This window comes from Lygodium microphyllum, chromosome 14 (assembly GCF_053477565.2).
Source record: "Lygodium microphyllum isolate KBCC chromosome 14, Lygodium_microphyllum_v1.1.10, whole genome shotgun sequence".
In the NCBI taxonomy this organism is placed as follows: domain Eukaryota; kingdom Viridiplantae; phylum Streptophyta; class Polypodiopsida; order Schizaeales; family Lygodiaceae; genus Lygodium; species Lygodium microphyllum.
The window spans coordinates 69,981,210-70,053,298 of NC_141148.1; the positions used below are offsets into that span (position 1 = coordinate 69,981,210).

At 40.4% G+C, this 72,089-nt stretch overlaps 1 protein-coding gene and 1 pseudogene across 1 annotated transcript; both read left to right on the plus strand.

Moving 5' to 3' along the window:
• The first annotated feature begins 5,047 nt into the window (after positions 1–5,047).
• Positions 5,048–39,042, plus strand: LOC148025713 (peptide methionine sulfoxide reductase B5-like). Its single transcript, XM_087692932.1, has 3 exons — positions 5,048–5,359; positions 34,354–34,510; positions 38,555–39,042. Exons 1-3 carry the CDS (start codon positions 5,139–5,141, stop codon positions 38,705–38,707), a joined length of 531 nt encoding a protein of 176 aa, XP_087549058.1. The 5' UTR covers positions 5,048–5,138; the 3' UTR covers positions 38,708–39,042.
• Positions 11,942–18,854, plus strand: LOC148025714 (putative sucrose-phosphatase 2; annotated as a pseudogene).
• Positions 39,043–72,089: the final 33,047 nt, after the last annotated feature.

Here is a 72,089-nt window from a genome sequence, read left to right on the forward strand (position 1 = left end):
TCTGCTCCCAAAACAGAAAATGAAAGCAACACTGCTCCTCTTACCAGAAGACTGCGAGCTTGGCTTGCTTTCTTGAGCTCCTTACCACGAACAAGGCTCTGATACCATGTCAAGATTGTGGGAGAGAAGGAAGGAGTCTCACTTGTAGCTTTCTTGCTTGCACAATGGGGGAATACACACAAGGGTGGAGGCTGAAAACAGTTTTTCCTCTTCTTAGTTGTGTAAGCCAAAAGAACTCAAGTACAAAGAAATAGAAGAACCCTATATATGGGTCTCAAACCAAACTCAACTAACTAAGGTGGCATACTAACTGAGCCACGAACTAGAGTAGATAAGGATAGCTATCATGTAGCTATTATTCATGGGCGGTGTACCAACCGTGTCTGCAACTGACAAGTCGGTGACATAAATACACAACGGTCACCCTGGCGTATCACGAGTGGAGCTCGATATCTCAACATCCCAACCATGATGTGATCTAGGGCTACCTTGCTAATGTATTCAGGGGTTAGTCTCTTATGTCTCATAATGATGGCTCTAATTTGACTCTAGTATGTGTCTCTTAGTCTTCAGCCCGCCGCATGGTCAAGGTCATTGTGCTTGACAAAGTGCAATGGCCTTGTCTAGTGTGACTTTGTAGCATCGAGTCAGGGTAGTTTGGCGAGATGCATCTATGTCTATTGAGCTAATAGTGCATGTGGGATCTAATCTATGAAAGAAATCCATATGTGCTCTCTACCTGGGTCCCTTTGGGTGAGTTAGTCTCCTGTCTTGTGGTAGTGTTGTGCAGCACCTTTGGAGCTCCAAGAGGAAAATCCCCAGAAATCTCTCTTCTTCATACTTCATGAGATGAGGAAGAGGTCCAAAGCCCTCTAGAAAAGGTAGTGTTACCTTCCTTGTATGTCTTAGTATATTGTACATCCACATATATAGTACTCCTCCATCTCAAGCTCTCTGTCAGAGTAAGCATGTCCTATCCTCCATTGGGATATATGTCCATCTACCTATCTCTGTCCTTAACTAATGGGAGGAGGCACACATCTATCCAATAATAGCCTGCATACTGTGGGAAAGGTGCTTGTTCATATACTGTGGTTGGAGACAATAAATCCATCCTCAAAGAGGTATAGGAAGAAGTGGCTCCATCTTTTGTCCTAAAGGGAGCAATGTGACTGGATCCAAGTCCTCCTTATCTAAACTCTCAAGACATTGGCCCTAATGACAATCAGAGAAAGAGAGAGAGAGAATATAAAAGTTTATAGGGAGAGGGAGAAATATAAAATAAAGGAATTTACAGAAGACAATGAAAAAAAATTTGAGAAACAAAGAATATAAAAATTTAGAAAGAGAGAGAGAATTGTTACAAGACCTGTCACGGGCAAGGATCACTCAACGAAAAGGAAGCAAAGAAAGACCAAGAAAGCCCAAGTCAAAAAGTGAATGAAGAAGCTCATTCTACCCAGGCAAGAAAAGTGGAGGACAAGGTAAGCTCAGAAAAAACGTGGGAGACCACTGAATATTCTAGCAAGGCTCTCTCAACAATGAAGGATGTCCTATCAAGGATAAAGGAGGTCTCAAGGATGAAGGAGGTCCTCTCAAGGATCAAGGATGCTCTCTCAAGGATGGAGGAGAACCTTTGAGGGCTCTCATCACAAGGAAAGTGCAGGCCACAATGTAATTCATTTTATAAGAGCTCCAAGCTCCCTCCTGTGCAAGTTGTAAAGTCTAAACGAACATGGATGAAGGGATAAGGCAACTAGAAGGAAATAGGAAAATAGGGCCTTGGCAAGTTGCTCGCTCATGTTAAAAAAGAGGACGGGAGCCCAAGGGATTTAGGGTTTTGTATATAAACCTGAAAAGTGAATGAGGAGCTCATTCTTCATTGGTGTGTGTCAAAAGTGGTCTCTTCTTCTCTCCTTCTTGCTTGCTTATGTGTGCTTGAGAGAGGGAGTGTGAGGGAGTGATTGTATGAGGGTGAGGGATCTTGGAGAAGAAGCTCTCCATCATCTCCTCTCTTCTTCTTCTTCTTCTCTTCTCTTCTCTTCTCTTGTCTTTACGCACGGCTATGGAGAATGGAGCTTGAAGAAGAAGGCTTGAGATTGCTTGAGCTTGCATCTCAAATCGTAGAGCTACCAGTGTGCTTGAGGAGAAGGCTACTCATTCAAGCATCAAGGTAAGCTCACTATACCCCATAGGATCAAATGTGTGTTGACTAGGTGAGAGATAGCCATTTGTGCTTGTTTGAAACACTTGAAGCAATAAGCAGTCCGTGGGTCTTGGCAGTTTTGGCAGTTGAGCGTGAGCTCCCACTATATTTTTGTTTCATTGGCGGGACCAATATATTCAAGCTTGAGCACTTGCACACCTCAAATCGAGCGTCGAAGTAGGGTTGCATCCTCGAACGGGTGCTTGATACAGGTAGGAGATTTGGGGTTTTTAATCTTCAAAGCAAGTAAGTATTTTGGGTTTTTGATGAGTAGACAAGTAGGAGGAATCATTTCAATACTTGGGTTTTGATTTTTGTTGCATTTAGAGTAGGACAGGATCAAGAAATTGAAGCAAATAGCTTTAGGTTTTCTAATGTAAACATGTCAAAACAGGGCAAAAATAAGGGGAAAATGGGATTGCAATCCATTGACAAGGCATAAGCACTAATGGAGCAGCACTCGGGCATTAGAACAAAGGTTTAAGACCCAATGAAGGGGGTGGAAGGATCATTTTTAGCTTCTACAATAGAGAGAGAGAGAGAGAGAGAGAGAGAGAGAGAGAGAGAGAGAGAGAGAGAGAGAGAGAGAGAGAGAGAGAGAGAGAGAGAGAGAGAGAGAGAGAGAGAGAGAGAGAGAGAGAGAGAGAGAGAGAGAGAGCTTTCGACAAATTGATCAGCTTCCCCAAGAGTTTTCCACTTGGATTAGGTATGTAGAAACCTTCATGTGTATCTATCCTTGGATTTTGGAGCTCCTTGCATGTGGGTGTGGTCAAAATCGTTGCCACAAATTGATTTTTCATTGCCATTGTTTGTGTGCTGGTAGAATCGAACACGGTCCACAGGGGTCCAATTCCCACAATTGGACACTCGGACGTTCGATTCCTAGAATTCGAACATTTGGGTTAACTTGACTTGTTTGATCGGGTCCGATCCCAAAAATCAAACCATCCCTCACCTGTCCGATCGAACATTCACCCTATCCAATTTGGACGATCGGACTCATTAAATCGGACACTTTCAGAATCAAACTCGAACACTCGACCGTCAGCCACTTGGACAAATGAAAATTGGACTAGTCAAAATCAAACACTTGGCACTCAAACATGCCAAAATTGGACCCTCTGAAATCAGATAGTTAAAATCTAACGTCTAACTCTAAGGATCAGACATTGTTAAATCAGACCAAAATTATGATAAGGGAAAGTGACAAATCTAGCGCATCATAGGTGAGGCACAACACATCTTGCATCCAAGGAAGGCTTTGGAAGCCTTACAAGTGCGATTGACCTTAGATTTCACAATCGGATAGCTAGATATGACCATTGACAGTCACGTTAGCTTAAGTCCCTATTAAAGCTGCGAAATTGACCCCTAGACCCCCATTTAACCTTGAACGAGCTGAACAATGTAGCATAGACCCTAGAGACTAGAGAGAGAGGTCAGTGTCTGAGTGTAGAACCCTATTTAGCCAAAAGCTTAGATCGGAGCGCGAAAGCTGCATTCATTATCTCATGTTCTCACCCACATTGTTTTCGACACTTGAAGTGCACTTGGAAAAACGAAAAGCTTGATTTTGCATAGCGCACAAAAAAGAGCACCATACACACATTGAGTGAACATAAATTGAGGGTTGGCTATCAATAAAAAGGAACACACTTAGATCTAATTAACAAAACGAGCCCACTAATAGGAGATGACCCTCAAATCTAGATAGGGGATCAAGTAAACCCAATTGGTAGGACCAACTGGTAGACACAACATAGAAGGCCAAATGCATCAAGGCAGCAATACCATTAGGAGCACGACACTACCCAATTTGATCAACCTCATCGACAATTTACTAGAATAGGAGACTGCAAACATGGCAGAGTCTAGTGTAAGCCGCAAATATGAGGAGCTTGACCTTGGGAGATTTCGTGGTTGAAATCTAGCGAATGGTGAACAAATATGACACGGAAACTAGGTTGGATCACCATGGCAGGCTGTTAGAAGACATCATAGTGGACCTCAAGGAGGAAAGAAAACTGGCGTGAAAGGACTTACAAAGCATAACAACATACAACCAACAACAACAGACTAGAAGATTGTGGCGGGACATTGAAATGTGAGAGGTCTAGCAGATGCTAGCCCTAGCGAATAAAAATCGAATAGGACCAAATGCAAAGAGGGAAAGAGCCCTAGATGCAAACTTAACATTGTGAACGAGCTTCTCATGAAGCGACTGATAGACAACACGTTGACAGAACAAAGCACGATAGCATTAGCAACATCGCTGCTTGCACGATTAGGAGTTACCCAAGGCTCCAAGAGCCAGCCGAGGATCCCCAAAGTTATATTTTGTTTCACCTCTTAAATGTTTGGTATCTTAGGGAGATTCTAATAGTGCATAGATGGTTAGAGTCCATGCTCACATGATAATAATAACCCTTAAGAGTTCAATGATAATATTAACTAAACAACTTTCTTAAATTTAAATATCACTTTTTTATGACGTTTAAAATATGTGCACACATGCGTGTGCATGGACACACACACACACATGGAACTTCCCTTTGCTTGGAACTTGATGGCACCATCTAATAATGTGGATTAGTTTTGCTACATTTAGCCTTCTGGTATGATATGTAGTCAATGGTTTTTAGGTGGAGAGAGAGAGAGAGAGAGAGAGAGAGAGAGAGAGAGAGAGAGAGGGATGGAGGGCCGCGGGAAACACCCTTGCTTAACAAAGTGCCTTGGCAACCCGGTTCTAGTGCGGAGCGCTAATTGCTTCCACCCGTCCAAAGCGCGGTTATTGGGCATGGGCTGCCAGCTCGTAGATAGACAGAATATTACCGCCTTTCGACCCCACCAAACCCAAAAAAAAAGAGCGGGACGTAACAGCAGCCTGGGAAAATAGAATTATCCAGTCGCTGCTGCAAGCTCTCGATCAGTCATGGCTGCCCGAGCTTACGCGTCAATATCATCATCATCATCGGGCATTCTCGCGGCCTGTGCTGCGACCGTCCATCTTCGTCAGCAAGGCCGCCCTACTCGTCTTCTCCTCCCTCGCGCGATGGCCAGCAGCAGTAACAAGATTGTGCACAAGACAGATGAAGAATGGCGTGCCATCCTCTCTCCCGAGCAATTCCGCATACTTCGAGAGAAGGGCACTGAGTGAGTTAGATTTCTCTCTCTTTCGCTCACACACACACACACGCACGCACGCACGCACACACACACGCACATTTTATCGGGCTTTCGGAAATGTCACGAGTCATAGCGAGGAAAAAGGAAAAAATCTTCAGAATTAAAAAAGTCGATCGTTTTAAAGAGATCTTAATACTCGTTATTTCAGGCTAATGACACCCCTGCCATTTCGAAGCAGGGGCACTATTAACAGGACTATCGAGTGCCTTTCTGTAATTCGTGCTCTAATCAGTGCCGTCTGTTGAATGAGTACCCTGATAGTGTGAAAGTAGACCTCCTAGGTTTTTGAACCATCCATTCAAGTAGATCTTCAAGCTCAAGTACAGTTCAGATGGTGCTTTGTACTCACCGTGCAGCTAAAGGCCATGTTTAATATGTCTAAAACTCTAGTAGAACAATAGTGGCATTGGTTTCTAACCGTCATTGGTCTGTACCTTCGACTTTTGGTGGATATAGTTCCAGATCTGGCTATATTGACTGAAAGGGAGTCTTTACTATGAAAGTGACATAAATTTGTTTTCTAGAGGGTAAAGCTCTTCATGAAAGCTGTTTGTTCTGCCATTTGTTTGCTGAGGTGCAATGCTTTTCTTGTAGATGGAAAAACAGGTATTCGAAGATAAGATTTAGTGTACAAGCTACAAGCTCTAGGGAGGTAGCCAAGTGTAAAACTTAAAATGCAGGGTATAGTGGAGCAGCGCACAGTAAGAAGAAACCACTATTTGATGACTAGCTGCCACCAAACAGTGAGCAGCAGTAGTATGTTCCAGGCAAGTAATGCATTTATCAAACACTTGCTGGATTGTTCAGGTCCGACCTGATATTTTATCAATGTTTGATTGATAGTCTAGTTTAGTCCTTTTGGTGAGATGTAGGTTGCTGCTGTGGCACACATAGAGGTAGTTCAATCTTCAGCTTTTTACTCAGTTTAGATTCAGCTCAGCAGGTGGGGCATCAGCCCTTTTTCCATTAACTAGTGTATACAAAAGCATACTTTAACCATGCTATTTTCAGTTTTTAGCCTAGAATTCAGCGTAGCTGAAAGCTCATACAATGTATGAGTATAGGGCAGCTCATCATATATTGGTGATAAATGTTCTTCTGTTAGAGTGCATCAAATGCAGTAGTGTATGGACAAGACTGAAAGACAATGAACGCGAGAAAAGAGACAAAAGAATGCAGAAATCTGCAGTCAATGAATGCTGAAACAAACAGGCTATCGAAGTATCTCCTCAAGCCGATCTCTCTCTCCACCACTTGAAGGCACAAGTGATGAAGGCAGGCTGCCAACTGGCAATAAATAGGAGGGAAAATGCCCACAAAATAATGAAGGTGGCCAGCAAACTGGCCGACTGGCACAAAAAGGTGCTGACTGTTGCAAGAAATATTCAGTTACCAGCCTTTTGCCTGCCACGTGGCACTGCCACTTGTCTAACTAATATCTGATCTGCCCGGTAAATGGTAACTACATCTGGTGACTATTGGAAACGCCCAAAACTAATAGGAAAAATGCGTAACTCTACTTACGAGAATTGATTGCACCAACATGAGGGAGCATCTTGAGAATGCTAGTCTAGGGGATGACTAGATCTCTAACACCCTCTCTCAGATCCTAGATGCAGCATAAGGCTTAGGGATTTGGAGTGTTGTTACAGAACAACTTGAGGAAGCAACTTTGTAAACAAATTTGCCAAATTATCCTTTTTCTTGCAATAAACCACATCAATCGTCTCATCCAAGATCTTCTCTTGAATGAAATGGTACTGTATCTCAATGTTCTTTGACCTAGCATGAAACACATGGTTCTACATCAAAGCAATGCAACTCTCATTGCCGCAACGAAGGGTCATAGGATTTGTTTGCGGGCATGCAAGCTCTTGTGGTAACCTTCGAAACCACATTGTCTCACATGTGGTAGAAGACGCTGCTCTATATTTTGCCTTAGTAGAAGAAAGTGCAATGGTGGGTTGCTTATTGCTACTCCACAAGCTAACCCTTGCACCCAAAGTAAAGTAATATCGTGTCGTTGATCTTCATTGGTCAACATCTCCAACCTCATCTGAATCCATCTAGCCTTGAAGAACCAAAGTTGAATCTATAGTACTTGTTGGGTTATGAATACCAAGATCGGGGGTTCCCCTCAGGAATGCCAAAACCCTCATAGTAGGTTTCCAATGAACCACCTTGGGTTCACTCACGAGTCTTTTAAGCAAACCTACTAGAAAGCACAAATCAATTTGAGTGTTAACAGGCCGTATCAATGACCCAATCAACTGTCTCTAGCAGGTAGCATCTAGTGCCGATGAATCTGCATGGGCCGTAGCCTTTCAATTTGGATCCATAGGAGTAGAAATGGCCTTGTAGCTCTCCATCTCAAATGTAGCCAAAGGCTCTTGTACATACCGCTGTAGGGAGATGAAAATCCCCCTTAAGAGTCTATCAAATCTCATGACCTAAAAAAGAAATGGAAAATGTCCAAATCCGTCATCTCGAACACCTCGTGTAATGTCTCCTTTGTTTGCTTTATCTTTTGGGCATGGTCACCTATCAAGATTAGATCATCCACATAAAAACGTACGTATGCCCTCTGGCTGAGGTGCGGACATACAACTGGGGTTCGGAAGAGGAATGTTGATATCCTAACTTTCCTTGGATAAATGAGTCTATCTTCTCATTCCAAGCATGTGGAGCCTGTTTGAGGCCGTAAAGGGCCTTCTTCAACTTGTACACTTGTCCATCGGATGATTAAAAGCCATGAGGCTGCTCAACATAGATCTCCTCCTTCAAATCAGCATTAAGGAAGGTAGATTTCACATCAACTTGATAAATTGGCCATCCACTATGGTTGGCTAAGGCAAGAATGGCCCTAATGGTAGCCATTTGAGTTGTAGATGCAAAGGTGTCATGGAAATCCACCCCTGGCTGCTTTGCAAAGCCCTTTGCAATGAGCCATGTCTTGTGCTTATCTAGAGCGCCATTAGTGTGGTATTCAGTCTTAAAGACCCCTTTAACACCAATCACCTTCCTATGAATGGGCCTAGGCATAAGATCCCAAGTGCCATTTCGATCAATACCAGCCAACTCCTGCTTCATAGCCTTCTTCCAATGTTATGATTGCAAAGCCTCCTTCACAAGGGTGGGCTTCCTATGTTCCATGGCAAGAGTCATCTAACAGTAGTTAGTACAAACAAGCTTGATGGAATGTGCCTAGTTCCTTCGAGAGTGCTGTGGGCCATCTTGCGGGTGCCACTCCTTAGGGACTCCCTCAATCTTTGAATCATGGAGTGTATTACGAGTCCAATGAGGTATACTTGCAATAAAATTGAAAGGAGTCATGTGGCAGAAAGCGCCACTATTCATAATCCACTCATGAGAATGAGGGGCCATCATCACCGCATCAGTGGTGGTTTGAGGATTATCCTTTGTCACCTCCAAATGGAGGAAGGCAATCCATGAAGGAGCAACCATCACTCCTCGGTCCTTTGTAGTCTTCTCTTTGGTATCCTTCTTGTCCTTGTTGGGGCAATCTTTCTTCCAGTGACTCGTCTTGCAACAAATGTGGTAAGTAGACTCCTTGGCTTTGTCCTGTTTGGACTTCTCATCCTTCTTGTTCTTCTTCTTTTGTTGGGAGGTTTGATAGGTTAAAGTTGAACGTTTTTACCTTCGAGTTGTTCCTCTTGGTGTCGGAATCAACTCCTTCCACTTAAGGGTCTTTGTTTGCCTTGAAGCAATCAAGGTGTAATAAAATGCATTGAATCGGGGCGGTAACTGAGAGAGAGGAGTTATTGCCATGTCCTTCAAGGTAATCAATTTCCCTGCATTCTAGACCTACATTTGCAATTGTCGAAGCTTATTAACATGGTCCCGCATAGAAGAAGACTCTTTAGGATTGAAAATCCTCATCTGAACCTCCTAAGAGACCTTCTTCATGACGGTTGTACATTTGATGTAACTCCCACCATATCTCTTGAGCCACGGTGTCGTGACGTTGTGCATCCACCATTGCGAACCTAAGGGTGGAGTTTTTTTCCACTAGGATTTTGATCTCATTAGTCAGCATCATTAGGAATATGTTTTCCGTTGTGTGTGTCTTTTTGTTTGCATTTTGCATGATGCCCGAGCACATGTAGATAGGCTAGTCACATTTTCTTCAGTGCATTTATAATTTTTGTGTGGATCATTGTTTGATTGGTTGCATAACATGGATTCGATTTCGCATGTCTTCTTCAAATCATAAATGATTAAGCATGAAGTTCTATTTCAAAGCATATTTTCTTGCTAGGACACATTGTACAACATTAAAGCATGTATGTCCTAAAGGCCATGAGGATTCACCATTTGATGAGAAAGCCTTGTGTTGCGCCGTATCAAATGCAAATGGGAAGTTTATTTTCAGCTCACTACCTTGTGGACAGTACAAGCTTGTGCCTTATTACAAGGGAGAAATTACAGTCTTTATGTCTCACCTTCTTCCATTGAAGTAGGTGAGATAGTACAAGCTTGTGCCTTATTACAAGGGAGAAATTATAGTCTTTATGTCTCACCTTCCATTGAAGTAGCTGTTGGGTCATGACAATGTTGTTATCATTGAGCCATTTCAAATAACTGGAATCTCTATTGGTAGCCGAGTTGTAAATAGTCAAGGCAATGGTATGGAGGGAGTGTAGATATTCGTAAACGATGCCCAAAAAGCCACAATTGATGTGAAAGGGTACTACAAACTTGACCAGGTCACATCAATTCACTACACAATCAAGGCTCAGAAGCCTCACTATAAATTTAGTACATTACATTGAGCAATTTCATGGTGCTCCTGAATATTGCTTGCTACCAAATATTGTTGTAACCCAGTATGACTTGTGTGGAACTATTGTAGTTGATAAGTCTACTCATCATGGAAAGTGCCAAGTAGCTTTAACACATGGATCGGCAAATGTGAAGGCACAAACGAAACCTGTGGATGAAAAAGGTGCTTTCTATTTTGAGATGCCTCTTGGGGAATATAGACTATCTCCAATAACTAGTTTGCAGAAGCATGCCTAGTGTTTGATGGACTACCAGTAAGAGATCATGTTTCATGGGCTGCAATAATTGTTGGATATATTGAACACGAACTGTTTGATTATTTTGAGCAAATGCTTCTTGAGGGTGTTTACTGTCATGGGGATGTGAAATTTTGAGATGCTTTAATCTTGCTAGTAACATTTGATTAAGTTATTAATCAAATGTGCAAGGTTGTTTAGCACATGTGATGCACATGACAGTTATTTCATGGGAACGGGCGAAGGACCTTGAGGATGCAGTGGGTACTAAAGGCAAAAGTTGTGTTAAGTTATACCAACTAGGTTTTGGTGGTCAGTTGGTGTCAGGTTGGACCCTAGGACAATTGTTTGGCCATTAAGTGTCAGTGGTGACACTAGGGACTAGTATTAATTAATTAATTAATGCTAGTCTAAGGGTCAACAGAGGTTGGGAACCACTCCAAGTTGTAAATGGCCTAGCCAATTTCATTACAGATGGGCATGTTTAATTTTGGGCAGGGGCTGAAATTAATTTTCAGAATTAATTAATTCTGAAAAATTAAATTAATGGCTGAAAATGCATTAGGAAGGCTGCCACTTGGCAAAACTTTCCCATGCAACTAGGGAGAAGGCTGTTGGAGGGTGGTGGAAGTGGAATTGCAGCCGTTTGGAGCTTGGTAGAGGGAGAGGAGGTGATGAGATTTGACTCTAGGAGGCGACGGCGAATGATCGCGCGCTGTGACAGGACAGGAGGTAGCAAGATTTCTCTTCTGCCTCAAGAGAGGCGTCGGTATAAGAGGAGGGCTCGTCAGCTAGCTGGTGTTTTATCCCCCTTTTGAAGCTGTTGGTGCCATCAGATTTGTCATCAGAGTTATGAATCAAAAGATACATTTCAGCTGAGTTTCTCTCTCTCTACAGCATTCTCTCATCTCCCCCAGTCTATGCTCAAGCATTCTCAGTAATTTTCAGCCATTGGTAGCAGAGTACAGTTAAATTTGGTGGACAGTAGAGAGTTTACTGCTGAAAACCCTAAATTACAGCAGTAATTAGGGTTTAGCAATCACCTTGGGACCCGTGCCATTAGTCAAAGGCATTGTACACTGAAATTAGCATCGGAAATTCGTGGAATTGTGAGGATTTCAGATGCCAGCCCATCTATTGTGAATTTGGGGCAGTGTTTGACCAGTTGGGGTTCCATTAGAGCAAGTCCTGGGTGAAAATCAAGGGGCAATTTGCTTGAATGCTTTGCTGATTATTGGAATAGCAAGGGGCTTTTGAATTAGGCAAGGAGATCGTGAAATCTCGGCTTGTAATTTATCCATCAACAATTGAAATTAAAGAAATACCGAAAGGGGTGCCAGTTTTGGGGCCAACAGGGTGTCCAATGCCCAAGTTTATGAAGGTAAGTGAGCATTTCAATTTATATTCATTTGCTAATTGCTGTAATTAAGTGCTTAATCAGGTTAAACCACCCTATCCGAGAAGGAAGGCTGGTTTCATTTACACAAATTCTCTCATATTTATTTGCAGCATGAAAGCTTGCATTAGTGTAGGAGCCATCGACACAGACCAATGGGTTCATGCTGAAACAATCAAAAGAGGGTTGGAAAGAGAACCCTCTATGAGCAGTGCATTGCTCAGAGTTAAGCTGATTTATAGTGGGGGAATAGATTTGAACATTCTACCAGAAGGTGCAGGAAAAGGTCAAGTCTTGGCTTATCTTCTGTGCAAGTTAAAAGCAGAGAAGAGGCTTCCAAAGGCCACTTTAGTATGTGGAGATTCAGGCAATGATGCAGAACTCTTCAGTGTTCCAGATGTTTATGGAGTGATGGTTGGAAATGCGCAAGAGGAACTCTTGCTCTGGTATACAGAGAATGCCAAAGGAAACCCCAAAATATATCATGCAAGCGAGAGATGAGCTGCTGGCATTATCCAAGCGATGCAGCACTTTGGTTTACAGCCAAATGAGTCACCTAGAGATAGCCATGAATTACTGCTCAAGAAAGAGAATCATGAAGAATTCTCCACGGTGGCACATCATATAGTCAAATTCCATTTTCTGTGCGAGAGATGACTGTGGGCAGAAGTGGAGCATTCAGATGCTGTTTTTCAACACTTAAAAAAAAGGCTCTAACTTGAATTAGGCTCCGTCTTGTACTTCAATACTACCTTGGGGAAAGGAAGTTGCTGCTTCTGAAGAACTAGAAGATTTGAAGTCTAGCTATGGTTCATACAAGGGCGCAGTATGCCAAATGTGGGTTGATCGCATCCGCATAAAGACAATAGCTGACGGAATATGGATGGTCAGATTTGACCATTGGAAATGAACGGCTAAAGAAGTAACGTGCCGAATGACAACAGCAGTTTTTGAGCTGGAGGATACAAAGAGTTTGATGAAGCAGAGCTCGAAGAGACCAAGCGGAGACGTAGAGAAGCAGAGGAGGATGATGGCGAGATGTACGATGAGTTTGGTAATCTGAAGAAAAAGTTTGCATTAAAGCAGGAGGATTTAAGCTCTGTTCCAGCTGCCACTGGCATTGGAAAAGCTGGCTGGGATAAGGAAGATCTTGTTGTCATGGATCGTGAAAAAAGTAAAGAAAGGGGCAAAGAGAACTATAGGGAGTTTGATAGTGAACACCGCAGGGCAGGGGACAGTCACAATGGCTATCAATCATTTCACGATAATGACTATAGTTCACATTATAAGGGGGTGCTTTTTGATCATGCTACATCAGCAGGTGCACGAACAGCCGCATGGCATGCGTCGTTGCTAGATAAGACGCAGGGCTTTGTCAAAGTGCAGGGGTGCGGAAGCGTAGGACTAAGAGAGAGAGAGAGCGCAAAGAGAAGAGAGAGAAAGAGACAGTGGAAGATGAAGATCTGCTGTATAAAGTGTGCTGTATACAAAGATATGTAGATATATACACGGGCGCAGTGCGCTGGACTGCGTGTCTCCACCTCAACGATGCAACCTGCTGTTCACCTCGAAGTCCGCTGTAGTCTGCATGATCTCCTATCTGAAATTTGCGAACAAAGACGGAATTTGCACGAGCCTCCAGCCTGTAATCTGCGTACAGAAGTGAATGGGCAGACTGCTGAAAACTCGGCTATAAATAGCTAGAATCTGGGCACCAAAATATGTAGGTTGGACTGCCACGTGGTAGTCTAACTGTGTATAGTCCGACTAGACTGCAGTCCGATTGGCTCTGATCGCTAACACCCCCCTCTCAGAGCTTGGGTGGGGCAGAAGCCTGAGGGATTTGGAATGGCTCCGAAGGAGAGCCTGGGGAAGCGCCTTCGTAAACAAATCTGCAAGATTGTCCTTCGTCTTGCAGTACTCCACAGTGATGGTCTCATTGATGAAGTGGTATTGGATTTCTATGTGCTTCGTCCGGGCATGGAAAACAAGATTTCAAGCCAAGGCAAGGCAACCCTCATTGTTGCATTGCAGCAAAGTAGGACGAGTCTGGGGGCAATCTAGCTCCTCCAACAATTTCGAAGCCACACAGTCTCACATGTGGTGGAAGACGCGGCTCAATACTCTGCCTCAGTAGACGAAAGGGCTACTGTGGGCTGCTTCTTGCTACTCCATGAGATAACACCTGCACCCAAGGTAAAAGAGTAACTTGTTGTAGACCGCCTGTGGTCCACATCATCGGCCCAATTCGAGTCGCTCCAACTTGCAAGTACAAGATCTGAACTACTTGTACCTGCTGAATAATGAATCCCTAAATTAGATGTCCCCCTCAAATACCGAAGTATCCTCTGGGCAGCTTGTCAGTGCACCGTCTGAGGTTCACTCATGAACCCCGCCAAGAGCCCAATAGCAAAACAAAGATCAACACGAGTGTTGAGGAGCCAAATCAATGATCCAATCAACTGACGATAGCGGGAAGCATCCGCCATGGGAGAAGCTGAATGGGAAGTGGCCTTCCAGTTCGGATCCATAGGAGTAGAAATGGTCCGACAATTCTCCATCGCAAAAGAAATCAAGAGCTCCTGTATATATCTCTGCGGAGAGATGAAGATCCCCCTCTGAGACTGATAAATCTCATGGCCCAAGAAGAAATGGAGTAGACCCAAGTCCGTCATTTCGAACGTCCGATGTAAAGCTGCCTTCGTCTCTTGGACCTTCTGTGCATGATCACTTGTGACAATCAAATCATCAACATACAATACAAAAGGGACACAACCAACCTCGGAAGTGTGTACATAAAGCTGCGGATCGGCCTTGGAACGCCGATATCCCAACTGTGACTGAAGGAACGAATCAATCTTCTCGTTCCATGCACGCGGAGCTTGCTTGAGGCCATACAAGGCCTTCTTCAACCTGTAGACTTGCCCATCTGAAGATCCAAAGCTAGGAGGCTGTTCTACATAGATCTCCTTCTTCAAATCACCATTGAGGAAGGCCGACTTCACATCCAACTGGTAGACAAGCCATCTCCTATGGCCAGCCAAGGCAAGAACAGCTTGAATAGTCGCCATACGAGCAGTGGGGGCAAAAGTATCATGACAATTAATCCTTGGGCGCTGTGCAAAACCTTTAGCAACAAGGCGAGCCTTATGCTTGTCCAAAGAACCATCGCTAAGGTACTTGGTCTTGAAGACCCATTTGACGCCAATCACCTTCTTATTTGGGAGGCGAGGCACGAGTGACCAAGTGCCATTTCTCTCTATAGCCTCCAACTCGGCTTCCATAGCTTTCTTCCATGGTGCGGACTGTAAAGCCTCCTTCACGGAAGTGGGCTCTCGATCCTGTATAACACGGGTCATCAAACAATAGTTAGAGCAAACAAGCTCCGTAGAATGTGCCTGGTGTCTCTGTGACCGCCGCGGACCATCTTGCGGTCCCTACTCCTCAGGGACCCCCTCGATCTCTGAATCATGGAATGTGTCACGGGCCCAATGAGGAGGAGGCCGGCGTCTCTCTCCATCAGCGGAAGATTCTGGGATATCCATCAGTGGTAACTCCTCGGGGGTGACCGGTGGAATAGTAGACTGTGTATCAGAAACAAAATCAGAATCAAAAGGCGCGGGCTCCAAAGGAATTGTCGCGGGAGCCCAACTCTCCCTTGGATCTCCAAGAACGGGATGCTTCTCACCCACTACTATGGCCGGAACCTCCACGAACCGCACATCTCGACTGGTGTACACATCCCGCTTGAGGGGATCATACAAACGATAGCCTTGGGATTGAGAGCTGTAGCCAACAAACACTTGTCTTCGGAAAGCTGCTTCAAATTTATCACGATGGGCCTTGGGAATGTGAACATAGGCATCACACCCAAAAACCCTAAAATAAGAAACATCGGGCTTAGTCCCAAAGTAAGCCTCAAAAGGTGTCATTTCATTAACGGCCGAAGTGGGGGATCTGTTAAGGATGTGGACTGCAGTAGCCACAGCCTCGGCCCACTGAAATTGAGGTGTCTGTCGATGCTCCATCATGGTGTGCGCCATCTCGATCACACTTCAGTTCTTCCGTTCAAGAATGCCATTTTCTTGAGGAGTGTTGGTATTAGCAAACTCCTGGTGAATACCTTTATCTGCACAAAAATGAGCAAACTCATTAGAAACAAATTCACCATCCTTGTCGGATCGCAAGTTCTTCAATCTCCGGCTTGATCGGTTCTCCTCAAAGAGAATCCAATCCTTGAAGTGGGAGAAAGCTTCTGACTTCAATGCCAAGAAATAGGCCCATGTCATCCTGCTGTAGTCATCTACGATCAACATGAAGTACGAGCTTCCTCTCAAGGACTCGTTCCTCATAGGGCCACAAAGATCCGTAGATACAAGCTCCATCGGTGAAGTAGACCGCCGCGAAGCTTTGTCGGGAATCGCATCCCTATGCTGTTTCCCACGAATGCAGGAGAGGCATGGCTGTTGGCTCACCAATATGTCTGGTAACCCTCGAACAAGCTGTCCATGGACGTGACGCCCTCCGACGATAATCATAGTTGAGGTGACCAAATCGAGCATGCCATAGCTCTGACTGTGTCTGAGAGGTAAGAAGAAGAGTAGAGAGGGCGGTAGAAGACTTCAATTTGTAGATGCCGTTCTCCTTATATCCTGATGAGAGAACCTTCCGTGACCCACGATCAAGGACTCGCACCGAATCACTGTCAAACTCCACCATAAGTCCAAGGGAACAAAACTTATGGACTGACAATAGATGATACCCTAAACCTGGTATATGCAAAACCTCGGAGGTATGGGTACCACCACGTCCGTCTGGAATAAGTTGCATCTCACCCCGTCCTGCAATAGACACCGAAGAGCTATCTCCAATGAGAATTTGCCCATGCGAAGGGCGCAACTGGGCAACACCATCTGATGAAGGAGTCATGTGCCAGGAGGCGCCACTGTCTACGATCCACTCTCGAGCCTGGGGAACTGTCATCGCAGCATCAGAAGCATTCGGTGTAGAGTTCTCAATGACAGCTAGATGAAGAAACACAGCTGATGAGGGTGCAGCCACCGCTCCAAAATCCTTCGTATCCTTCTTGTTGGTGTCCTTTTTGTCTTTGTCAGGGCAATCCTTCTTCCAATGGCCAGTCTTTCCATAAATATGGCATGTGGATTCTTTGTTCTTGTCCTTCTTTGACTTGTTGTCCTCCTTCTTCTTTTGGTCCTTCCCCTTCTTCTGAGAGGCTTGACCTGTCAAGGCTTCCGATTTGGAAGCATGCTATCCCTTCAATTGTTCCTCTTGGTCCAAGACCATAGGAACCAGCTCTTCCCATCGAAGAGTAGACTCACGCCCCAAAGCAATAAGGGCGGAGTAGAAAGCACCGAATCGTGGCGGCAACTGGGACAAAAGTGTGATCACCATGTCTTCGGAGGAAATCGGCTTCCCCGCATTCTGAACCGGCATCTGAAGCTGTCTAAGCTTGTTAATGTGCTCCCGCAACGAAGAAGACTTGTTCACGAACAAGCTCCGCATCTGCACCTCCAAAGAAACCCGCTTCATAAGGGTCATCCGGTTATACATCTGATCAAGCTCCAGCCATATCTCCCGAGCCATCGTCAAGTGCTCGATGTGAGCTATCACGGCTGTAGTACAAGACAGAAAAAGAAAGGAACGAATCCTGGCATTTAGTTTGTCCCAGTGAGACTGTGCCTTGGCCAACTCCGCACGAGCATCGAAAGAGAGTTTGGACTCATCTCTCACTAAGGGCCGGTCGATCTCCTCCTGTACAAGCTCTGCCAAATCGTAGGACTCAAGGATGGCCAACATCATCACGCGTCAAATGCGGTAATTGTCGCCATCGAGCTTCTGATCTGTGGGAAGAGCCGCTAAGTTAGGCACCTTCTGTTCCATGATCGTCTAGAACTCCAAGTCAATCTTTGTAGACATCTTCACCTATAATGCCTTTACAAACGCAAAAGCAACCCCCTCTAGCTATGAAAACGCAGCCTGCTAGGGCTCTTCCGCGTCCCGAAACTTCACCCGCCGGAGGCGATGAAAAAGCAAAACCTGCACTTGAAAGCTGAAAACTCAAACTTCCTCCGCGTCAAACAGCAGTAAACAACAGCAAATCCACCACCTGGACTCCTTTCCCGCGCGCCCACGCTCGCTTCAGCCTTGTTCCGAGGCGCAGTCCTCCTGCTTGCCCTCAAACGCTGAAAACGCAACCTTGTGTCGCGATGAAAACTCCTCTTCAGGTTGGTTTTTCACTCAGTCAGCCCTTCTACACTGCTCTGATACCATGTCAGAGTGCAGCGGTGCGGAAGCGTAGGACTGAGAGAGAGAGAACGCAGAGAGAAGAGAGAGAAAGAGACAGTGGAAGATGAAGATCTACTGTATAAAGTGTACTGTATATAAAGATATGCAGATATATACACGGGTGCAGTGCGCTGGACTGCGTGTCTCCACCTCGACGATGCAACCTGCTGTTCACCTCGAAGTCCGCTGTAGTTTGTACGATCTCCTGTCTAAAATCTGCGAACAGAGACGGAATCTGCACGAGCCTCCAGCCTGTAATCTGCGTATAGAAGTGAGTGGGCAGACTGCTGAAAACTCGGCTATAAATAGCCAGAATCTGAGCGCCAAAATATGCAGGTCAGACTGCCATGTGGCAATCCGACTGTACAGTCTGACTGGACTGTACTGCAGTCCGACTGGACCACAGTTCGACTGTACAGTCCGACTGGTTCTGATCGCTAACAGGCTTCACTGCAGCAAGGTAGCACTGAAGGTGGTGGGATTGTTTTGTGGAGGGGTTGGTTCACCCAATAACTTGTGAACCTCACTTGATAGATCTTGAAGTTGAATAACACGAATAGAATTTAAAACTGGCTCTGATGACGCGTTGAACTACGCAGAGAAGAAGGCTGCCATGCTAGATGCCATCGAGGTTGGATCCATTTTGATACAGCAGCTTCTTACAATAGTGAGGGCTTCCTTGGAGAAGCCTTGGCGGACACCATGGCGTACGGCATCGTAATGAAGGAGGATCTCTTCATCACTTCAAAGCTTCAATCCATCGACAACCACCTTGAGGCCGGGTTGCCCGCCCTCGAGAAAAGCCTCAAGTCCGTTTATTCTCCTTCCAACTGATGCTTGTTTAATCATTTGATTGGCACAAGTATGTTCATTCTGCCATTCCAAGGCATCTCATGGCTCAAATTAAACAGTTGTGCCCGCATATAAGAATTCAAGCTTCGTTGCATTATCAGAGAACGATGGTTTCTGCATTGGAAATCGTCAGACCTTTGAAATTTCTCAAATTATTGTAGCTCCATTATCAGTTAGCATGTCAAATGGCAATTCGGAAAAAGGATATTGAGAGCCGGGAGGAATCATAGGTGGCGAAAAGCTTAATGATTAAGCTTTTGACGAAACGAAGAGATTTAAGAAAAGCTAAAAGCTTTAAAGGCTTTTAAGCTTTTTTCGTGGGAAGAGAAAAGCTAAGGCTTAAAACACCTTAGTTTTATTTGAATAGCCAAAAAGCACAACGTTAGAGAAAGAGGAGAAAAACTATAAAAGGGAGGAAGGGCCATCAATGCAAGGGGGAGGCTTGAGGTAGAGCTTTGTGTCCCTTGCCCTCTTCAAAGATCTTGCAACAAGTTTTAGGAGAGAGGCCCTTAAGTTCGAGCTTTAAGCTCCTCGCCTCTTCGAAGCTTTGCCATCAAATTTGAGAAAGAGGCTTGAGGTTGAGCTTGATGCTCCTCGCCTACTTTGAAGATCGTCATCAAGTTCTATGGAGTGGCTTTTGAGTCGAGCTATGAGCTCCTTGCTCTCTTCAAAGTTCTTGTCAACAAATTCTATGAGAGTGGCTTGAGTTCGATCTTTGAGCTCCTCGCCTTCCTTGAAGATCTTTCCATAAATCCTGACATTCCATCTTCTTCTCTTCTCTCTCAGTTCGAGATTTCGACCGTGTCTTGCAATTGGCGAGTGATCTTTTGCTTGCTTGAAAGAGACAAGACGAATTTCATATCCGAGAGTCTTTTGATCTTGTATCTTATCTATATCTTTAATCAAAGAATTTGTTTTCTCATTCTTCTTGAATCTAAAATTCTTCTGGATAATTATTTTACGTTGAGTACTCCCATTGCAAAGCATCCCTTTAGTGAGCGACTTTCATGAGCCCCCGTGCAAATTCCGTGCAACAACGGTCAAGGGCTCGATGTGAGTAATGATGGCTAGAGTGCAAGAGAGAAAGAGGAAATAATGGATGCAGGCGGGCATTCAATGTGTCCCAATGGGCATGTATCTTCATCAACTTGGCTTTCTCAGCTACAGAAAGCTTTGAGGCATCGCGGGCTGTAGGACGGTCTATAGCCTCGATCATGAGCTCCACCACATCATCAGGCTCTAGTATGACAAGCATCGTTACAGGCCAAATGTGATGATTCTCTCCATCAAGCTTTTAATTTTAAGAAAGAGCTAGCAACATAGGGACCTTACGGTCAATAATAACGTGAAACTTTGCATCAAGTTTGGTCAATACTGTAAATGGAATGACCTGCACAAAAACAAGGGGAATCCCCTTTGACTCTATGCACAGTGTCGTTGCTTGCTAGGGCTTCCTTTGCTTGTCCTCAAAGAGTTTTACCCATGTTGGAGGTGATGAAAACTCAAAATCTGCTCCAAAAGGTTGAAAACGCAGCCTTTTCTCCTTTACCACCAGCAAAAACCTGCAAAAAAACAGCTACTTTGCTCCTTCTCCATGCTTTATCCGTTTGTCTCAGCCTTAGAATGTTGAAAACACAAACTTTCGTTGCGAAGAATCCTCTCGATCAGGTCTGCCCATGATCAATGAGCCCGTCTACACTGCTTTGATACGATGTCAGAGTGCAGCAAATGTGGAAGTGTATGGACAATATTTAAAAATGAATACAAGAGAAGAGGGGGAGAGAAAAGAGACAGAAGAACGTAGAAATCTACAGTCAATGAATGCTGAAATAAAGAAGGAAAATATACAAAATATGTCCTTGAGCTGATGTCTCTCTCTACCATCTAAAGACACAAGTGATGAAGGCAGGCTGCCAACTGACAATTAATAGGAGGAAAAAGGCCAATAAAATAATGAAGATGGCTAGCAAACTGACCGACTAGCACAAAAAATTGCAGACTGCTGCAAGAAATAGTTAGGGATGAGCTGACTGCCTACCACGCGGCACTGCCGCTTGACTAACTTATGTTTGATTTGGTGTGTAAATGGTGAAATGCCCAAAACTGATAGGGAAAATGTGTAACTCTACCCGAGAGCAACAATTGCACCAATCGTAGCCTGAGAATGCTAGTGCAGGGAATGACTAAATCTCTAACATCTTTAGCTTCAAGCAATCCATGTAAGTTGCACCAATTGTAGCCTGAGAATGCTAGTGCAAGGAATGACTAAATCTTTAACATCTTTAGCTTCAAGCAAGCCATGTAAGTTGCAAATATATTGTTTTGCATCTTATGCAAGCTTTCAAACCTCTGGAAACATAATGTACTATACGTTGAAAATGCAACAAAATCTGTAGGAAAAAAACTTGAACTTACTATATGAGGCAAGAGCCTTTTCCATCTTGCACCATTATAGTCTCACTTTACAATGGTACTTGCTGAAAACCCATTGTCTCACGAGAATCCTTGAATGCTTTAACATTAAAAGGCAAAGGATAGTCTCTCAGACTCTCTTGAGACTATTACAATTTCTTGAATGATTGGCATAAATAGTAAGAAATTGCATAGCCGGCTTTGCATCGTGGCTTCTAATTCTAGAATATGTTGAACCATTATCCAAAACTTTAGTTTTCATGTGAACTGCTGTATTGTATGATTGCCCAAGGATCACGCATACAAGTCCTCAGGTGCATTCAGCCTACATCCTCCATTTATGCTCCATATCAACTAGCCATCTGCCATTTTCATAAAGACTCCATAATATAAATTTCAAATACATGATCAATCAAGGCAATATAAGGCACCTCAAGATCTACTTTTACTAGGGTCTTAGTGGCCCAGTGATTCCGCATATGGTGGCTTCTAGGTATAACACCTACAGCCTCATCTTCATTAAAATGCACTTGACATACTCTTGAGGTATGGCTACAAACCACTACATTTTCAGCATCAACAACTGTATTTTAGGATCAACAATTGCATTTATGGCATTAGCATTTGTATTCTGAGCATCTTCATTATCTTCTTACATTGCTTGCAAACTTGGTTCTTTTTCTCCTTGAATAATAGAATGTGTTGGATCACCAACAAATTGCTACTTTCTCTTTATAATATCAATAATCACCTCATGAAATTCCTGATTGGCAAGGAAGAATTGCACCTAAGGCGAATTCCATTTTACTATTCAAAATACGCTCTTTCAAAATCTTCTTCCAATTAATAGCTGTCTCCATATCAGAATACGCTCTTCCAATATCTTCTTCCAAAGCCACATTTTTATTCAAAGCATCTTTATATGTTTAACAATTTGTAGTTCATGCTATGTATTGTCGCAACAAATACATATGTACACAAATCCGGCCAAGTCTGAAACTTCAGTTTTGTAGTAGATTGTTATTTTTTTTCCAATTTTGCAAATTTCAGCTTTGAGTCTCGCATGCCTTTCACCAACTCATCCATTACATCATCCTTCACGTGAGTCACAGTAGTGACTGGCTGTTTATGTATTTGCTCAGTTGCCTTATTAGGTGAAGGAACACCACCAACATGCGTCTTTGCTCTTCTCCTTTGTCGCTTCATCTCATAGATACAACATCTTTTACATCTTTCGAGTGTGACTTCAATCTTGGCTTTGTGGTTTCATCTTCCAAAAGTAGCTCAAGGCTTGGTTGCAATGCAGAGGCCGCCTTGAAATCCTCCCATTTGGTTCCTTGAATTGTATAAATTTCATTTATGTGTAGCTTGAGTTTATGAGCCGTAACTCACACAAAATAGCAACCCATTTGGTTCGCTGGAGATCCAACTAAATTCAATGTTTTTTCGTAGATTTTCAAATACTTTGATACATTCCTGCCATCAAACAATTTTACTCCATTTTCTATAGCTTGCAATGCTTTTGTGACAATTTATTCAAGCATAGCAGCTTATTGTTGTTGTTATTGCTATTGATGTACTTGGTTGTTGCTACTATTGTTGTTGCTGGTGCAGTTACAACTGTTGTTGCTAATGTTGTTATTGTTGCAAATACATATTGAAGATGTGAAGCAATTGCCGTATGTCATTCGATTGCATTGCATTATTCTCCTTATTGCAAAACTCTTCCTTTGGCCTTTCACGTTGGTTCACCAAAGATGTCAAGAGACTTGGCACTTGAAACCAGCCTTCCTTCTCCTATAGGGTGGTAATGCCTGATTAAGCACTTAATTATAGTTATCAATGAATAATCACAAATTGAAATGCACACTTTACCTTAAAATTCTTGGACAGTAGACACCTTGTTGGCCCCAAAACTGCCGCTCGTTTCAGTATTTCTTTAACTTTATTGACTAGTGGATTGGGTACAAGCTGAAATTTCACAATCTCCTTGGCTGATCCAAAAGCCCCTTGCTGTAGATGCAATCTACACACAAAATGGGCCACAATTGCCCGCGAGGATTTGCTCTAATTGGACCCCAACTAGCCAAATGCTGCCCCAAATTCGCAATGGATGGGTTGGCATCTCAATTCCTTGATAATTCCAGAGATTTTAGATGCTGAATTCAATGTACAATGCCTTCTACTGATGGCATGGGTCTCGGGGTGGCTGCTTAACCCTAATTTTTGCAGAAATGTGGAGTTCATAGCAGAATTCCCTTTGCTATCTTTAAATCTGGCTGAGATCTACTTCAAATGGCTGAGATATTCTGAGAATTGATCGAAGGAGGTGAGAGAATGCCACAGAGAGAGAGAGAGAGAGAGAGAGAGAGAGAGAGAGAGAGAGAGAGAGAGAGAATTCAGAGATTTCTCATGAAAAAGCCCTCAATCTGCTTGCTGCTTGTTTCAACCAACAAGAAAAGGAGTAGTTTGTAGCTTGGGAGCACTAGAATTGCTGTCGCCACAGCCAGCTAATGATGTTGCCATCCCCTGATGGACCTTCTCCTATTGTGGCTTGCCTGTTGATGGATCTAGATGGTTGTCACCTGCTGTTTTCTGCTCGGAAAATGGACCAGCAACCTTTTCTCTCTCCTCCTCTAGCTGAAAACTGATCTGAATGGCTGAGACCAAGCCCCAAAAACGTTGACTTAATTTGCTTGGGCTTTTTTGCGAAGTGGTAGCCTTCTAAATCTAATTTTCAGCATTATCCAGCCATTAAATTGATTTTCAGAATTACATAATTCGGAAAATTAATTTTGGCCCTTTTGACCTTGCCCAAATTTAAATGTGCCCATCCATAATTACATTGGCTAGGCCATTTATAACATGGAGTAGCCATCAACCTTTGTTGACCCTTAGATTGACATTAATTAATTAATTAATTAATGCTAGTCCCTTATGTCACCACTAACACTAATTGATCAAACAATTGTCATAGGGTCAAAATTGACATCTATTGACTACCAAAGCCCAGTTGGCATAACTTATCACAACTTTTATCTTTGACACCCATTGCATCCTCGAGGTCCTTGGCTCGTTACCATGAAATAGTTGCCATATGCATCACATGTGCTAAACAACCTTGCACATTTGATTAGTGACTTAAGCAAATGTTATTAGCAAGGTTAAAGCATCTCAAAATTTCACGTCCCTGTGACAAACCTCTCCCATTGAAATCCTTGGAATCGTCCTTGATTGCATTGCATCGTGCCAAAGGAAAAGCATATTGCATTGGAATTTCAATAAGATATCACAACCACAATATTGGCCACTGTTGTGTAACCAAGCCATATGCCCAAATCTTGCTGAGAATTTCCAGCCACTATAAATATCAGATAACATTGAGAAACTATCCAAAACTGTTGCTAGAAACCCATTGAATGCATCCATAACTCTTCTCTCAAGTGTCTTGACTATCAACCATAGAAAATCATTAATTCAGCGTAAAACATGGTTGTAACTGTTAGTGGCATTCATTAACATGCTGCTGTCCATGGAATGTGCTATAAACCATTGAAAATGTTGGGATAAAGGCTCGGTTTTAACACCCCTCCCCCCCCCCCCCCCCCCCCCCCTGCCATATATAGTACATACACATTGTACATGTGAATGCACCCTTTACGTGTGCCCTAAGTATAAATACATTTTATTCTTTGTGTACCAACAAATTGTTGGTACACTCTAATCGACTCGTACTTTCACTCTGCTTACACTCTCTTCAGCCGTCACACTCTCACGCTCACTCTTGCTTGATTTCCATCTCTCAGCTGTGCCCCTATTAGTCCAACAACTGGTATCAGAGCATCAGGTCCTACACGCTTCCCAAGATCAGACCCAGCTAACGACATGGACTGCTTGACAAGTCTAGTCTGACTTGACGGGATCAGCTGAGAAGAGCTAGGCGCAACTGTCAGGTCGACGTGAAGGACCAGGGTGGACTAGGATCAGGCAAGGTGTTCAGTGTGTGGCGACTAGCAGGCAGTAGTCGCAATGTGGAGCAGGTAGCGCTAGCAGGCACGCTGCAGGGAGTTGCGACGACCTGCAGGGCGCACACGGGCACGGTGGTAGGGATAGCGCGGGCTGAAGCGTGCTGGGCGACAGGCGGGCATGATGATTCGTGCAGGCGGACGACGACTTCATCGTGACGGATAGACGCGCGATGGTCAACGGTCAATGACCTCCTGTCAATCTCCCAAAAGTTAAAAGTTTCTTTTAATTTTTCAATTATACGCCAGAAGCACAAATTAGAGATCTGTGAGGATTTGAGCCAGAAATTTGGGGCTCTTCCCAGATTTGACATAGCTCATGCTTGTCAGTGACTATCGAGTGAAAGATTGCAGACATTGCGAGTGGTGATCCAAATTAATTTGGGGATTTTGCCAAATTAGTCAAAATTTTGCCCCTTTGAGCCAAATTTCTTGACATTGGACCCCAGAAACTTGGGGGTTTTCATGTATTGGCAAAGCTTTACTCAGCCGGGTTAGATTGATTGACATTTATGCAATTTTGGACTTGAAATTTTGGGGATTTGTGCAGAATTTGGTAATTTTCTGCATCTTTTACCCATTTGTTGACTAGTTAATGCACAAACAGCAGAAATACTACTCCCTTGATCCAATCAACCACTTGCCTTATCCTCAGACCCTACTGCCTTCTTTTCTACATTCTCTGTTTCGCCTTTTGGTCTTTGACAATCCACTGAATCCAGTTTTGCATCTACATCTACAACCAGCTCTACCGCCCTCTTAGCACACTCCTTTCCGCGCTCTTGATCATCTTCAACCTGCTTGTCCAAAGCCTCCAATGATAGACTGGTCCTTTGCATCATCCCTTCCTTCCTCGCTGCTTCCACCTACATTTCCAATTGTGCAATTCTTGCCTTTAACCCAGCATTTTCCGCCATCCTACTGTAATCATCCACAATGAGCATGAAATACAAGCTCCCTCTAAGAGGCTTTGTCCTCATTGGTCCACAAAAATCAGTAGAAACAAGCTCCAAGGGTGCTGAAGATTGCCTCGAAGCCTTGCTGGGAACAGCATCACGAGTTTGCTTCCCACAGATGCAGGATACACAAGGCTGTTGGCTCACCACAATATCCGGTAAATCTTGAACAAGCTGTCCCTGAGACGCCTTCCGAAGGTAATCATAATTGAGGTGGCCAAACCGGGCATGCCAAAGCTCGGACTGAGTTTGTGAGGTAAGAAGAAGAGAAGTCAAGACAGAAGAATACTGCAACTTGTAGACTCCATTTTCCTCATAACTTGAAGAAAGAACCTGTCTCGATCCTCGATCAAGAATTAGAAAGGAATCCACATCAAATTCGACCAAAAGGCCGAGGGCACATATTTTGTGCATCGAAAAAAGATGATATGCCAAAGCTGGCACATAAGGTACCTCGGATGTATGGGCACCACCACGTCCATCTGGAATAAGATGCATGTTACCCCGTTCTTGAATAGGAATAGAGGAGCTGTCATCAATGAGAAACTGGCCATGCGAAGGCCGCATATGAGCAACACCTCTGCTGAAGAAGGAGTCTTGTACCGGGAGGCACCATTGTCAACAATCCACTCCCGAGTGTATGGAGCTGTCAACGCAGTATTAGAAGCCATCATGGGCGAATCCTCAACCACCTCCAAATGGAGGAATACAACTGATCAGGGAGTAGCCACCACTCTGGAATCCTTTTGAAGATTTCTTCTTCTCCTTCTCGGGGCAATCCTTCTTCCAGTGATTTGTTTTGCCACAAATGTGATAAGTAGACTCCTTGCCTTTGTCCTTCTTAGATTTGTCCTCCTTTTTCTTTCGGCCCTTCCCCTTCTTCTGAGAGGTTTGACCAACCAAGGCCTCATATTTCGAAGCATTGGTTTCAATTGCTCCTCTTAGTCCAAGACCATAAGAACCAACTCTTCCCATTGAAGAGTCTTAGACCGCCTTGAAGTAATCAAGGTGGAATAAAAACCACTGAAGCGTGGCGGTAATTGTGAAAGGAGAGTTATCGCCATGCCATTAGAAGTGATCATCTTCCTTGCATTTTGAATCTACATTTGAATCTGCCTCAACTTGTTGATATGCCCCTGCATGGAAGATGACTTATTGACACTCATGGTTCGCATTTGCACTTCCAAAGAAACTTGCTTCATGACAGTCATCCGATTGTACATATGATCCAACTCCAGCCATATCTCGTGAGCCATCATCAAATGCTCAATATAAGAAATGACAGTTGTAGTACATGAGAGAGAGAAAAATGAGTGAATGCGAGCATTGAGTTTATCCCAATGTGCTTGAGCATGGTTCGCATTTGCACTTCCAAAGAAACTTGCTTCATGACAGTCATCCGATTGTACATATGATCCAACTCCAGCCATATCTCGTGAGCCATCATCAAATGCTCAATATGAGAAATGACAGTTGTAGTACATGAGAGAGAGAAAAATGAGTGAATGCGAGCATTGAGTTTATCCCAATGTGTTTGAGCCTTTGCCAACTCCACTTGATCATTGGAAGAGAGTCTGGACTTGTCTTACGAAGAAGGACGATGGATTGTCTCCGTAAAAAGCTCTGCCAAATTATAGGACTCTAGAATGGCAAGCATCATGACCTGCCAGGTGCGGTAGTTCTCGCCGTCGAGCTTTTGATTTGATGGAAGAGCCAGTAGAACGGGCCCATGATTGCCTGAAACTTTGTCTCGGTCTCGGAAGACATCTTTACCTACAATGCTTGCACAAAACACAAAAACAGCCCCCTCTGACTGTGAAAATACAGCTTGCTAGGACTATGGTTTGCTCATCTTGCTCCTTCACTCATCGGAGACGATGAAAATGTAAAATGGCCAAAAACTCAGCCTTCCTCCTCTTGGAACAGCAACAATCAGGAGCAACTTCACCAACTTTGTTTCTTTCCCGCACGTCCACGCTTGCTTCAGCCTTGTTCTGATGCGTATTCCTCCTGCTCGCTCTCAAACATTGGAAACACAACCTTGTGTTGCACTAAAATCTCCTCTTCAGATGGGTTATTCACTCAGTCAGTCTATCTTCATTGCTCTGATACCATGTCAAAGTGCAGCGATGCGGAAGCATGGGACCAAGATTGAGAGGGTAGAGTGAACACAAAGAGGAGAGAGAGAGAAAGAGGCAAAAGAACAAGAAGATATGTTGTATAAAGTATGTTGAATACAAAGGAATGCAGATATGTACACGGGCATAGTCCGTATGTTTGTGTATCTTGACCTCGACAATGTCTCCTTGTTGACAGAGCACAAGGTTGTAGGTCGTTGGTCCTTATCAAGCGTACTGTAGCTAATAGGCCCTCGGGACAAGGTGGAAAAGTCAATGCTAGGCAGATAAAACCTCGACAAGGCACAGTGTGATAGGCATCCAGGCGGCAACTCTATTGGCAGGTCACTCAGGGTCAGCGCAAGGTAGGCCATCAACACACGTGCGGCAGGGTAGGGCAAGGCAAGTCTACGAGGCCGTAGGATTCGGCGGGGATGGGTAGTTAGCTGTGACCTATCATGCCTCCTTTTTTTTGTAAGGAAATCATTCTTTAAAAATCAAAGGTTCATCCTTTGTTTGAAATTTGCAAGCCTTCGCGGGCACAAGCACAGTTCAACGAATCCGAGAGATTGGGCATGCTTTCAACCTTGGAATTTGGGTATTTCGGCGTATGTGGTAGATTTTACTCGATAGAGTAAATTTTTTTTGCATTCTTGAACACTCTTGGGTCTCAAAAATTGGGGCTTTTTGCATGTGCAGAAATTCTAGTGGGACAAGTGCAATTCTTGAAATTTTGACACATTGGACCCCATATAATTTGGGGCTTTTGCAAAATTTGCAAAATTTGGGTAAAATCAGGTCTTGATATGTACTTGCAATGTAGTTTCTATCCAAATTGAGCACATAGGGCCGTAGACAAATTTGGGGATTTTGCAAAATTTGTGAATTTTTGACAAAATTGGCTTGTGTAATCCATTCGGGAGTTATGTTTGATGTTATTTGAGCAGTTTGAGCCCAAAAATTTTGGGGCTTTTGACCGTGAGAGTCAAATTGTGCCTATGGATGCATTAGGAGCAGAAATTGTAGATAAAATTTGGGGCTTTCTCATGTAACTGATGTATTAGCTTGTGATACGGTTGCAATTCCTTGTGGTGTGCTGTAGCACACATTTTGTACCTCTGAAAATTAATTTGCAGACCTGAAATTTTTGCAATTACTTGAATTTTCATTGCTGGTTGGTACTTACTTTGTACCTTGGTCATTTGTGTGACATTTGGGCTCACGTTTGTTGACCTTTAGTCACCTTTGAGCTGTAAATCATGGCTGGCAGTAGTGATAGCAACAACCTTTTGCACATTAAGAAGCTTGAAGGTGCACACAACTTTGCTATATTGCAGAAGTAGTGCTATAATGTCTTGGTGCAGAAGAAATAGGTGAAGCCCATCAAAACAAAAGGAGTAAAACCAGCAACCATGGATCAAAAGGAATGGGATGATTTAGATGAGCTTGTACGCTCTACCATAGAGCTTACAATGTTAGACACTTTGCTTTTCAACATCGAGAAATTGAAATTTGCCTATGGCATGTGGCAAAGACTTGAGGAGTTATATGCTCAGAAAAGTGTAGCCAACAAGGTTTATTGGTTGAAAAATTTGATGGACCTTTGTATGAAGGAAGGTATAGCCATGTCTGTACATTTGAATGAGTTTAACTTTACTTTCAGCCAGCTGATTGCCTTGGGATTTCACATTGATGAGGAGTTTAAGGCAACATTTTGGTTATGCACCATGCTTGAAAGTTGGGATACTTTTAGGACAACAATGAGTAACTCGAATGCTATACTGTTATATTTAGATATGGAAAGTTCTTTACTCATAGAGGAGCTCAATAGACAAAATATTTTAGCAAACAAGTCTTCCAATACACTGCATACTAGATGCAAATCCTAGCAAAAGGGCAAATTTGACAATAATGCACGTAGCAAGTCTTGTGGGTAAAATGTGGAGTGTTATCATTGTGTCAACATATATATATACATATATATACAGATATATGTATATATATGTATATATATGTATACATATATATGTATATGCATATATATACATATATATATATATATATCTATATATATATGTATACATATATGTATATATATGCATATACATATATATACACATATATATACATATATATACATATATATGTATATATATATATGTGTGTGTGTGTGTGTATGAACACTGATGATAACAAAGATGAGAAAAAGGACAGCGAATATGCAAAGAAGAGCAGTGTGAAGATAGAGGTAGTCAATGTAGTCAGTCATGAGAGTGACAATGGCAGTGATGTACTCTTTGCTTCTTCTTTTAGTACACAGTCATTGATTGTAGATTTTGATGATGACATGCACACTTGGATTCTTAATTCAAGTGCCTCATTCTATGTAACACTATACTGTGAGTGGCTTTTTGACGATAGTAGTGGTAGACATGGAGTTGTTCACTTGGGGGACAATTATGCATGTGACATTGCAGGAATTGATAGTGTGCAGTTGGCATTTCAGCATGCTTTAGCATTCACTTTGCATAATGTGAGGCATGTACCCCAGCTCAAGAAGAGCTTGATAAGCACAAGGCAACTAGATGATGAAGGCTATCATATCACTTTTGGGGATAGCAAATTGAAAATATGTAAGGTCTCTAGAATTGTTGCCAAAGGCTCTAAAAGTGATACTTTGTATTATCCATTATATATATATTGTGTTTGTGATCATATTGTCACCATAACTGAGCAAGTAGTGTGTGTCTTTGTGGCATAGCCGGTTGGAATACATGAGTCAAATTGGAATGAAAGCGCTTTTTCATTTGGGTTACTTGCCGTGTTTGAGGTATGTTGATTTTGACCATTGTGATCATTGTATTTATGGCAAGCATGCTCAAAGGTCACATAAAAAGTCTCTTTCACTAAAATCTACATCCTCAGAGTTAGTACATTAATAGGTATGTGAGATGCTAGGGTTGTCTCTAGGGAGAAAGAAATATTTTATCACTTTTGTTAATGATGCCACACACAAAGAAATATTTTATCACTTTTGCTAATGATGCCACACACAAAGTATGGGTTTAACCGAACGGTCGTAAAGATGAGGCTTTGGATAAGTTTAAACAATTCTTGGCACTTGCTGAAAATATAACTAGCAAGATATTAAAGTGTCTTCGCTTTGACAATGGTGGGGAATATGTGTCTAAAGCCTTTCAGGCCTTTTGTGATAGCAAAGGGATAAAAAGGGAGCTCCCAAAGGGATAAAAAGGGAGCTCATTGCCACTTATAATCTGCCCCAAAATGGTGTCATAGAGTGTATGAATAGGACTATTTAGGAGAAGGTTCGTACTGTGTTGTCTCATGTTGCATCACAGCATGGTTTTTGGGCAGAGGTTGTTATGATGGCTGCACACTTGATAAATTGGTCACCAAATAGGTCTTTGGGAGGGGGGGGGGGAGAGAGTTCCTCAAGAAGTGTGGTTAGGCAAGCCACCTTTATATACACACTTGAGAGTGTTTGATTGCAAGGAATTTTTGCACATATGTAAGGAACAACACAATAAATTGGAGCCCAACTCCTGTAAATGTATTTTCCTAGGATATGGTGATGAGGGAGAAATGGGGTATAAGTGATGGGATTCCAAAAAACGGAAAATTATACATAGCGATGATGTAATCTTCTGGGAAGATCGCATGTATGAATAGTTGGAAAAGATAGAAGAAGCGAAAAGGGTTGTGTTTCGAGAAGAAATACTTGTATGACAGCAAAGAGTGCCCGCTGTACATCAACAAATACCTGTTGTAAATGACCTTTAAATGTAGGAAATGATGTTGAAATAGATCAGTAAGAAGTTGCCCACGATATATCACAATTTCAGTAAGAAAATGTGTCTTTGGAACAACCAGAATAGACCTTTGAAACAACAAGCTGTTAATGCAGATTTGCAAAATAAATAGCTAGCAAATATTGATCATTGGGTCCGTAGGTCAACCAAAAATACCAAATAGTCAGATAGGTTTGTTCTTGGTGCGAATTATGTTGCTGATTATGTCATGTTGATAGATTGTGGTGAACTGTTATGCTTCAAGGAAGCAATGGATAGAAAGGACAAGAAATGGTATAAAGCTATGTTGTTAGAGATGGAATCTCTAAAGAAAAATGGTATTTGGGATCAGTTGCATTTGCCTATGGGGCAAAAAATCCTACCATGCAAATGGGTTTACGAAATGAAGGTCACCTTTGGTTCCGCCAAAGTACAAAGCACGGTTGGGTGCCAGAGGGTACAAGTAGGAATATGGGATTGATTTGATAGGAGGAATTGGTGTTCTACTGTCTCCATATGTGAAACTCAGTGCAGTGGACAGCCCTACATCTAATGATAAAAAGGCTGAAATGGCTAAGATTCCATATGCTTCAGCTATGGATAGCTTGATATATGCTATGGTTGCTACACGTCCTGATATAGCATTTGCGGTGATGGGAGTGGTTAGCAGATACATGGCACATCTTGGTAAAAAGCATTGGGAAGAAGTGAAAGGTATCATGAGATATCTTAAGGGCACAAAAGGTATGTGCATCTGTTTTGAAAAGTAGAAAGTATTTGTCGTTGGCTTTACGGATGCAAACTTTGCTGGTCATGCTAACTGCAAGAAGTTTACTTCAGGGTATGTATTCACCTTCATAGAGGGAGCAATTTCTTGGATCTCCAGGCCACAGAAGTGTGTTGCATTGTCTATTACAAAGGCAAAGTATGTGGCTACTACTAAGGCATGCAAGGAGGCTTTATGGCTTTCACGTCTGGTTGGAGAGCTTGGTATTATTGAGACTCATGTTCCTCACTGTGATAGTCAGAGTGCTATCATGCTAGCACGGAATCCCGTTTTTCATGCAAAGACGAAGTACATACAGGTAAAGTATCACTTTATCAGGATGTACTTGACAACAAAAGCATTGAACTTGTCAAGGTACATACATATGATAATCTTACAGATCTTCTCACGAAGGGACTTTTAGCAGAGCGGTTTGCTCATTGCTGGCAGGTTATGGGAGTTGGATAGTATATGTATTTCAGCTTTGTAAATGCTTAATTGATTATTTTCTCGGCCTTCAGGCACGCTGCCTTTAGGATCCCAAGAGAGCGAGGAGCAGCCAGCTGTGGTGAATGGAATTCCATGAGAGAGAGAGAGAGAGAGAGAGAGAGAGAGAGAGAGAGAGAGAGAGAGAGTGTGTGTGTGTGTGTGTGTGTGTGTGAGTGAGTGAGTGTGTGTGTGTATGTGTGAGCTTTGTTTGATATGTATAAGTACGTACATGACATTCTGAAAAGAAAGATGAACTGGGCAGATAAGCCTTTTGACGTTGACATGGGCTTGGGGAGGGCAACTGTTAGGGCCATTGTGTGGAGGGAGACTCAACCACCTGTATACACTCCGTCACAATGACATGAGTAGCATGACGCTTTCAAAAATGAGATGTATCACTAGAAGAAGAGAATGAAAAGCTCAAAGAGAAACTTGTAATGTCTACAGAGAAAGAGAAAAGGGGACACAAACATTATTGTTGAAAGAGCTCAATGCCACCTGAGGTGAAATGGCTAGAGACAAAGGGGAGTCTTTAGAACAGTTAGAGAGTGAGTTATTTTCTCACCTGTGTATGTGTGGACACACATTATTCTGTGTAAGTGCATGTGATAGGTGTGAACCCCCTCTACACCACCAAGCACTTGACCAGGGCCAAAGGTTTGGGTGTGTACCCTGGCCTCTATATTGAGGCCCTAGCTTTGTACTTTCACATCACTTAATCATATCTGTGAATATTTGTAGAATAACATTGCTTACTTGCATATCTGACAATCATTGGTTTTCTGGTTTGTTAGGTGGCCTGGAACTGGCAAATACAACAAATTTTATGAGGAAGGAGTTTATAACTGTGCAGGATGTGGTACACCTCTTTACAAGTCAAGTACTAAGTTTGACTCTGGTTGTGGTTGGCCTGCATTTTTTGAAGGCCTCCCTGGTGCCATAAATGAAAGTGTGAGTTTCGGAAGTCTACTTTTTGAACTCCCCAAAATAAGCCACTGAATTTCATATAGCTGCTGCTCGGAAGTTTAAAAGCCATTGACACATATAAAAGTTCATGTTAGACAATGGTAAGCCTATGTATGTGTCTATGCATGTGTACATTTGTTTGCTTGCATAATCCTGCACCACACACATAGAAACAGATGTACAACCCTTATATTCAGAAGTGAAGGGACTACTGTAAACCATCAGAACTAGTATCCAAGCATATGAAACAGATGTACAACCCTTATATTCAGAAGTGAAGGGACTACTGTAAACCATCAAAACTAGTATCCAAGCATATGAACAATCAAACTGCAGCTTTCAAACAAAGATGGGGGATGCTTGCACCGTTATCTGTTTTTCACTCCTATTTATGCATTGCCTTATCTCATGTCTCTTTCTCACCCTTCTGTCCCAATTTCCTTTAACAGTGGTCACTTTCACCCATTGCATTTTTGTGTAGTCATTTTTTTCCTTGTGGATATGTATAGCCTTCGCTCCTAAACTGTTCATCTCTATTCACTTGCAACTTGGGCCCAAATGTCATATGCTTTGACTGCTGTACTTTCAACTGTCAAGGAAGCATTTGTTGTCTTGCCACATTAGCGGCTTCCATGTGTGTTCCATTCAGGATTTGGGGAGCTTTCGTACTGATTTACTGGGCATCTCATTCTGTTTTTTCTGCATATGCTTTCCATATCACTGATGTAATCGTAAGGATGTTTGTCTGATTCTTCAAACTGTGTTGGAGCTATGTGCAAATTCAGATTGTGTGCAATGTTATTAATCCAGCCATAGCTGAAATCATACGTCTATGATTGGTTGGATTATACTCGTTATGCTTTGCATATATTATACCCACATGATATGGGCCAACCAACTCGACAATACAAGGGTCTTAAAGCATATGTGTTTTTTGGGGCCAAAGGTTTTATAGATAGAAGATGTCATGGTTTATGTTGCATTGCTTCGTATTACTAAGATATATGGGCTATCATTTCTGCACTAAACACAATTACCCTTATTTTTCTTGATGGAACTTTTGGGGTTTAAATCATACTCCGATCATACTTTCATATTCATACATGTACAAAAAAGCAACAGATCCATTTCCTTTTGCATGCTTTCATGTTTTTTTTCAGTAATATACCTTATGGGCTTCATTTCAAGCTTTTTAAAGCATTTAATGACGACAGACACCATCTCTCTGTGTTTTCATACTGATGGTGGCCAGTATTTTGAATACTGGCTACCATCAGTATGAAAATACAGATAAAACACATCAGCATTTTGAATACTGGCAACCATCAGTATCTTGAATGTATGGTTGGTATTTGGGGAGGTTGCATTTTATGTATCTGAGCACCACATTATGAATGTATGGTTTGTGTTGCTTGTATTTGTAAAGCAATCTTAAGAAATATAGTTTAGATACATGATGAAGACAAGGATTGTCAATTTTTTCAATGGAAGGATTTTGGAAACGTGTGCTTGTACAAGCTAAGGCAAATGGAGGACAACCAGATAGAACTGTAAACATTATCCCTATGAGTTAACGATAGATTGACTATTGAATCTTAGGAGAACACACCTAACACTCATTGTAAACGAAATGTAGTGCAATGCATTTTCTAGAAAGAGCTGCCTCCTCTATCAAAGCACATGACAGACTGTATGTTAGAGCTCCTTATGTCCTCGTGTGACTCAGACTGAGCCTCACAAGTAGGAGATGATTGTGCATGACAAACATAACTGCTAACACTGGAAACCTGAAATTGCAGCGGCAGGATGGCTGGAAACAGGTAGTCCAATTGTGAAAGGGCTATAGATAGTAGGTCAACACTCAAACAAGGCTCCATGAACTGGCGATGTCCTATGGAAGGGGTGTGGGCAGCAATGGTGGGTGATGAGAGGGCTGAAAGATGACTGGCTGGAATGAAGAGATTTAGGATGCACAAACACAGGACTCCTATTTATAGGGGATCGATGGTGCATTTTTCCTATTGCAAAAAATAAAGCCATGTAGTTTTGGTAATTTAGCATTAATTGCTTTTGGGGGCTGTTTGAAGGACACTAAATTAGTGGTTGTTGCACCATAATTATGACTATGTGCAAACCCTAATATCAGTGACTTAACAACCATGTGCGCTGACATGGAGCTGCACGATCCTAGTACTATGGAGGTGACCATGAAGCTCCCAACTTCTTTTGATAGTCAAAAAGGCATAGAGAAAGGCCTCCATAATGTCAATTTGAAAGACCTGCCCCTATTGCATCCCTCTCGAGCTTTCCAATGCAGACGAAGAGAAGCAAAGGGCAGAGGGACATTCCATCAAGTGCAATGAGACTGGTGACTGCCCCACCAAGAGTATGAAGTATAAGGATGGAGCGAATCTACTCCACAACAAAAGGGAGTTGCCATTGACTCCAATAGTGACAATTGATATAGCGGCCAAGATTGCTACATGTTCTTTAGAGCTGTGCAGGAATGACTTGGTTTTTCCACAGGTGATGGTGGTTGGTGTGCCAGCCACTTTCTCAATGGATGGGTGAGAACCTCATTTCAGGATCACATGTCAAAAAAATGGAAGCTTAGTATGCCACTTTCTAAGGACCTGATTATGACAGAGTTCAGCTGTAAGCTGAAGCAGGAGAGTCTAGAGATCATTTGGACCATTCCGCACAACAGAAGGGAGGTGCCATTGGCTCCCATAGTGACAATTAATTTAGCGGTGAGTGGCAGATGTTCTTTAGAGTTGTGTTGTGCAGGAAAACTTGTTTTTTTGCAGGGGTGTGTTGGCCACTTTCTTGATCATCAGGATCGCATGGTAGAAAAATGGAAGCTTAGGACAACACTTTGTAAGGACCCCCTTACAATACAGTTTGATGTAGGCTGAAGCAGAAAAGATGGTCTCCATCTACTTATGTTAGTTGGTGGATGCCATTAACATCTTCGAGGGCTTTGGTGCATCAAGCCTCTTAAAAATGGGGTCAATTTTGGGGTGAATGCCATTTTAGAACAGCCATGGCTGTAGCACCATCACAGGCACCAAGTGGATCACCTTGCTCATGGGTAACTATGGGGATGGGGAGGATGTGATCCTGCAAGGTGAGGCGTATCTGCTCCTCTCATCTCTCCTATCACTCACATGTAGGTGGGTGGTGTAGAAGGCAGCAATTGTCATGATGCTGTAAGTGTAGTTTTCAGCTTCTGACTGTCAAGGAGATTCTTCTCGCTCTTCTCATCAACCATTTCTATGATGATGATACTTGACCGATTGCTTTAGAGCTGTTTCTTCTGTTAAACTCTGAAGTTTGGACTCTTTTGCTGCTGTTGAGTGACCTTTCACCTAATATGCATGCACACATGGTTCGCAGATTGTTGTGGCAAGTGGGTTCTATGCTTTCTGTCTTGTTCTCAGAGGGGTAGCCGCTTCATGGATGAAGATTATCTGTTCCAATTCAGTTGTGCCTCCGTGATCTGTCTTTTTCCTGTTAGTAGCCTCGTAGCTTCTCAGGTCGTTTTCTTCTGTCTTTGGCTCTAGTTGGTTGGCCATATGGCCCTTTGTACATATTTAACAGGTCACTCGCTAGGAAGGCAATTAAAGAGTTGGTGCAGCGAGGTGCAATCAGAATTGTTTCAGCAGATCTACACTCAAGCAACAAACACTGGAATCATTTTAGCCTCTTGCGCACGTTATATAGCATTACCACAGTTATGCACCTAAGTTAGTGTAGCCTCAAATGCTATACTACAGGTTTAAAGAGTAACTTTTTTGTGCTGAGAGAGAGAGAGAGAGAGAGAGAGAGAGAGAGAGAGGTGTCATTACAGAATTCGAAAGTGTCGAACAAGTTGAGCCTGCACGTGATACTCTCTCCTCCTCACTTCCAAGCTGAACTACTGCTTGCATAGAAGTAGAGTTATTTTAGGAGAGAGAATGGCCCTTGTGCATACAACGTTGTCATTCTCACAGTGGACACCTGTGTGTGTGTGTGTGTGTGTGTGTGCAGATTGATGCTGATGGACAGCGGATAGAGATCACTTGTGCAGCTTGTGGAGGTCATCTGGGCCATGTTTTTAAAGGAGAAGGGTTTCCAACGCCTACCAACGAGCGTCACTGTGTGAACAGCATATCACTCACCTTCACACCTGCAAATAAATAGGCCTTCACATCAAAGGTTCAGAGGCCAAATTTTGATCTTTGAAAACAATGGTCTTACGACTGCCCATTGTAGGCAAACATTCTTACTTTTGAAGCAGTGTATGTAACGATAGGTGTATAATCTAGAAGAGTAAGGTAGGACGAAGAAAGGACACTACAGCAATTCTTCACAAATCCTATAAATATGTACATCAATTGGTCATTCAATGTACATGGAGTGCTCTTTTGTTTTCATACTAAGCTCAATTGCAGAACTGCATTAAGTGGTCACGGTGAAGCTGAAATGTATAGTTCTTGTTTCCCAACAATTATTAACCTTATGGTTTACTTTTAAGCAGCATTTTGTCTCTGATTATCTGCTTTTCAATTGGCGCAGAAGCAGCCTTTTCTCCGTATATAATTTAACCTAATATAAGACACTTTTAAAATGTCAATTGCTAAGCGATATCATTTCAAGGCAACTCAGCAAACTTGCGTTCTGTCTCCAACGCTCCTCTATTTTAGAAAATGTATTGGCCCAAGAGGTCCTTTGCAATATGAGAGAGAGAGAGAGAGAGAGAGAGAGAGAGAGAGAGAGAGAGAGAGCAAGCAAGTAAACGGGTGTAGCTCAGTTGGTTAAGTTGAATGCGTGGTGACTAGAAAGATTCTGCACAAGAATTTAGGGTAGGTAGCGAAAAAGGGAGATTTGAATTCAAGTTAGTGGCTTACCACTAAAGTTATCACTTGAATGAATGAACACACACACACACACACACACACACACATAGAGAGAGAGAGAGAGAGATTAGCTTTACGAAAAAAAATAGAGAGAGATTAGCGTTTGCAAAAGACCAAAATGACCTATGATGACGATACAATTCTCTGAAAGAATAGTAAATGAAAATGTAAATAAATAATGTAAGAAAGTTAAAAGGCTATAAGTAAGGAGAGCTTTAGTTGACAAATAAAGAGCTCTAGCTAATATAGTCTCATGGAGGTGTAGAGGGCTTGGGCAATAATCTCTTGAATTTGCGTATGAAAGTGATGTTGATGATTGTGTTAGGGTCTAGGATGTTTGGATCAACCAAGCTATACAGCTTGATCAATAAATATCCCATGTGTGTGTGTGTGTGTGTGTGTAGACAATTGAGGTTGTGACTATGTTGAAACCTCTTGAATCTCCCTTGTGAAGAATCTATACGTTGCCTTTGGGCAAGACCTTGATGTCTTGGAGCTATTGTACATTTAAGGAGTATGTCTTGAAGCTTTTGTATCTTGAGGAAGAGACCAAGGCACCATCGAACAATGAAATCCAAAACTCTAGATAGTGGCTTGAATCCCTTTGTAAGTAGGTAGTGGAAACAACTACAAATCTTGTAGTATGTTGAGCAATGGCAAATATTGTTCTCTGTCTTTAGATCTAGCTGACATATCTAGTATATGTGCTCCTTTGATGGTATGGATCTATATCTACTAGTCTCCATCTCTAATTGGTGTGAAGGGATGCATAGATGACCAACAACACACCTAATCCCATGTGAGAGGTGGGCTTCCATGTATTTTTGGTGGATAATAAATCCATGATCTATAATATGGAGAAGATGCACTCTGTAGAAAGCCAGCTTCATTCCTTGCTCTTATATTGTGCCAACCATGTCCTATCTAGTTGGGTGAGATCCATCATGATAACCCTACCAATCTCTGAACAGTTCAAGGTAAGAGATGGTGCATCAAGGGAGTTTTAAAAGGGGGTATTATGTCCATTCTAAAGCCATGTAACTCAAACTAGGTTGACATTTGTGCATACCAACATGAAGTGTCACTCTCTTTAACAAGTTATCAAGAGAACTCAAGAGCCAGTCATACATATCTATGTGTGGGTAGCTCCCATAAGCTATGTATGTATGTGATTGATGGGGTGAGGGTCTGTACTACATGATGCATAAAAGTGTCGTGCATCCAAATGTCTCTGTAGTCCCTATGAAGAATCAACTCTATCAATACAATGTCATTTGCATATAATAGAAGAGGTATCCAAATGCTAGGCCCTCAAGTTTTGAAAGGCCCTCAAGTTTTCACACTTTGCCAAAAACCCTCTCAATTAGTGCAAGAATCTCCCAACCAAGCTCCCTAGGCACTCTCATAGCATGTAGTCTATTTGCCTAGTGCTATGTCAAAGGCTTTGCGAAAATCCACAAGCTATAGTAGATTTGTTGGCCATGAGCTCTGCCCTCCTCAATGATTGCTTTGAGTGTGAAGATATGATCCAATGTAGAGAAGCCTCTCCTAGAGCTAGCATGTCCATGAACTGTGAGACCCCACATCTTTGCCCACATGTTCAACTCCTGCTAAAGAATGAAGGCATATAACTTAGTCAGTGTATGTCCAACCATAATAGTTTAGATAGAGTAGGGTTCTTTGACTTGAGGATAGGCACAATAGTGTTTGTGCTCTAGCTCTTTGGGAGGCCTTTGCACCTGGCTCTATTCAATATATAAGCTAGGAACCTTGCCACCAAGTCCCTTGCATGAATCGTGTGCTTGACTATTAATCCATCATGAATCTATGCCTTGCCTCTACCTTTAGTGGATTAGGGAGGGGAGGCTGACTTGCTATTGTCTAAAATACTCCCATGTATTAGGGGATGTAATGGGTGTGGTTGGACAATGTTCTCTCAAAAGCATTAGTGCCTTTCTAGAATCCTGACTCCAAAATGGCTAATGCACGTCTCTTTTTAACTAGGCTAGGAATACTCTTTCTTCTGTCATATGACAAGTTTGCACCTTGGGTGCTCATGAATTTGTGGAAGACTTGTGTATACCTAGGTGGTAGATAGGGGTTGACTCCTTATGATGAGGTTTTAGTGAAGCTTGTTCGTGGGCATTGAGATATGTTGATGTTACTAGTTTGCAAACCTTATGATGAGGTTTTAGTGAAGCTTGTTCGTGGGCATTGAGATATGTTGATGTTACTAGTTTGCAAAACCTTATGATGAGGTTTTAGTGAAGCTTGTTCGTGGGCATTGAGATATGTTGATGTTACTAGTTTGCAAACCTTAGGCTAATAGTTGTGTATTTCCAAATAAAGATTATGAGAATTCAAAGAGCCATCATGTCTAATGAGGAGAGCATCTTTATATTCACGGTACTTGATGTCCTACCAAAGTACCCTTAGTGTCATTGTTGTAAATTTATATGAAAGAGTAGTTGTAGTAGGCACACCCTTACATTTTGTCTACTACAAGCTATTGTTACTAGTTTGTAAATTCCACCCTTCAAAGAAAGACATAATTTCTTGTTTTTTTTTTCTCATTGAGGGTAAGTATTGAAATCTCAACTTGTTTCAACTTGATCTTGTCCTTGAGTTGCTTTGAGCTTGGTAGGTAAGATGCACAAGATGGGGATACTGGGTGAATTAGCATGCATGCCATATGTTGTATAAGATTTTTAAAAGCTTTCATAAAAATTGACTAGACTACATTACTTTAATTGGCAAATCCACAATATGACATATCTAAAGGTGGTGGAAAATTATAGTTATTTGAAGCCCTTTTTTTGAAATTACAAACATGAATGGAGTATACTTGCTCTGATTTGTATATTAGTACACAAGTTCGATGTCTTTTCATTTGGGCAACAAGGGGAGGGCACACCTATCATGTTTACAAAGAGAATAATGCCAATCATCCCCACACATGATATATGGCACTCACATAGTGTGAACTTATATAACTTCAAATATGATTATGCCATACATATTATATGGCATTTACATGGTTCAACATACAAAAGCAATGGCAATGCCATTCCCCATCACTTCTCAATCAACAAAGCCTAAGTAGCCTAACTTGTAAAGCATGCATTTCAATTTTTCATACTCTACATAATCACGTTGAATTATTTCTCACACAGCTAGTTTGCATCTCTAAATTTTTTTTTGAGATATCACTACAGAAGAGAAGGAAACAAAGGAGGCAAATTCTTGGATAGAAGTACTCAAAAAGATGCCAAAATAGTGAGAATAAGAAGGATACATGTATTGGACAAATGAACTAAACTCACACCACTACCATCGTAAATGATACCTTGGCAAAAGAACAACACGCAAAAGTACACGCATTTCATGTATGAGTGGTGGGACTAAAAGCTCATGGCACAGTGGAGAAAGACACTAAGGAGTTATATGAAAAGGTAGGCATTAAAGAAACAATGTAAATATCCACATTAGAGACTAGGAAGGATTTTTTAGAAAATCACAAGAACTGAAGGGAATAGTTGTGTTCTTGGGAGATGGCATCCACTGAACAAGCCCAGTTGAGAGAGTGTATTACCAAAATTTGTGCAGCTAGGGAGGAAGGCAGGATTATCTTCTACATGGGAGGGAGAGTAATGATCTTGGTGAAACACATGCAATGATGGTGAAAGACCTATGGGACCAACATAAAGTCAGTAAGGTGCATACACGGAGACTTTCAGAGACTAAGATATCCTTTTCGGCTACCACACAACATGCTACCATACGTAATGGGATATAAATGGAAGTTGGCATATAGAGTGGAGGCACCTACCATGCATGGTAGCCAAGGTTCATTAGTGGGGTCAGTGTTGTTTAGGGAGACCACACAACACATTACCAAGGACCACATAGCATGCTACTATGTGTAGTTGGATATATGTAGGAGTTAGCATATAAAATAGAGGCACGTGCCATGCATGGTAGCTGAGGTTAATGAAGGGTGACAATGCTACTTAGGGAGGAAAATCTACTCACAAATCCATATATTTTGTCAAGATAAACAAGCAAGACATACGTGGGTGAGAGTACGAGAGGATGGTGGATGTCATGTGGCTACAAGTTTAGTGAAGGAAAACCATAAAAAATACCATTTATACAAAGACACATGGTAGGGAGTCCTTACATGGTTTTCTAGGAATAGAATTGGTCTTTAAGATAGTTTGAATATCCAGTATTAAGTTTTAATAACTTAATGAGGTCAATGGGTGCTCACCTTGAGTGGTGCAGTTTGTCCAAGCCAAAAAATATAAAAAAGTGATACATTTACAAAAAATATCATTTTTGACAATTTAGAGAGGATTTTTGAAATTTTGCCCATATTAACTTATAGAGAAGTTTGTTCACTTTGATTTGAGTACTTGGATGACCCTATTATGAGTCAGTATGACAAAGTTTTGGTTGAAATAAGTTTTAGCCAGGCACAAGGCTTGCACAAAAGATAATGAATTCACAAAAATCATTGAAGTAAATGGGGAGAAGACTGGTAGATGCTTACGGATAGCTTACTCTAGAAACAAACAAGATTATTTTATTCTTGCAGGTTGAAGATCTATCGTTACAAATTGAATCAAAAAAAATATTTGAAGATGATACAACAAAGCAAGGTATTAAGACAAAGTGGAATGATGTTCTGAAAGCTATTTCTTAATTAGTGAAAAGATAGAGAAGAAGGGAGCGATTATCTATGCCTAGGGATGCTACTAGTCCATCACGAATAGAGCCAATGCCAAGGCAAGGGCAGATAGTGCATTTTGTTGTTCCCTCAAATGATGATGTAATTGATGATCTTGTAACAAATATGCGGCATTTATAGATTAAGCTTGAAGCTCGCTTGAAGATCTAAGAATATCAATAGCTCTAAAGGCTTCAATTAGGAAAGGACTTATTCGTAGATGTATTTGGTATGATAGTTTGACTCAAGATCGTAGAGATTGCGATTTGTATAGGGAGGCTTTGCACAAGAATGCAATTTTTGGGGAGGAAGGCAAGATTCATACAAGTGACATAGGCTTGCACCTTGCTCTACAAATTTTGGGGAGTGAGGTATGCAAAAAATTCTTGATGATTTATCTATGTGGAATGCTTATGCAGGAGTGGATATTACAACATACGGTCTCTTGATAGAAGTTCTAGATAGTATTGCTAATTTAGGTAGAAAAGTTAGAATTTAGACTCATGCATTATAGATAATGGGTAAGGGAAAGATGAATAATGCAGGGAGGAATATCATGGGAAAGATTGCGTTGGACTCACATGTGGATTCTTATTCAATTTATGTGTATTTGGCAAAGATATAAAAGACAAATGTCATTGTTGAAGACATTATGAAAAAGGAAGGTGATGATCTAGAGTTGGGTTGCGAGGATGCTAACATGGAAGTACTTAGAGCTCACTTGGGATATTGTAGCATTATATGAGTAGGTGGTTGGCAAAGTACAGAGACATGAGGGTCTCTCAGCTCCTATTCATTTTACCATTGGAGTGAAGTAGGGATGCCCTCTCATTGACACTTTTTGGACTATACATTGATGAGATATCTGACTATATCTCTAGACGAGGGGATACACACGGGGGATTCACTAGTAGTAATAAGGAGACATCACCTGTGTGCAAGAAATATATGAAAATACCCCTTATCTACCCCCCTATTTATGGGACCTTACCTTATAAAATGTACCTTCCTTCCCTTAAATAATCCCCCTCCCTTACACTCACGTGGTACCATACGGTAAACCGTAGTGGATCCCCCAAGGGGATACAAGACCCCCACTAGTCAATACTTGGATACCCCTTCTACTGTATGCATATGATATCATGTTGACAGTTGATTCCCTGTAGGGGCTACTAAGACATCTAGATACACTATACTCCCATGCACAAGATAGTGGACTCTTGATTATGGTGTTTAATACTATATTGTAGTAGGTCATGAGATCATCACCAAGCTAATACATATTTGGGGGTCTTATTTATAAGTCCCACTTTTTATATGAGAGAAGAAATAGAGATTCAGCTTACATGAGGGTATAGAACATTGGGAGGGTTGAAGAGCATGTGCTCACACATGTAGTTCTAAGAGCCTTGCACCAAGTTACGGCTACTTGATACTCTAATTAAATCCACATTGTTGTATGCATTATAGATATGGGAGCTCAACCTTGACCACAATAGTAAATTAGTGTGGATGGAGGTCAATGGAGTGGCCATTGGTATCCATGACTTCTAAGATGATTAGATGCACAACATTAGTCCCACATAAGCTTAGAGTTGAGTTAGGGGTTCCTCCCATTATGATAGAGGCTCTTACCTAATCAATTTCATTCATACACAACTTATGGGAGTTTGTTTGACACAAATATGCACGATTAGCCTTTAGGTCCTCATGATAGCTTGCTGCAATGTGTGATACATCATGTTGGTATGCCCAAATGACATCATGGTTTGAGTTACATGGTCTTAGTGTGGATCAACTACCCCTTTCAATACTTCCTTGATTCATTGTCTCACTTTGAGTCACTTAGAGATTGGTAACGTTTTCAAACATGAACTTATTCAATTGAAGACTAGGAGGAAATCGCTAACACCAATACCAAATTCTCCACATCTTTGAGGATGGCTTAACTATACACCCAAGGTACATGGATACTTGCCTATGACATGGAATTATATGCGTGATCATTCATATACACACCACACTAGTTAGAGATTAAGTAGGAGATGTACATCTATACCCCCAAGGAGTGCATATGCTGAATTTATCAGTGAGAGCTAGAGACAAAGGTGCATCACATTTGCTGATGTGCATCATACTATGAGATTTGTGGTTTCTTTCTTCATTAGTTTAGGGATGGATTTGGGCCATTGTTTAGAGTCATGGACTACACTAACTAGAGATGCCTTGGTCTTTAATAAGGATTGAGAGAGACCATCCTTAGAGGCAAAGCATCGATTTGTCAATGGCCTATCCAAAGGGCACACATATTTCTTCATGAGAAGCACCTAGATAGCCTCAAACAAGACTCACTCTACATGTGCAAGGAGTACCAAGGAGCCCATACAAGACTTAGTTTACATCTACTCAAGGGACATTGGTTGATAGAGTAGTTCAACATGGTTGATCCAAGTATATGAAAGCTTGACAAATATATCAATGGCATATGTCAGATGCATCAAATCATTTCTCAATCCATAGCCAAACCACCCAAGTTCTTCTCTACATGGGAGGAGACCGAGGTTATGCTTCAAATGACCAATGATCAATACACTTTTGAGTTGCGTTCTCTCAAGCTTCTTCTTCTCCAAGCTATGTACTTACATTCTTGCAACCCTAAATCCGACAATTGGTTTTAGAGCCAGCTTCAACCTCTTAAGCAGAGTTGTCAACATCCTTTGCTTGATTTCCTCAAATTGGAACATGATTTGATGAGCGTTTATAGGTTAATAAATATTGGGGGACAACCCATAAGGGCTCTATGTCATCAAAACTTTTATTTGGATTCATTTTGGCCTCCATCTACAGTATTGCCAATACTACACAAGCTATTTCGTTCTTTTGTGCAAAATTTTTGGCATTCTTCATTTCTATAGCAAGTAAGAGGCCTTGTAGTCTCCCTTATACTCTGCTATATAGCATAGGTTGGTTTTGTACATATTTTCCTCTATAGAGGCAACATTTGCATCAAGTACAATTAATGGCCATGGTTGGAAACAATGATGTATTCCATATGTTGGCTATTGAGGACAAGTTGGATGGAACCAACCATCTACTATGTTATTATATGATATGTCATGTATTGGTTGCAAAGGGGATTTGAAACACTATACATGGAATTGAAAGACATCCTAGTGGCGCTTTTAGAAGTTGCAAGTGCAACATAAGCAACAAAAACCATGTCGTCATGTTGAGGATACTATAGGTTTATTTTTTGCCCCAACTGATGATAAAGTGCTACCAACATCTATTCTTGAGTAGTTTTGATGGGATGGCGGAGATGCAGAGGCTCATACTATGATTGCATTGTCTATTAAACATGCCATGATCCCATATATTCGATCATGTAAGACAACTAAGGAAGATTGGGATACTCTTACATGTTTGTATCAAGGAAGAAATAAGTCTCATGTTGCTTACTTGCATAAGTAGTTAGAAATAAGGCTCATGTTTGTATCAAAGATCTTAAGGAGCAGTTGATTATTGTAGATCAAATTTTGCCAAACAATTCACTTGTGTAGATTGTTCTCCATGATCTTCATGATTCTTATCAAAGTTTTGCATCTACTCTTCATTCGATGATGAAACACAATTCGAATGTTTTTGATGAGTTGGTTTTTATTTTGCTGCAGCAAGAAGATCAATCAACCCTAAAAAAGTCCATTATACATGTCGTAGACCAAGCTTTTATGGCTATTTAGAAGTCCAGAGGAAAAGCTTCATTTTTTGCTAGTAAGCAATGTTTGTAGAAGCCTGCAAATATTGCTTAGACAAACAAGGTTGATAATGATGAGAAGAAAAAAGAGAATTAGATGTTTTGCGAGTATTGTAAGGAAAATGATCATGTCATAAAGAAATGTCCTAAATTGGTTGCAAAAGAGACTAAGAAAAAAGAGGCTTCTATGACTATTGCAGATGCCTCTCCTTCTAAGTCATATTGTGCATGATACATAATGGGAATTTAGTGTGAAATGCAATTATGAGTCTTCTTTACATGATTCTGATATGCCTGTTGTGGATTTAGATGTATAGTCCTTTGATAGTGGTACCACCAAGCACATTACTTCTCTATGAAGTCTATTTACTTTTCTTGAGCTTGCCCCTAAGGACAATACTATGTCATGTGTCAATAACTCCTCTTATAATGTCAAAGGAGTTGGAAAATGTGTACTAATGACTCTTAATGATAGTAGTTTTACACTTATGGATGTTTTATATATACGAGAGATAAAAGAATTTGCTCTCAGTTTCTACATTTGTTACGATTGGCTTGATTGTGAAGTTTCTTGATAATAGATGTATAGTTCATGATCTCTCTTGTAGTGATATGATTATTACATCTAGTTCACTATGTCATGGGTTGTATAAGCTCAATAACTATGTAAAATGTGTGGAAGGCATGTCATGTGCTGTTGCAAATTCATAAGCAGTTTCAAATGCAAAACTTTGGCATGCATATTTTGGTCATTTGAACTTTGCTAGTTTGCTACATCCATAGAAATCTAATATGGCTTCTTCATTATCTACTCTTGAGCAACTTGAAAAATACATTTGTGAAGGATGTATACTAGATAAAATGCAATGTGCTTCATTTCCAAAAGATGGCTCAGTGAGAGTTGTTGGCAAACTACAGCTTGTACATAGTGATGCAGTCCAATGCAAACAATATCTTTTGACAACTACCTATACTCTATGACTTTTATTGATGATTGAATACTCTAGATAGGCATGGATACATGGTTTAAAAGATAATTCCAAAGTAATTTTGTGCTTCAAGCAGTTTATTAGCATGTCAAAAAATTTGTTAGGATGTAAAATGGGCACCCTTCATTCTAATAGAGGAGGGGAGTATGTATCTAAGAAATTTAATGCATATATGGCTGAATGTGGGATAAAACATCAATGTACAATGCCATATATACCATAGCAAAATGGTGTAGCTAAAAGGAAAAACAAATCACTCATGGAGATGACACAATGTATGATCAAGAGTAAAACTTTGCCACATAGTTTTTGGATTGAAGCTATTTTATGTGCAATCTATGTACTTAATAGGTGTTCCACTAAGGCTTTGCAATTTATCACTCCATATGTTTTTGGTTGCTTGGCTTATGCTTTGGTTCTAGCACAACAATCCAAAAAGTTAGATGACAAGGTTGTAAAATGTATTTTTGTTGGGTACAATAATGAAAGTAAAGATTATTAGTTATACCATGCACAAAGTTAGTATATATTGGTCAGGCATGATGTTGTCCTTGTGGAAGATACTATTCAACCTTTACTTTTATGTATGAAAGAGACAGATGTATGCTCTCGCATGATATTTATGATACTTTGTTGTCTCTTTTCAGTGGTATGCAATCACACAGAGTGCCAAATGAGTTAGTTTTATAGCCTACATAGGTTTTTCATGAGAATGCAAATCATCCTATTTATGATATGGACATGAATGGTGCACTTCTTGATGAGAGAGTAGAGATTTAGCAATCTAAGACTATGCCAAAATGATTGGTGCAAATATTGCATGACAATAAGTAACTTGGATATAGTGTTGGCTAGTCATACTCATTCAATCTCTCATATTACCTCTTGTGCATTAGATTATTATGCATTGGTTGTTTCTAGTTTATGTAATGAGGATGTGCTTGAATTTTTAAGAGGCATAAAATTAAGAAAATTGGATGGTTGCTATGCAATTGAAACATGATGCTATTATAAACAATGGTACTTCGTTCTTATGGAATTTGCCTCTTGTGGTAAGAAGGCTAATGGTACCAAGTGGGTTTACAAGTTAAAGCGCAAGTGAGATTGTAGTGTTGATCGCTATAAAGTTACACGGATTATGCTCACTAGAAGGGCATTGATTTTGATGAGACTTTTTCTCCCACTTTCCAAATGATAACTATTTGTAGCATTTGTTTATTAGCAACTCATAATGGTTGGAATGTACATCAGTCAAATATCAAAACCACATTTCTAAAAAATGGTGACTTACATGAGAAAGTGTATTTTTTAGACTCGTGTTTTTGCATAGAAAGAGACAAAAAAACAAAGTGCACAAATTGAAAAAGGATTTGTATGGTCTGAAGTAAGCACCTCATGCTTAGTACGAGAAGATACATGTATAGTTGACTACATATGGTTTTTAGAATAGTCCTATTGAGAGCACATTATATATTAGACATGATGGTGATGTACCTATGATCATTGTAGCTTATAATGATGACATACTTCTCACTGCTCCTAATGAGACACATGTTGCTGAATTTAAGATCGAGTTGAATTCAAACTTCGACATGTTGGATTTGGGCTTATTGCATCATTATTTGGGCATTTAGTTTAAGTAATGTGATTGAGTATTGCTTTCTGTCAAATAAAGTACGTTGAGGCATTATTATAAAGATTTGGTATTGAAAACTACAAGCATGTTGCTACTACTATGGAGATAGGTTTGAAGTTTAGCTTTCATGATGTTGGAGATAGTTTTGATGTCTTTCTCTATCAAGAGGCCGTTGGATGCTTGATCTATGTATGCATTATGAGAGTTGACATTCAATTTGCAATCTTATAGATGAGCAAGTTTATGCATACACCTAGGTACTAAGCATTGGCAAGCAATGAAGGAGATATTTTACTACTTGAGTGGTACTCGACACTTTGGGCTATTTTATCCCAAGGGGAAATCATTACTAGTAGGTTTACATGCTTTATCCAAAAGTGGTTTTTTCTTCATGCTTGGTAACTCATGCATATCATTGTTGAGTAAAAAGTAGCCTATAGTGGCCACTTATAGTTGTGTATTGGATTCCCATCTACCACCACCAACTTCATTGACACTCGGAGTTCATTGACAGTTGCATAGAATTAAGTGTTCCATGCACGTACTAAGTACATTGAGATGCACTATCGTTATGTTAGGGAGAGACTCTCCATAGGAGAGATAATCTTGGCCTATGTGCCTACATAGGACAACCTTGCATATATTTTCACAAAGGCTTTGCCTCATTAGAAGTTCAAGGCTTTTTGTGCTAAGATTTGGACTTATTCCCCTTTGTGGATTGATCTAGTCTACTAGACATGGTTATTTGCTATACACGAGTGACAACCCTTATTCATCGCATCACTCCTAGGGTTGATTTGCTGCTTTATTTTGGTAGTGATGTGTACAGACACACTTAGGATTGCCAAGGCACTTTTTTCCATCTTTAGGAGGTTTTTTCCCCTGATCTTATATACATGCCTTTTTCTGTTAGGGCATATGTTTAGTCTTGTAAATCTTCTTTGTTGATAACCCTCAATACACTTTTGAGTTGTGCTCTCAAGTTTCTTCTTCTCCAAGTTGGATACTTGCATTCTTCCAACCCTATATCCAATACAATTTCACCTCTCACCCATGTTAGTACATCATTTCACTCACTCACTCACTCACTCACTCACTCACTCACTCACTCACTCACTCACTCACTCACTCACTCACTCACTCACTCACTCACTCACTCACTCACTCACACACACACACACTCTCCTAGCCACTAGTCTCTCTCCCTAGGCTTCAACCTCTCTTGCTAGCTTCTCTCTTTGCATGTGGCCCCCACTCCTTCCTACCACCTTCTCTCTCTAGTTACACCTGCTAGTGATGCACTTTGCTTGCCTCTGTGCATATTGCATGCTTATTGCTCCCTACCTGTGCCACCCCCTAGCCTCCCTTAGTCCCGTTGCCATATCCCCCTGCCCAGCCCCATAGTTTTGCAATCTCTCTTTCTCCATGTCCTGCAACCCTTTGAGTTTTTCCTCAAGCCCAGCATAAAAACAAGTCGTCAACATAAAATATGTCTAAATAGAAATGTGATCATGAGTACCATTAACAAAGTCAGAAAAGAGTATGACAATGGACTAAGTATAATGAGAACATGTAGTTGAATGATCAAATTTAAAAACTTGAACTAAAAGTTGAAGCTCAAGATTTAAAATATAGTTCAATCCTACGTTTGAAGAAGGAGAAATCCAATCAAACATGGTTGAGGAACTCTCTTGCATTAAAAGGAAGTACAACATCTCCAAATGAAGGAAGAGAAGACAATGAAGGAAGCCGTTTCTTGGGTAGAGATGATCAAGAAAACCCAACAAGAAGTAGAGATAAGTAATGGATTTAAATAGAAAAAAAAGAGAAACAACCAACACACACATCTACAACAACCATAATCCATGACATACCAGAGGAGGAACAAAAACAAAAAGTAAAGAGCACTCCATATTCAGGTGATAGGGTTGAAAATGCACGAGAAATTGGAAGAAGACACCAAGGATTTCTACATGCTATGGCGATCAAGAAAGACATGCATATCTCAACTTGGAGAGTGGACAAGAAGAGCATAGAAGGGTGGAGCTTGAAAGAGTGTGCTCTCATTCTTTGCTTCCCCACCATGGAGGCTAGGGGAGACTTCCTAGCCCAATTTCAAGCATTAGAAGGCATTGGACCTGTGTTTTTAGGAGATGACCTCACATCAATCCAACTTGCCCATATGAGGAAGTGCATGCCAAAAATTAAGCTAGTTAGGGAGGAGGGCAAGGTGGCCTTCTATAGAGGAGAAAGAGAGGTGATTATGGAGAGACACACCAAATGATGGTGCATGAACTATGGGACCCGCCTCACAATAACATCTACAATGGAGCCTTAAGATTGCATGTGGGAGCATTTGAGGAGACATTTAGAGGAAGAGACATAGTATTCTACTTAGAGATGCATTAGAGGCCACATATACTATGCTTCCACAATACAAAAAGGAGACATGCACAAATTATAATAGCCAAGATTTAGGAGGAGTGGCAATGCTATTCAGAGAGGAGCTTTACTAAATGATCTAGATAGTATGCCAACATGAGCATACTATGTATATGTGGGTGAGAGTGTGAGGTGAGGAACATAGACTTTACATTGCCATATGCTATATCCCCCCCATGACATCTAGATATGCTCCATCCAAGGGGCAATCGCCATATGTAGCTTTGAATGATGATATTTGGGAGTTCTCAAGGGAGGGAGATATCATCCTAGTAGGAAACTTTAATGCTAGGATAGCCTCCTAGCAAATGTCTTTCTTTGATGCATATGAGGAGATATTACTTGAGCAAGATGTGTCAGAGTTACAAATGGAGAAGACCTCTCAAGACATGGCAAATATCATAGAGTATGGGAGATATCTTATGGAGATAGGCACGACACATGGACTAGCCGTCCTTAATGACCTATCTAGATACCCCCTATTGGCAGATTCACATGTTACCCCTATTGACGGATTCACATATTACCCCCATTGGCATGGAGCCATCTGAGTAAATTATGTATTTGTCCCACTAACGCTTATACCCCATTTTTAGGACCTCTCAGTCTTACCACCGAGTTGCATAGATTGTGCTTACCTATCTTTCACTCTGGATCTCCAGTTTCCTGATGTGTAAACCTAACATGTAGCCCATTGATACCCAAGGTACTTCTCCTTAGAGATTGAGGATATCTATGAGGCTCAGGTCCTGAGATTGTTACAAGATGCAGATGCTGGATATTCCATGATAGGAGCTCACCGAGCAATTCAATGGGGCCCTACACATAGTGCCAAGTGCAACCTGCCCACACTCATGGCCTACATAGAGAGCAACGAGACCTATAGGCGAGATCAGAAGGCTCCGCATCCACAGTCATGGCTCAGTCTCCAACACAAAGAGTAACAACTCTAGAGCCCCAGCACATGCTAGTCCATTGGCATATGCATTAGTGGCAGGAAGAAGTCCAGGTATCGAGGACATACACGAGTTCAGAGTCTGCATAGTGGCTCCCACCGCCAATAATGTCATTGTAGAACCATCCAAATCTTTCCTGTTGTTGACACACAAAACCATTGCCTTTGTCTCTCAAGATGGCTAAATATGCAAGTTTGTTTTGTATCCATAGTCTAGTTTTGAATATCCAAAAAACTCGTCACATAGTCCTGTTAGCTCCTCTATGGCGAATATGGTTTTGAAGAGTACTCACATTGCTTGCTTTTTCTTAGCATCATTAAATTTGTCCAAGGGATTTTGCATTGCTTCTTTCAATTTCTTCTTTTTTTTTTTGTTGCTAATCCTTTTTTATTACACATGTAGTTTAAGACCCATTTTTAAATTATAAAAGTGTAGCCCTAAGTGCTATTGGGATTAAAAAAGAAGAAAATCATTATCAATATTTGTGGAATAAGGATATTTTGAACTTTATGGCTAATAATGAGGATGTAGGGTATTCTTGATATTCAATTTAATGTATAATTTAACCAATTGTTAGAGTAAACTAAAACTTTTAAACCATATTTTGAATATTATATGTTGCTGGTTGTGTTGCTGCAAGTTGACAAGCTTTATTTGTGAATCAAGACCAATATATGAATAACCAATATACTGACTACTTAAACACTAAATATCTAGGTAAGTTTGTTGTTATTTGTCTTGGTTTCTAGCATAATATAGAACATTACAATGTAGCATTTCCGTCTTTAACATTCATCTTTATTTATTTCTTTCTTGTGATAGTTGCTATGGACATCGATTGTGCCCCTTATTTATGTACTTAACCATGATACTATGATTCTTTTACTATTTAGTCAATATAAAGTAAGTTTGCATCACCATTTCTCTCACTCCATGTTATGTGCAAAAGTTTCAAGTTACTTATGACATAATATATATTATGGGAGCACTAGAATGTGCTTGAGAGACTAGACTAAATGTAAGATTTGTTACAAGAATTTTGATTAGAAGATAATCCCACATAGGGGTGCAATGTACAATAATAACTTAACAAGGTACGGAAACTCCCACAACTCTGGACCGTAGGTATGGATACAAGATATTAGAATTACAAGATCTCCCTCAATGGGGATGATCACGATACAAGACAATACTAGACAAGATCTTGTACTACGAGATTACAAGGCGAAAAGACAACATGAGTATGATAGAAGACAATACAAGACAAGATACCATGACTAGACAAGAACTACAATAGAAACTCAAAGTTACTTACTTGGAGGTCTCGACTCCTTAAGCATCCAAGACTGGCATTGACAAGACTAAGGATCTCTATGGTGAGCCTCTCCTTTTATAAGTGCTGGAGGGCGGCTAAAGATCTTTTAGAATATTCCATGATGACATCATTGATGATGTAGGCAATGATATGGCATATCTTTTAAAAGGTTCTATGATAACATGGCAAGGGTGGGTTCGCATGGTTAGCTTGAGGATGTCCTATTAAGGGTGTGTTCAAATGGGGTGTGGATTCATATGGCATGAGCAAGAATTAAATCGTACACTTGATCATGACATGTTCGTGACATCATCCCTCCTCTAGCAACGAGTTTCACGAGGAGAGGCTTGGTGGTTTAGTCCAAGTTTCATTGGATTCCTCTTGTGAAATTCTTTAACTTTGAGAGGTGCTCTTTGGAGATATTTTGCAAATTCCTAACTGTGACAATTGATATCATATCCTTTCTAGTGAATCAGGTATTCCAATCCACCTTGGGAGATCCTTGAGTCTAAGACATGCTCGACCTCAAATTCTTCATGATATTCAATATGGACAAGTGGTGGGGGATTAGGTCTCTCCCCCCTTAGTAGTGAGATATGGTATGGCTCAAGCAAGGAAACATGGAAGATTGGGTGGATCTTCATGGTGCTGGGAAGTTGGAGCTAGTAAGGAACTCGGTTGATCTGGGCTACGATAGTGAAGGGCCCAAATCTTTGGTGGTCTAGCTTAATGGAGGGCCTTGTTTTCTAGAGGTTATGCTTGAGTAACCATACTTTATCACTGAATTTGTATGCTGGATATTGGAGATGATGCTGGTCTGCATAGTGCTTGAACTGATTCTGAGCCTTTTGAATTTGTTGCTTGAGTTCTTGGTGTATATCTACTAGGTGTTGAGCTTTATCTCGGGTGGCAGGGTTCTTTACTTAATTAAAGAGATGTACATCCATCCTTGGATATTGGACACAGTTTGCAAAGAAAGGAGTTTCCTTGGTAGATGCATGGATACTATTATTATAAGAAAACTTTGCAAAGGGGCAAGAGCTCAAACCAATCATTTTGATGGTAGTTGATGGTATAGTAGAGATATTGTTCCAAGACTTGATTTACACATTCTTTTTGACCATCAGTTTGTGGATGATTGGTCGTGGATAACTTAACTTGGACTTTAAGGAGGTTGCAAAGGCTCTTCCAGAAACTAGATATGAATTGCCCCGATCATCACTAATGATGTCATCTAGGAGTCTATGTAATCTGAAAAATTATATGAGGAAGAGTCTAGCGGTAGCTACACCTGTGATGGTCTTGGTGGTAAGAATGAAATGTGCCATTTTTGTGAACCTATCTACCACAAAAAGAATAGAGTCATATTTGTCTAATTTGAGGAGATATGTTATAAAATCCATTGATAGAGAAGAGCAAAGTCGCACTAGAATGGGAAAGGGTTGTAGGAGGCCATGTAATGAGGTACCTTGGCCCTGAGTTGTAGGTATTATATGATTTTATATATTTCTTAACTTTTTCCATATCTGGGGCCACAGAAAATATCTTGAAATAATCTCTAAGGTCTTATCAACTCCAAAGTATCATATTACTAGGGTTCCGTGGCATTGTTGGAGTACCTGGAGTCCCGGATTTCTTGGAGGGATGTAAAGTAGATCCTTTTAGTATAACAATCCATTAGTTTTTTGAAACTCACAAACTTCATTTCCTTTTCCCTCTTGATTTTTTCTCTTAACATTGTTGGCCAAATCATCATGTGGCAATATTTATTGGATCAAGGTAGGGTTGTCTTGTTGACAACTAGAGATGGCTGCTAGTAGCTGGAGGTGACAACTAGAGATGGCTGCTAGCTAGAGGTGCTCTTGCTTGAGCAGTATTTCTTGTTTTTGATCAAAACCTTCTTCTCCCTTCTTAGTTACCAAGTAGGATATTCTTGATAAAGCATCTGATTGGCATTATTGGCGTCTTGGGCAATAGATGATGACAAAGTCAAACCTAGATAAGAACTTACTCCAGCGGGATTGTCTTTGATTGAGGATGTAGGTTGTCATAAAATATTCTAGATTTTTGTGATCTATATAGATGATAAATTTATGGGCTACACCCTCTAGATGATGATGCCAAGTATCAAAGGCATCTACAATGGCAAGGAGTTCTTTGTCATGGATCTCACAGTTTATCTTTGGAGGAGAGAACTTCCTTAAGTGGAATGCCACTGGATGCATATGACCATCATCTCCATGCTAGGACAAGTTGGATCCAAAGGCATAGTCTAATGCATTAGTGTCCAAGAAAAATAGATTGGTAGGATTTGGATGGACTAGGATCATTGTTGCAGTGGTGAAATCGGTCTTCAGGGTTTGGAAGGCCTTCTTGGCTTTTGGGGTCCATGAGAACTTTGAGTTTCCTATGAGTCTAGTGAATGGTGTGACTATCTTTGAGTAATCCTTGATAAATATCCTTTAGAAGTTGGAAAAGCCAAGGAAACAATGGACATTGCAGTAGACATATGTGGGTGTCTGCCAATCAAGAATAGTCTCAATCTTCGTGGGGTCCATGAAGATTTCTCTTTGGGAGACATTGTACTCCAAGAATTTCACTTTTGCGTGATGGAGAAAACACTTCTCAAGTTTTGAATATAGTCCTTTTTCTCTGAGCTTTTCCAAAACTAATCTTACATGATGCTTATGCTCCTTTGGATCTTTTGAGAATAGCAAGATAAAATCCAAGTATATAACTACAAAATCATCTAGATCCTCTAAGAAGATATCATTCATCATATGTTGAAACACTGCAGGAGCATTGGTGAGACCGAACGGCATAACAACATGCTTGAAGTGACCATACCTTGTGCACAATGCTATCTTCCATTCATCTCCTTCTCTGATTTGTACAAGGTTATAAGCCCTTGTAGATCAATATTTATGAAGATATTGGCTTTTCTAAGGCATTCCAAGAGCTCTAGTATCAATGGAAAAGGGTATCAATTCTTGATTGTTATCTTCTTGAGTCCTTAATAATCCACACACATTTGAAGTGACCTGTCTTTCTTCTTCACAAACTAAATTGGGGCTCCAATAGAAGTCTTTGAGTGCCTAATGAACCCCTTGGCTAAGTTCTCATCAATGTTCTTGCATAGTTCAGCTAGTTCATCAAGTGATAGCATGTAGATGGGTCCAAAAGGTGGTTGAGCCCCCTCATGGAGTTCTATATTACAATCATATGGCATGTGTTCGGACAAGAGATTTGTGTTCTTTTTTCCAAAGACATATTAGAATTCTTCATACTGGCTGACTCATCCTTACTAGAATCTTGAGCTGGTACATAATATATCATTTTTGTCAGTTTCTACCTTGCTATGTGCATTGACATGTAATCTTTTGATTAACCCAATCAATTTATAGGTTGTGTTTCTTTAGCCAAGGCATCCCAAGGATGATTCGATTTGTGGGACTGGATATGATGTTAAAGCATACACGAGTTTTGTGATCGCTAAGAGTCACCATGAGTGGTCGGGTTTTGTTAGTAATATCTCGAGATACTAGAGGTCTTCCACCCATGACTTTAGCAGTTGTTGTAGGATTGGTCTTTTGGAGTACTAGAATCTAGTATCTATTCACAAAGCCATCATCAATGAAATATGCAGAGGCCCTGGAGTTGACCAGGGCTTTGAGGAAAAGGGTCTTTCTCGATAGGATCATTTGGACTATGACAAGGAAATTTTCGAAGGGTGTGGTTGGGATCAATAGACCCTTTCTTATATCAAGGTCTAGTTTTATAGTCTCATTTACAATAAGATATCCTCATTTTCTTGCTCGAAGATGGTTGCATCAACTCTTGCGATTCTTGCCCTCTTATTTGGGAAATTTAGGTTGATGTATCCAGGGTTTCTAGGTCTTTTCTTTTCTTGTGGGGTCAATGGTTGGAATTTGATGTTATCTATTTGCATTTTTTTGGGTTTGGTTTCTTCTTTGATTGGGGCTTGGTTCCATTGCGAGGCCTTAATTCTCGCTTTTCTTTCTTCATATCAAATAATCTATTATCACATTGGATGGCTTGCATGGTATAATCGTTGAGTGTTTTTGCCTCAAGCATAGTGAGCATGAGGTCCTTGATGTCATCTTGAAGACCCTATCTGAATTGGCTGATAAAATACTTCTCATGCCAAGTGAGATCACAGATTAGTTGCCTAAATTCAAATGCATAAGTAGAGGCAAGGCGGTTACCTTGTTGTAGCTTTCGAAGTTTCGTTTATGCTACTCAACTAGTGTTTGTATCTTCAAATGTGAAAGTGAGCTCGCAAAGAAATGCCTCATCGTTATGAAATACTAGCATATTATTTTCCAAGATAAGGGCAAACCATGATAAAGCTTGACCACAAAGTAAAGTCCCAATGAATCCCACCTTGGAAGCATCATCTGGATACCTATTTGGTTGCATGCAAATATAGAGCTTTACTTGTTGTGCAGGAATCCCCTCAACTTCGAATGGTTACCATTGAACTTCTCTAGCATGTTGATCTTAGGTTCTCTTGTTAGAGGTTGATAAACATGTGCAATCATCTTATCACTTCCTCTATTATTCTGCAAGTCTCGGATCTAGTCTTACATCTCTTCAAGTGCACATCTTAGATGCATAGGGTGTTCTATTTGAAGATGTGCTTGTCATTCATTCAATTCTTGAATTTTTTGTTTGAGGTTTTGAAGGAAGGCCATGATTATTTCAAGGGTCTCCTCCATGGTGCTCAGTAGGGCTAGAAAGTAGTCTTGCCAAATTGTTATGGGAGCACTAGACTATGCTTGAGAGATAAATGTAGATGCAATATTTGTTACAATAATTTTTATTACAAGATAATCCTTTGTAGGGGTGAAAGGTACAATGATAACTTAACAAGATACATAAAATTCCACAACCCGAGACTGTAGGTATAGACAACAAGACTTGATAGGGTATAAAGGATCTCATAACTTAGGACCTTAGACATGGATACAAGATATAAAATTAAAGATCTCCCTCGATGGGGATGAATAAGATACAAGACAGTACTAGACAAGATCTTATACTATGAGATTACAAGGTGACAAGACAACAAGAGTATAATGGAAGACAAGACAAGACTAGATACCATGACTAGACAAGAACTAGAACTGGAATTTGAAGTTACTTGCTTGAAGGTCTCAACTCCTTGAGCTCCCAAGACTGGTATTGGCAAGACTGATGAGCTTTATGGCGAGGCGTCCTTTTATATGTGGTGGAGTGTAGCTAAGATATTCTAGAATGTTCCATGATGACATCATCAATGATGCAAGCAATGATATGGCATGTCTTTTAGAAGGTTCTATGATGACATGTCAAGGGTGTATTCACATGGTTGACTCGAGGATGTCCTATTAAGGGTGAATTCGCATGGGGTGTGGATTCATATGGCGTGAGCAAGAATTAATCCGTACACTTGATCATGGCATGCCCATGACAATGTAAAATACTATGCAAATTGAATCATATTGTTAGTATTATAAACTAACAATGTTTGTGATGAATGGTTGATTTTTTCATTAAAAATTTCATTGCCAAAGAAGTATAAACTATGTTACATATATGTGAACATGATGAATTTTAACCTATTCTCACGTGTCAACTTTATAATATACCTCTTGTAATAAATGTTGACATTAGAATGAACTCAAGTGAGTGATATGGAAGGCTTATTGTACAATCAATTATTTTGTGATAAGTTTCAAAAAGTGTTCCCTTTATTTTTTAGTACATTTTGAGCTCTCGCGCAATCACCCTATGCCAAAAGACATCTAGATTTAACAAGGTTTAAATATCATTAATGTTATATTGCAATCAAAGGAACTCTTTTATTGAGAAGATTGCTTATTAGATACTATCTTCTTGATTAAGAGAATATCATTATTTTTGACTAGTAAAGTATTACGTTCATTGTAAGGTCTAAGATGGAATAATGAAGTTAACTTCATACACTTGGAGAACCTTCTTTCAAGATTTTGTCTCAAAGAAAACCTTTCCAAGACCTTAGAATAAATCATTGAGATGAATCTTAGTAAGTTAAATTAGAGGATAAGGTCAAGAAGGGCCTAAGATCTCGATAGGAGAAGTAAATTAAGTTCCTAGGGAAGGTTTAGGCCAAGTAAATATGTCTTATGAACCCAATGATTGATTCCCTTCTAAGAGGGATAGGCCAAGGCCTAGATCAAGTTCATGATGACAGCTTGGAAAAGTTGAGCGAAACCTCATGGTAGAGGGCATAACACTGAATGGATTCCTATGCATAAGTTAAATTGCAACACTTTCTTGATGCATTAGAAATGATTGTTTGATTGATTATGTATTATTAGCTATGTTAAATCAACACAAGTTGGTTTAAGAGATCCATGATAGATCTCCCCAAATTAGCCCACTAAGATCTTCACCAAGGAGTTGTTTATTTGCTCCAGATGCTAAGATCGACACCGGACACGAGAGGTCTCTCCATAGAGACTTGTGGCTGGCTACAAGAGGTACGAAGGAGTAGGGGGGCACTAGCTTTAATTCCTTGGGCATGCTAAGACTAGTCCAACCTGCTACAAGTCCAAGGTAGGTCTCCTAAAAGGCCTTGATGCAACTTAAGAAAGTTTGGCGGATTTGATTTTGGGAAAATTTCTTTTTACGAATTAGAAATTGATAAAATAAAGCAAATATTTTAAAATTATTATGGAATAAATATTTATGATTTCTCAATACTATTTTTCCACTTGTAATTGTATCCATGCTTAAATGATGTAAATGAACATGTTCTAATGGGTCTAATTAAGGAAGTTATTTGTAAATATCAAATTAATATGATAGATAATTAAAAAATCAAACAAATCCATGTCAATGGGAAGCAGGAGGGAAAACTCTTGCAAATTCATCCTATAATAGGGTGGTCTCAATTTGCCAAGAGGTTTCCCAAAAAAGACATTAGTCTCATTTTAGGATATTGAAGTGAGACTTTACCCTACAAGTAGAGGGGTTGACACACTCATCTTCCTCTCATTTTTCATTCTCCCTAAATCAAGCTTGACACAAGTCCGCTTTAATTTAGATTGACTTGCATATGCAACTACCCCAAATGGATGCTTCATTAGCACCGGTCATCTTACTTATATCAAAATTAAATTGAAGAGAGTTCAGTGGATGGAAAACATCAAATTTATTAAGCTATTCATCTTTGAAGATTCTAGATTAAACCCTACCCTTTAGATAGTCGAAAATGGATTCGATAAAACTACTACATCTATGAGCAAGTGATTCATATCATTCATTTTAGAGTGCTCTCACCACTAGAATTATTGTAAAGAAGGTTATCCACACATTTTTTACCCTAAATATTTTTTTCAAGCTTCCAATTTACAAAACTCTTGATGTTTTTTATTTTCATGGATAAGCTTTTGTTAAGGAATCCTATCATGATGTAACACCTTTTGGCCATTTAGAATATAAATAAAAGATCTCTCTTTTTCTTTAACTTATGCAAAAATCAATATTTCTTTAAGTCTTACATGAAAAAATTAAATAATTTATATGAAGTATTGACAACTTGTATTAAAGTATTTCCTTACATTGTAAAATCAAGGCATTGCACCTATCATTAGCCCTATCAAAATGCAAGAAAACAAGTTTCTCCTTAAACAAGTCAAGTCACCCAAGCTTTGATGGCTTGATGGAAAGGGTAAAGATGTCAAAATTGAACACCAATGTGTGGATTAAAACAATGGACTTCCTCTAAGTGAGACGAATGCTCTGAATCAAGCCATAATAGAGCCAAGTTAAAATTAAAAAGAGAAGTGTGGCTATGTTGGAAACAATGATTCTAAGCCAATGGAACCTTAGGATCGACTGCCACTTGGAAACAATTGAAGAAAATGATACACAAAAGATATCTCCCACCATCTTACCATAGCATAGAGAGGAATGATTTCTTCACCCTTTTCTACATAGGGATGAGTTTAGATGCATACTACTCTCAGTCTGTTATACTTCAAAACTCCAACCCGCCCATGGATACTGAACAACAACAAGTAGGTAGGTTTTTCCAATGGCTAATTCCCCTAATTGATATCCAATTAGAGGTCATGCGGACCTTGGATATTCAAGATGCATTACTATAAATAAAAACCCTTTACGAAGGTGTTCAATCCAAGTTCAGAAGCAGAAGATATTGGGTGCAAGGTTCTCTTAGTAAAGAACCATGTGCTTTCATCAAAAGAATCCAAATCCAAACAACCTGCTATGCATAAATGAAGACTGAGATTAACGCAATTGGAAAGTTTATCCCAATCAATTGAACCAATGATGCTCAAAGACGCTACCCTTGTAACAAACTAAGGCACTTCGAAATCCAATGTCCTAAGGTGGACCAATTTCTCCATTAAGGGGAGTTCCATGGACAAAATAGAGGGGTAGCAACAAAAGAAAAAGGAAAGGCTATTGCAGTTGCCTACTAGGTAGAGGAAGACCCCACAATAGATGCTAAAATGGAAAGATAAATGGTACATAATACTATCAACAAGAAGGGATTGACTCACCAATTCTCGAGATTAAATTAACCCTAGCAATCGAGCCAGTTGCAAAAAGACCCTATAAGATATCTATTCCCAAAGTGGTTGAGCTAAAATAACAATTAAAGAAGCTATAGGAGCAAGGATTTATCAGACCCAACAAATCAGCTTAGGGTGTGCCTGTACTCTTCCAAAAGAAGAAAGATGGGACTTGAAGGCATTGCATTGACTATCATGGGCTGAATCAAGTAACCATCAAGTATCCCATCCCACAAATTGATAAGTTGCTTGATAGATTACAAGGAACAAAATTTTTCTCAAAGGTGGTTTTTAGGAAAACTTCATGTTTTATTTGAATTTGGTAGTATCTCGATTGTACCAAATTCAAATAAAACATGAAGTTTTCCTAAAAACCACCTTCAATAGAAGGTATGGCCATTTTCAATTCACAATAATGACCTACTAGTTCCACCCTAGCTACTTTCAATAAGTTAGTACAATACATTTTCAAGCCTTGCCTCGACAAATTTATTCTCATATTCTTTGGTAACATCTTGGCTTATTCTAAAGATGAAGAAAACTATCCATGCCACCTCCAAATCATCCTTAAGACCTTAATGATGAACAAGCTCTATGCAAAATAGAGTACATGATAGTTGGTGGAAGCACTTGTTCTTTTATTGCTCCAAACTATACAAAGAAATTAGGAGTAGAGATTGCACCCGCATCTAAGATTTTAGTAGCACTAGCTAATGGAAAGGATGTTATATCCTCACACTAAACTAGGAAAGTGGAACTTGATCTACGTAATGAGCCTAGTAGCACAAGGTTGCATACCATGAACTTGGGTGCCTATGAGTGATTGTTAGAAATGGATTGGTTAATCCCCATGATGTTTGTCATGAACTTGGGTGCCTATGAGTACCTATCATGAAATTGGATGCCTATGAGTGCCTATTAGAAATGGATTGGTTAATCCCCAACAATGCCCACATCCATTACAAGAAAGGCCAAGTCTCGTTCAAGAACTTAAAAGAAAATCAAGTGACTATACAAGATGAAGCTGGTAAACTGAAAATCCACCTAGCCAAGGCTTCACACATTGCATAAGGTTTAAGAAAATGATTACTTGTTATTTGATTAAGCTCAATAAAACTAATTAAGAAAAAGAATTAAAGAGGATCCCTCTTGAATACAAGATGTATCAAATGTCTTCCCTGCGGATAGGAGAGAAATTGATCAGGAGAGTCAGGTTGTAACAAGAGCATGTCTAATTTTAAAAAGGTCTTATTTGATGTCAATCCCCAAGGCTATTTTAAAAGAACAACTCAAATAATTATTGGATTAAGGAAACATTCAATCAATCAACTCATCATGGGGAGGCCCAATCATATTCCAAAAGAAAAAAGATTGAACCCTTCATTTTTGCATCAATTACCATGGATTAAACTGGGAAACAATGAAAAATAAATACCTAATTCCTAGGATTGATGCATTTTTTCATAGACTTCAAGGGGCAAAGATATTTTCTAAGATTGATCTAAGATTGGATTACTATCAAATCAAGATCAAGGAGGAAGATATCCTAAAGACTACCTTCAATACAAGGTATGAGTGCTATGAATTTGTTTTAATGTCATTTGGATTGAATAATACTCTAGCTACATTCAATATGCTAGGAAGGACATCTTTAGGTCTTATCTTGATGAGTTTGTTCTTGTTTTCTTCAATAACATTGTAACCTACTTCAAAGGAAAATAAGAATATGAAGGGCATCTCCAAATTGTACTAGAAACACTAACCCATAAGCTCTATGTTAAGAAGAGCACATCACATTCTTTAGGAAGAAAATAAAGTACTTTGAATTCATAGTATTTAAGAAGGGATTTAGGGTAGACCCAGCTGAGATTAAAGATGTGCAAAAGTGGCCACCATGAAAATTGGTTGAGGAAGTGTGAAGCTTTCTAGGATTGACTAGATGGTACCAAGTTTCTATTAAGAATTATACATTGATTGCCACACCTCTCATTGACTTGCTCAATAAAAAAATTTACATTATATGGACCCCAATTAAGCAATCCAACTTTGAGACACTCAAGAAAAGTTTAGTAATAGCTTCCATTCTAAAGCTTCCCGATATGAACCAAGAAATTGAGGTGTGATGGATGCAAGTGCTCTTGAATCAGGTTGTGTACTCATATGGAGGGTCATCTAATGGCCTACTCCTTAAGGAAGCTATAGACACATGAGAGAAATTATACTGCACATGACTTAGCATTATTAGCTGTGATTCATGCCCTCAAGTTATGGAGATACTACTTGCTTGAAAATAAGTTTACTTTAGTAATTGATTATCAGAGTCTAAAATGGATCTTTACCTAACCAAATCTAAACATGAGATAACAAACATGAATCAAGGTCTTATAATCTCTCATTTTCTTTTGCGCTAGGTTTTGTGAGTTGAAGTTTAAACTAAGTATGATTCCAAGTATCACTTGTTTGAGGAGATGTCTAACCATGATTGAGAAATGATAATTGCTATGATGGGCCTTTTTGGCCCTAGGGACACGACCATGCTATCCAAGTATGGTTCAATAATCTCTCATAAGTTATAGAAAGTTAGATTTTGTAGAGCTTAGTTTTTACTATATCCTATTTATATAAATCTTAAATAGAAGATGTAGGGAGCCAACCACCATTTATGCAATTATGGATAATATACACATGGATGTATTCACTCTCTCTTTAGGGCTATGTAAGGATATGTATGATTCACTCTCTCTTTCTACAACTCCATGTGTGTGTTGTGTAGCTAGGAAGTCGGAATTGTTTACAAGGTAGAACTAAGCATGTTTTTGAGTATCACTTGTTTTAGGAGATGTGAAATCATGCTAGAACTAAGCATGTTTTTGAATATCACTTGTTCTAGGAGATGTTAAATCATGCTAGAGAAAGGTTAACTTTTGTGATAGACCTTTGATCTTGGGGACATGATATTCCTATCTAGTTGGCTAATTTAGATGGTTTTCTCATGGCATAGATGGCAAGTTCCTCAAGTGATATGAGAAGGCGCTCATGGTTATGTAAGTGTTCACAAAGTGGTCAAGGATAGTAGATGGTTAGTCAAAGCACTTTCTACCATCATAATCATCGAGACTTACTTGGTAATGTTCATAGAAGGATTGGTTTACAAAGACTAGAGATGACTACAGTACAAGGTGTTGAACAATTACCTCAAACTATAGATGGACCATTGGGAGGAGACAAGTTTGGTGCACTTGTCTTTTGTATTGTCATGGTGGAAGCTATGTTGTTTCTTATACCTTTTCTATTAACCAATAGTTGAGGTTGAAATATCAAGACTTGGGACATGAGATAGGATTGACACCACAATCTAATGAAAATATTGGTACTTCTAATGCCCATGTTGATAGGTCTCCAAGTATGATAAATCATTCATGTATGATATGATAAGTTATGCTTATGATCATGGAGATTACGCACATAGTGAATTGGATCATCACCTTATAGATAATGCTAAAAATGCCCATGTTCAAAATTAGATAATGCCTTGGAAGAAGAGGATGCACATATGGATTTACCAGAAGAAGTAGATCCAAGCAGTACAAATCTCATTGTGCCTTCGAATACTTAAAAAGATAATTGAGTTACATGTACTTTGGGAAAAATATAGAATATCTATTACATCTCAAGATGAAATGCTTCAACTTTTATTTGGTGACATAAATGGTTAGAGAGTTGGAAAACGTGACAATGAAGATTTGAATCCAAGCTTGAGGAAAATCTTAGTTCAGTTGTGAGAGACATGGGACGGGACCTTAGACGGATTAAGGATTCCTGCATGTTGGGAGCAATTGATTACAATGCACAATGGGACTTGGGGATTCAATCTCAATGCTACAAAATTTATGCGGGTGCACATGATAATCTTCATGAGATAGAGCTTTTTGAGCCTAGTAGAGAAGATCTATATGTGGGTAATGTTAAAAATAAATCTTTTTCAAGTAATAGAAGGAAAAGGATTTGTTCTTCAAAGTGTCCAAAGTGTCAAAAGCCTCAAAAGGGCATGCTTTCATTTGACTATTTATCTATTAAGAGTCAACTATGATTTTTAGTAAAAAGTTGAAGCTTTTGTCATGGTTTTTACAAATGTGGCGCAACAAAGAGAGATGGATTGGGCCAATTATTTCTATGCATCCAAATTCGTCCTTTGAATTTTAGGATGGATCCAAAGTGCACCAGAATAGAATCTAGAGGTAACGATAAGTTGGGCTTGAGTTTTAAAACCTATTGCAAAAGGAGAATGGGCAGAGGCCAAAGAATGTGGGGCTATCAGAGTTGATGGGAGTCAAAATTGATCCCAAAGAAAATGGCAAAAGATGAGCCAATTACGACTAAGCATGTACATCCAAATTGTTGTCATAAGTTAGAAGAGAAGGGAGCCTTATGCAAGGATCTTACATAGCCAGCCAAAAATGGTGCACTACTTCCTCTGGTCCTCATGCTCTTTTTTGCAAAAAAGCAAGTTGCAGTTTTCTGAGGACTCCAGATGCTTCATCCTTGTTCTCTAGGCCATCCAACTCGGTATGCAGAAAAATGGCCTCCACCTAGGCATAGTGCAAGTAGTTGCAAATAGAATTTGCAATATCTAGTTATTCATTGCCATTGCTCCAAGATTATTCATCCTAATGGTGCACTTGCGCTTGTAGAGAGTCATTATCCTATTAGATTATAGCCACCTCTGCTTGTAAGGAGTCCAAATCCCATTGAATTTGAGACTAGTGACCTAACCTTGCCAAGATATACTCTAGGCAACATTGAGAAAAGTCCAAATTGAACTCTATCAAAAACTGTTTCAGAGGTATAGACGACAAAGGTGTAGCCTTGCCACAACATAATCTAGTTAGAGTTCAGATTGAGCTCTAACAAAAACTATTTCAGAGGCATAGATAACAAAGGCATTAGAAAGGGAGACTAGCACACCTAAGTATCCATAGTGGTTGCATCGAAAGACATAGTTGTACTAGGGTTGTCTCCTTGAGACACCATCTTGGCCTGGGTCTGCTTCTAATGACAAGCATCACCTTTGAGCAAGGTGAGTTGAGACTTGAAATATATCTTACTTCTAACAGACCCTAAGCCATAGTGGAAGAACTAGTGGGTCACACATTTTCTTGCTCTAGGAGAGAGGTGTCACTTATTATAGCAATTCCACAGGCTTCTAAAGCCTCAACTTCATCAAAGGCTGCTGCCACTACTCTTGTGCCACTAGCTGCTACTCCTAGGCCTCCTAATATTGCTCTTGGGCTTCTTGTTTTGCTACTCTTGGGCCTCTTGCACAGAGCTAGCCTCTATAGGTTCTGAAACTGGTTGCTACTATGGCTTAGTGGCACCTTCCACATGGGAAGGCATAGGGCCAAAGGGACCAAAATGGCCCAGACTCCTCTAAGGATATTCTAAACACATGCCTCCTCCTTTAATGGAAAAGGGTACACCATCCCATTCGTATGGTGATGTTGAAGAAAAATTCCAATAACTATGTGTGAGAGCAGATTTCCTTGTAAATTAGTGAGATAAAATGCATGGGAGCCAATTGATTGGAACACCCAAGCAAGGTTGCTCCAAGGCCGTTGATGATCCATCCAACTTTGATTCACATCTCTTTCCACTCTTGCATCATATTTTTACCAAAAACATCCATCTCAACCCATCCCCCTCTCTTTTACATTGATCCATAAGAAAACCCATAAGAGAAGAGAGGAGAGAGAGAAAGACTGAAATCAGATCTTGATGTAGAATGCATCGATTTCAGTAATTTCTATGGCGATGAAGAGCAAGAAAATGGTGGATCTCACAGCCAAGAGGATTCCCTTGATAGTTTTAGACAAGAAAATGATAAAAAATTGGGGATTTTGGGGCGCCAAAAAAATGCCCCCTCCCCATGTGTTGTGAAAAGTTGTGTCTTTTCCTTCTTAAGCTTCATTAAGCTTAAGCTCAAAATTCATAAAAAATTGGTTCAAATTTATTCACACTTCCCACAAGTGGTTTTTTCCCTTTTGAGGGGGAGAACGAGATTGGATTTGAGATTCGTCTAGATGGCTAGCTCCATGACACCAAAATCTATAAACTTGGCCACCGTGACACACTTTCCACCTCTTGGATCATATAGTTGTTTCATAATGCACAACCTTGCAGGGATCAAACGGGGGGTCAAATGGAATCCAATTGACAAACTGAGACTTCCGTCGGATTCCTGGCATTGAACTCCATTTAGGAAAACTCCAACTCATTGATCCATAGCTATTTCATTTTGCATGAAAATTTGGTCTTTTACGACCTCCCAAGCTCTTTTTTGCTTGAACAATATACATGTAAGAAATCAAAGGCTCACAGTATCTTAAAACCAATCCTTGATTAAGAAAACATGTTTACAATGAGTCTCCCCTTCATAGTGTTCTGTTTTTATACCCAAAAACTCGCACAAAACACTAGCTTCTACTCTACTACTCAGATGGCAAATCTGATGGCTTCATTGGCTTTGAAAGGGGGGTAAGAGCTTAGGACCTTGCTCAAAACTCTCTCGGATCGCTCCTTCTTCCCTCTTCCCATCTAGAGCGATGTTTGTTGCCTTAAAACTATGATTGCATGCGGCGATACAAATTCAAGAGCCCTTCTTCCATGAGATCTCCAAACAGACTGAAAATCAACTTGCTTTATGCATGACACCCTATTCTATAAGTTTTCTACAACTTTTGAGGATATTTACAAAAAATAATATAAAAAATATAAAAAAAGATGAAATTATCCAAAAATCTCGTCAATTTAAACCATCTATACTCTGGATACTAACACTAGTGACTAATATGACATTGACTTTCTAGATTAATAAGAAAGCTGGATGATGATGCACTTCAGGGTTTTTCACAATCTCTGGATATAGCGGCATGACAATGTTTATGGTGGTAACCTTAGGATCTTTGTCTCTTTTTGAATGAGGGTCTATGTTTGGAAATATTACAATGGGATAGGAGCTATGCGATGCTTGGGGTTTCTTGCTAGGACTAGGGAACTACACACTAAGGGCTTTTGCTTTCGGTCTTGTGCTTTGAGTAGTTCTCTAATAACTTCATGACTCTCTTCCTTTGAGTTTTGTTCTAGGGTAGGAACTGATTGCTTACCCTTATCTTGAGCAATAGTGAGGTTGCTTTTGCTAACAATCTTGAAGATCTTGATGCCATGTAGGGTCACGTATATCATGTTGAGATATCAAGCTCTGTGATATGCCAGGGTGGCCATTGTGCATTTATGTCATCGACTTGTTAGTTGCAGATGCGGTTGGTACACTGCCCTTGAATAATAGCTAGATGACAACTATCCTTATGTACTCTAGTTTGTGGCTCAGTTAGTATGCCACCTTAGTTAGTTGAGTTTGGTTTGAGACCCATATATAGGGTTCTTCTATTTCTATGTACTAGAGTTCTTTTGGCTTACACAACTAAGAAGAGGAAAAATGTTTTCAGCCTCCACCTGTGTGTGTATTCCCCCATTGTGTAAGGAAGAAAGCTACAAGTGAGACTCCTTCCTTCTCTCCCACAAATCTTGACATGGTATCAGAGCCTTGTTCATGGTAAGGAGCTCAAGAAAGCAAGCCAAATTTGCGGTGTTCTGGTAAGAGGACCAGTGTTGCTTTCATTTTTATGTCTTGGGAGCAAGTCTTTGCAGGTAGCACAGCCGGAAAGTGCAAGAGTACATTGTCTCAGATTGAGATGCCCTTCGCGGTGTAGCAAGAGGGCAGTATATGTTGCGGGCAAGGGCTTTAGCCCTTGGCTGCTCTGTTTTTTTGATTTGAGGCCATTTCGGGGCCTGTTTTGGAGGCGGAAGTTTTCTGCACACACTCAGGAAAAGGCCCTGTTTTATGCTGTGCGACCACTGTTCTATAAGTCGGTGAAAAGTTACTGTAGAAATTGCATCGAATGCTTGTGCGTAGAGACATTGGGAGTTACAGAATCATCCTTGTTGCCTGTTGATGCAAAATTGTCACTAGGAAGTGACCGTGTGGTCAAATACCACCTTCGTCAGTTTTGCAGATTTGCCCTTGTGCGGCTGAAGCTGTGTTCTTTGCAGTGACAGAATTTTTTGCAGTGTTCTGTAATGGCATCTGATTCTCTTTCACAGATTGTCACTGAAAAGCTTGACAAGAACAACTTCCAAGCATGGAAGTTTAGAATGACGAATTTCCTTATGGGAAAAGGATATTGGAATTTCGTTGTAGGAAATG

Bases quoted from the DNA above. Each gene is read 5' to 3' on its own strand.
- LOC148025713 (XM_087692932.1), top strand. From the start codon at position 5,139: ATGGCTGCCCGAGCTTACGCGTCAATATCATCATCATCATCGGGCATT. The intron at 5,360-34,353 runs GTGAGTTAGATT...CTGGTTTGTTAG, and splicing joins CTTCGAGAGAAGGGCACTGA to GTGGCCTGGAACTGGCAAAT. The intron at 34,511-38,554 runs GTGAGTTTCGGA...GTGTGTGTGCAG, and splicing joins CTGGTGCCATAAATGAAAGT to ATTGATGCTGATGGACAGCG.